The sequence below is a fragment of the Cervus elaphus genome, chromosome 9 (genome assembly GCF_910594005.1).
Source record: "Cervus elaphus chromosome 9, mCerEla1.1, whole genome shotgun sequence".
Lineage (NCBI taxonomy): Eukaryota > Metazoa > Chordata > Mammalia > Artiodactyla > Cervidae > Cervus > Cervus elaphus.
The window spans coordinates 70660127-70732215 of record NC_057823.1 but is presented as its reverse complement, the minus strand read 5'-3'; positions in this window follow the sequence as shown (position 1 = coordinate 70732215).

The window sequence follows — 72089 nt, the reverse complement described above, 5'->3', positions numbered from 1 at the left end:
GGTGACAAGAAAAAAATTAAATACAAGTATGAGCTTGGCAAAAATAAACATATGCAAGCTCTGGAAACTAGGCAGTAGTATAACTCTCACTGCAAGTTTTTCAGTGCTTCTTATCTGTGAGGTATTGTGCCCAGTGCTACACACACATTATCTCAATTAATTTTCTCAATACTGAAAGATACATGTTATTGTTAACCCTGCTTTATAGATGGAAAAGTTAAAGACTAGAGAAGTATAGTGGTTTTTACAAGGGATCTAGCCTTATAAATGACAGAGCTGACATTCATCTAGGTTTCTGATTCTTGGAAACCTAATTAAAGAAATTCCTGGAAAGTTTCCTTCACAGAACAAGCATTCTACAAAGAGGTTCATGTTGGATTTTCAGTGAGAACCACTGAGTGTATTCCCTTTGGAATCCATAATGCTGCTGCTGATAATCATTCAGGGAGGAACATTTTCATCCTGTTCTTTATGTCTTTTTTTTTTCTTTCATATCTTCTGCACAAGAAGCAATCTAGTGTTGGCCCCTTTCTTCTTAAACAATTCACAATTGAAATAGCTATTCATGACCTCAATTCTATTCTGAAAGATTATTTATTTCATTGGTCACTTTTCTTCCTGACATTCCTAAGCTCTCTTTGATGTCCTAAAATGTTAAGTCACTATTCACTAGCTTTCACTGCCGGTAACATATAATTCACAGCAACCACTCGGTCACAGAGCCAGACCCAAACCAACTCATCTGTTCTATAATCCATGAAGCTTCAGGCCTCATACACCATCTTCCTCTAAAAACATTATTTTTAAAATACTTTTCAATTTGCATACAGTAAAATACACCCTCTGTGGTGTACTGTTTTACGAGTTTAACAAATGCTTGCAGTCGTGTAAGCACTACTACAATCGAGATACAGAGCATTTCCACCCCATTCAAATAAATCCCCTCAGCTATTCCTTTGCTGTCACCTGCTCCTAACTCTTGCCAACCGCTGACCATTCTCTATCCCTATTACTTTGGTTTTCTCCATAATGTCATATAAAATACAATCATACAACATGTATCTCTCAGTCTGGCTTGTTTCATTCAGCATAATTCATTCATATTTTGGGAGGAGAAGGGCAAAATGGGTGAAGGAGGCCAACTGCATGGCTATGGATGGTAACTAGACTTGTGCTGGTGATCACTTGGTAGTGTATGAATGTCAAATTATAATGTTGTACATCTGAAACTAATGTAATAAAAATTAAATTTATCCACATTTTTTGAATATCAGTAGTCCATTCTTTTTTATTGATGAGTAATATTCCACTGCATGGATGTTCCATGGATTGTCAATCCAATTACCAATTGAGGGATATTTGAATTGCTTCCAGTTTTTGATAACTGCAAATAGCTGCTATAAATATTTGCATATACAGTTTTTGTGAACATAGATTTTTATTTCATGCAAGTCCTGAGGAACAGAGTAGCTTGTTCATATTCTAAGTTTACATTTGACTTTATGTGAAACTGCCTATTTTCCAAAGTGACTCTAACATTCTGCACTTCTGCCAACAGCATGGGAGAGTTCCTGTTATCCATCCTTGTCAGCACTTAATATTGTCAGGGTGCTTTGCTTTAGCAATTAATATCTCATCATGGTTTTATGCAATTCTCTAATGACTAATGTTGAGATCTTCTCATATGCTTATTTATCACAGTATATCTTTGGTGAAGTGTTTCTCAAATATTTTGTACATTTAAAAAATTGGATTGTACATTCATAATTTAGAGATTAATTCATTTAAGTTGATTATCCTTTAAAATGCAAATATCTGGTTTAAAAAGTGAAAAAACCTCTATTAAAACAGAGTTCAGAGGCCATAAGGGGGACACCCTCATGCCCTACAATGATAGCAGAGCCCAACAAGAAGAAAGACTTCCTCTTATTGCCTGTCAAGAGCTCACCCAGTTGAAAAACTGTCACAACTCAGCCAAAGAAAAAGTCACCATATTTCAAACTCTCAATTCTTTAATTAACTATTTGTTTGCAATGGTCTTCCCAAGTTCCTTTCCCCGCTCTTTGAAAGAATTTTCCCCTCTTTGCTGTATGGGGTCTTGCATGTAGCTTGCCATGGTTGCAGACCTCAAAAATGCAATACTTTGTTACTTGTAAATAAACTCACTTTTGCTGAAGAGAGAACTGAAAGTCTATTTGTTTCAAGTCAACATTTTGATGGCTCATCCTGGGATCCAGAGAAGGACTCCTACTGATTCTGAAGATGGTGAGCAAATAGGTGCAGTAGCCATACTGAGTCCATTGCTGCTCACTGATTCCCACTGATCAGAATTTGAGGATAAGTCTTTCTCCTAGATTCTAGCTTCTCTCTTTGCATTTTAAACCTCTTGAGATTTTCTTTAGGATCTGTTTTAAGGCTTTGTCCTTTCTGTTTAAGGCTTTGTTACATACATGAGTATTCATTTGACACATTTTAAAAATAAGGTCATTCTTTCTAGAACTGGCTAGGATTCACTCCATTCCTTTTGAAAAAGGGGTTGGCCATTTGGCAGTAGAGTATTAAACTTTCAGCCTGACTCCTTCAGGACTGGGTCTTTCTCATGGAACTGTGCTTTAAACCTTTGGCTTGACTCCTTCAGAGTTACTGTACACTTGAAGCTGTACTGAGAAGCCTTTGATCTGGCTCCTTTGCAACCAGACAGTTCCCTTAGAAATGACTGGTATTAGATCTGCAGGTTATGTGAATCGTGAACTTCCAGATGTTCAAGCTGGTTTTAGAAAAGGCAGAGGAACCAGAGATCAAATTGTCAACATCCATTAGATCATCAAAAAAGCAAGGGAGTTCTAGAAAAACATCTATTTCTGCTTTATTGACTATACCAGATCCTTTGACTGTGTGGATCACAATAAACTGTGGCAAATTCTGAAAGAGATGGGAATACCAGACCACCTGACTTGCCTCCTGGGAAACCTGTATGCAGGTCAGGAAGCAACAATTAGAACTGGACATAGAACAACAGACTGGTCCCAAATAGGGAAGGGAGTACGTCAAGGCTGTATATTGTCACCCTGCTTATTTAACTTATATACAGAGTACATATCATGAGAAATGCTGGGCTGGAAGAAGCACAAGCTGGAATCAAGATTGCTGGGAGAAATATCAATAACCTCAGATATGCAGATGACACCACCCTTAGGGCAGAAAGTGAAGAACTGAAGAGCCTCTTGATGAAAATGAAAGAGGAGAGTGAAAAAGTTGGCTTAAATCTCAACATTCAGAAAACAAAGATCATGGCATCCAGCCAGTCCCATCACATCAGGGAAAATAGATGGAGAAACAGTGGAAACAGTGGCAGACTTTGTGTTTTGGGGCTCCAAAATCACTGCAGATGGTGATTGCCGCCATGAAATTAAAAGACGCTTACTCCTTGGGAGAAAAGTTATGACCAACCTAGACAGCATATTAAAAAGCAGAGACATTACTTTGCCAACAAAGGTCCGTCTAGTCAAGGCTATGGTTTTCACAGTAGTCATGTGTGGATGTGAGAGTTGGACTATAAAGAAAGCTGAGTGTCAAAGAATTGATACTTTTAACTATGGTGTGGGAGAAGATTCTTTAGAGGCCCTTGGACTGCAAGGAGTTCCAACCAGTCCATCCTAAGGAAATCAGTCCTTAATATTCATTGGAAGGATTGATGTTGAATCTGAAACTCCAATACTTTGGCCACCTGATGTGAAGAGCTGACTCATTTGAAAAGACCCCGATGCGGGAGGAGAAAGGGATGACAGAGGATGAGATGGTTGGATGGCATCACTGACTTAATGGACATGAGTTTGGGTAAACTCCTGGAGTTGGTGATGGTCAGGGAGGCCTGGCATGCTGCAGTCCATGGGGTCACAAAAAGTCGGACACGACTGAGTGACTGAACTGAACTGAGACCTGCAGGTTGTTTGAGCTATTTAGGCTGTTTAAAAATTATCCCCTTCTTAGAAAGTCAGACAGAGAAGGAGAAATATTTTATGGCATCCGTATGTGTGAAACCTAAAAAAAAGTGATACAAATGAACTTACTTACAAAACTGAAAGAGAGTCACAGACTTAGAAAATAGACTTATGGTTGCTGGGGGAAAGGATAGTTAGGGAATTTGGGAAGGTTACAAAGACACATTTAAAATGGATAACCAACAAGAACCTACTGTACAGCACAGGGAACTCTACTGAAGGTTATGTACCAGCCTGAATGGGAGGGGAGTTTGAGGGAGAACGGATACATGTATACATATGCCTGAGTCCTTTTGCTGTTCACCTGAAATTCCACAACATTGTTAATCGCCTACACCCCAATATAAAATAAAAAGCTTGAAGTTGGAAAAAATTATTCCCTTCTAGAGAAAAACCTGAGAAATGGGATACTAGTTATCTAAATGGGCTTCCCTAGTAGCTCAGATGGTAAAACATCCGCTTGCAATGCATGATACCCAGGTTTGATCCCTGGGTTGGGAAGATCCCCTAGAGAAGGAAATGGCAACCCACTCCAATGTTCTTGCCTAGAGAATCCCATGGATAGAGGAGCCTGGTGGGCTACAGTTCATGGGGTCACAAACAGTTGGACATGACTGAGTGACTAACACACACAGTTAACACTCCCTGTTCATAAGGGCTTCAGCTGATTTTATATTTAAAAGATCATGATCCTTCCTCACATGCATTTCTAGCTAAATGGACCAACCTAACCAAAGGTGATTAAGAATATAAATGGTTATTGTGGGAATCTTTTGAAATTCCCCAACTTACTCTTCTTGAAACGAAACTGGACAACTATACCTCTAAACTTTCCACAACTGAATAGAATGACTATTTTGATTGATATTCTGAGACTTCCCAATGTTATAAGGAGCCTAAAATTGCCACTCTGCAAAATAAGATTTTAATATTAACTAAGGCAAACAACTATGGTGTTGGAGAAGACTCTTCAGAGTCCCTTGGACTGCAAGGAGATCCAACCAGTCCATCCTAAAGAAGATCAGTCCTGGGTGTTCAATGGAAGGACTGATGCTGAAGCTGAAACTCCAGTACTTTGGCCACCTGATGTGAAGAGTTGACTCATTGGAAAAGACCCTGATGCTGGGAGGGATTGGGGGCAGGAGGAGAAGGGGCCGACAGAGGATGAGATGGCTGGATGGCATCACTGACTCGATGGACATGAGTTTGAGTAAACTCTGGGAGTTGGTGATGGACAGGGAGGCTTGGCATGCTGCAATTCATGGTGTCGCAAAGACTCGGACATGACTGAGCGACTGAACTGAACTGAAGGCAAACAAACATTTAAAAGAAGATAAAAAGGCTTCTGGAGCCTCATGCTCTTCCTCCTCAGCTTCTTTGTCTTAGGCTCACCTCTTGTGCCATCTTTTCTTCATTTCTACACCACCCATGCCTTCTTTATACCCTCAGTTCCCTCATACTAATTCTCTCATCAAACTTCCCTTTTTCTCTAAAACTTTCCACATGCTTTTTCCCCTGAACCTATTATAACCTGGCCCTTTAAAAATAGGCTTATGAGGATTCAGAGGCTAAACTTTTAATTTCTTATATTCCCTGGACTAAAGCTGAAATCAGTATGCCAGCAAATTTGGAAAAATTGTGGCCACAGGACTGGAAAAGCTCAGTTTTCATTTAAATCCCAAAGAAGGGTAATGGCAAAGAAAGTTCAAACTACCACACAAGTGCACTCATTTCACATGTTAGCAAGGTAATTCTCAAAATCCTCTGAGCTAAGCTTCAAAAGTGTGTGAACCGAGAACTTCTAGATGTGCAAGCTGGATTTAAAAAAGGCAGAGGAACCAGAGATCAAATTGCCAATATCCATTGCATCACAGAAAAAGCAAGAGAATTCCAGAAAAACATCTACTTCTGCTTCATTGACTATTCTAAAGCCTTTGACTGTGGGAATCACAACAAACTGGAAAATTCTTCAAGAGATGGGAATACCACACCATATTACCTGCCTCCTGAAAAACCTATATGCAGGTCAACAAGAAACAGTTAGAACCAGACATGGAAAAATGGACTGGTTCCAAATTGGGAAAGGAGTATGTCAAGGCTGTATATCGTCAACCTGCTTATTTAACTTACATGCAGAGTATATCAAGCAAAATGCTGGACTGGGTGAAGAGCAAGCTGGAATCAAGATTACCGGGAGAAATATCAATAACCTCAGATATGCATATGACACCACCCTTATGGCAGAAAGCAAAGAAGAAACTCTTGATGGAAGTGAAAGAGGAGAGTGAAAAAGCTGGCTTAAAACTCAGCATTCAAAAAACTAAGATCATGGCATCTGGTCCCATCACTTCATGGCAAATAAATGGGGAAACAATGGAAACAGTGACATGTTTTATTTTCTTGGGCTCCAAAATCACTGTGGACAGTGACTGCAGTCATGAAATTAAACGACACTTGCTCCTTGGAAGAAAAGCTATGACAAACCTAGACAGTGTATTAAAAATCAGAGACATTACATTGCCAACAGAGGTCCATATAATCAAAGCTATCCCAGTAGTCATGTACAGATGTGAGTGTTGGACCACATAGAAGGCTGAGCAGCAAAGAATTGATGTTTTCAAATTGTGGTGCTGGAAAAAAATCTTGAGAGTCTCTTGGACTGCAAGGAGGTCAAACCAGTCAATCCTAAAGGAAATCAACCCTGAATATTCATTGAAAAGACTAATGCTGAAGATGAAACTCCAATAATTTGGCCATCTGATGCGAAGAGCTGACTCATTTGAAAAGACCCTGATGCTGGGAAAGATTGAGGGCAGGAGGAGTAGGCGACAACAGAGGATGAGGTGGTTGGATGGTATCGCCGACTCAATGGACATGAGTTTGAGCAAACTCTAGGAGATGGTGAAGGACAGTGAAGCCTAGAATGCTGCATTTCATGGCATTGCAAAGAATTGGACATGATTGAATGACTGAACAATGATGCCAAAAGCTGAACTGGCAGCCATACTCAAAGATTTTCTGAAAGTAATCAAAGATCCTGACAGGTCTTCAAACTGTTTCTCTGACTTATATCAGCTAGTTGGTTAAGGCCAGACCCAGCACAGAGGAACACTACTAATTGGGAAAATCTTGAAAGGTCTGTAGGATTACGACCAGAAAACGAGCCCACTAACTTATCACATAGCCTAGGACATCACCAGGCAACTTCATTAGGCAATTCCTATGACTTTCCCGAAACCTATTGATTGGAACAAAATTTAGGCTTACACACAAAAATCTGATAAACTTGTTCATAGCTATTACACCTACTTCATATTATTAAAAAAAAAAAAAAATTCCGGTCTTCTCTCATATGTTCATCCCACCCAAGTAGTTTTTAACTCTGTGTTAATAATGAGCTGAACTGGAACCTCTCCCTTCAAGTAAAGAGGACCAGAGTGGAATTGGAAACTATCTTTACCCCAGATGCAGTTAATCTGGCAAACCAGCTCTCTTGCACTAGAGTCGCTTAAAAGATTACTAAAATTCTTAATCTTTAACTCCAGCCAGTAAATGAAACCAAAAGCTTCTTAGTTTCTGTTGTTAATGAAAAGAGCCAAGACATCTGAAAAGAGTATTACAAATTTAAGCATTTCAGACACCTACAGCCCTTCTAACCAGCCTTTCCAATGTCCTCCCAATTCTTAAGTGACAGGGCTCCAAGGACTACAAGGGCTCTTCCCATTGCTTTCTCTTCACCAGCTTAAGAAACATTTCTCCAGTTTGGGGATGAATCTCTTCCAGGTCTGACACTGGCGCCACACTCTTGGTGCTCAACCCCACTACTATTAGGCAGTCCCTGCCTTGGAGTACCACATTCAGCTAGCGGGGCTCTCCAATGAACCTGAAAAGATTCCTGTCTCTTACCTATTCATTTTTGTTTAGACCCTCTAAAAGATCCACACCCTTTTCTTTTTAGTTCCATAGCCCTCATCCATTTATTAGGCTGAGACTTCTTAGAGAACTACCATGTTGGAACATTTTTCTCCCCAAAGGGAGAATTAGTTTAGAATTTGAGAATAGTCATCAAAGCAGCCAAGCAGGTGAATTAGATGAGCTTTTGAAATCTTATTTGCTTCATTTCTGATGATACTAGAGATGATTCCAGAAGCATTGATCATTTATCCCTATTCAATCAGCTACAACCCTCCTTATGTGCAAAATCTTCAACTGAAATTGGCAAAATTCATAGCATACCTCCTATCAAGATTGAAATAGATCCCTCAAAACATCTCCCCAGAATTAATCAATGCTCTATGAATAAAGAAGACCTTCAGGACACCAAACTCACAATAAGATGTTACAAGGCACAAGGCCTCACTATCCCTTGTACTAGCCCCTACAACACTTTGGTTTTACCTGTGCAAAAACCTACAGGCCAAGAGTGGATATTTGCCCAACCTTGACACAATAAACAACATTGTTATCACCTGACACTCTGTTGTTTCCAACTCTCATACTTTACAAATATTTATTCCCACTAGAAGCAAATTCTTTACTGCAATTGATTTATGCAGTACATTCTTTAGTATTCTAGATGATGAAGCAACACAATAGCTTTTCGCCTTTACTTAGGAAAAAAAAAAAACCAATTCAGCTGGACAATAATACCTTGGGATTTTACTGAGAGTCCTTCTTATTTCTCAGAAATCCTGAAGGCTGATCTGGATGATATAAGGTTCCCTAGAGGTTCTACTTTGTTGCAGTATATGGATGATTTGCTTCTTTGCTTTCCTTCTCAAGCCCTCAGGAAGACAGCATCCACTTGCTAAAGCTTTTAGCCTTAAAGGGACATAAGGTCACCAAGAAAAATTATAGCTTGCCCAAATCCACATTCAATATTTAGGACATCTGATATAAGAACAAGGACCACACCTAGATTCAGATAGGCTTCATGGTACCCTATGTTTCTCCAAACCCAAAATTAACTGCCACTGTGAGGCTTTCTTTGGTTCGTTGTTTATTGCCAAAATTGAATTCCGAATTTCTCACAGCCAGAATTCCATATGTTTTCATAAAGAACAATAATCTTGACCCAATTTTATTGTAAGGATCATAGCCATCACTACATAGCCTTTAAGGCCTTAAGAAACAGTTTGATGAACCTGACCTTGGGCATCCCAGTTAGCAGATTCTTTTTTTTTCTTCCCATTTTGTACATGAAAAGGAAGAAAATGCTCTTGGGATACTCACCCAAAAACATGGGTACCACCACTGACGAGTATTATGGCCAGTCACTGCATCCTGTGGCATAGGGATACCTCCCCTTGCTTTAGAGCCATTGGTACCACTGTCCTTTCGGTTAAGACCATCACAGGAAATTTGCTGTGGGATCCGCTTCAACCATTTGTGTACTTCATGCAGTAGAAGCCCTCCAAAATTTTCATCATGCTCAACGTATCTCAGTTAACAGCCTCACCTCCTAAGAAGTCCTTTCATTAACTGCTCCTCCCATAACTCATATACATTGTAATAACCTTAACCCTGCTACTCTTCTCTCAGTCACTGACAAATTCCCTCTATATGTGCATACATGCTCAGTCATGTCTGACTCCTTTCAACCCTATGGACTGTAGAAGCCCATAATGTTGATGGACCACCTCCTAACTCCTAACAATGATCTTCAGGAAATTCCTTTGGGTAATGCTGATTTCTCATGGTTCACCGCTGGTTCTTACTTAAAGGAGGACAATGACAAATATTGTGCTGGGTATGCTATTGGAACTCCTTTTGATGCTGTTGAGGAAACATCTTTATCTATGGCTACTTTGACCCAAAAAGTTGAATTCTCTGCTCTTACACAGGCTCGCACTTGAGCCAAGGGCAAAACTGCCAATATTTATACTGAAAGTAGATATGCTTTCTGAGTATCTCATGATTTTGGAATGTTGTGGAAGAAACATGGCTTCCTCACTTTCAAAAAAACTTAAAATGGCTCTTATGTTCAGGAATTATTAGATGAAATACTTTTACCCACCACTCTGGCTATTATTAAGATTCTGGGGTGTTCTAAACTTGACTCACTGTGCCATCAAACTCTAAGGAATAGAGTCTTGGATTCACATGACACATCTAATGAGAGCACCAAGCCTCAATTGGCCCTGCACACATCTATTGATCTGAAAGCAAATATATTTCACAAAATTGAAGTAGACAACAACTAATGAGAAGCTTTTCCAAGATATCCAGACCTGTTTGATGTCTGTTGCTAAACTTTTGATGATGACATAATGCTTCAGATGATCTGCAATGTCTATCATCTTGATAACATATGGGCTTTAAATAAGACGTGCCTGAGAGTTCTCCCTCCTAACTTGTTACTCAAATGTGACATCAACAGTTTTCCAATCTGTGTACTTTGCCTCTGATATGGAATACTACACTTATGAAAGGTCCTTCCTGGCACTGAGGGACAAAGTGCCACTGAAACATGAAAATCTGACTCTTGATTAGTGATGCTATCAGAGAAAGAGCTTATCAAAAGGTGGAAATGTAAGAAACTTCAGTTAAAGTAGATTTGGGAGGCCAGAATGGGGAGGTCTCATGCCCTACATGACAGTAAAGCTGAATGGAAAGAAGAAAAACTTCTTCTTGCCTGGCAAGAGTTCAGCCAATGAGAAACTGTCACAACTCAGCTAATGAAAAGCCACTATTCTTTGTTTACTATGGCCCTCTCAGCTTCCTTTTCTCCTCTTTGAAAAAGTTCTCCTCTCCTTACCATGCAGGCACTTGCACACGGCTCACCATGGTTGCAGATCCCAAATGGCCAATCTTTGTTGATCTAAAATACATCCACTTTTGCTGAAGAAATAATTGGCAGTCTATTTATTTGGGGGCTTCCTGGCTTCCCATCTTCCAAGATGGTAAAGAATCTGCCATCTTTACCATCTTGCAATGGAGGAGACCTGAGTTCTATCCCTGGGTCTATTTACTTTAGGAAAACACCAGAAAATCAATACATTAAGCTTCCATAGATCACGGATATCTCATTATAAATTTGCTTTACCCATTCACTCAAAAGATATAAGCACCTATTTAAAGCTCTTTGTACTAAGGACTGAATACAAAAATAAGCAAACAGTTTATAAAGAGATTTGTTTAATAAGATTGCTATCCTTACAGCTAAATGAAACAACATTGAGGAAAAAGAGAATGCAGCTGGCGCAGGTAACATACTACAAAAAAAACTCTATTCTAGAATTACTATGTTAATTGCTACTCTGTTGTTGTTCAGTTGCCCAGTTGTGTCTGACTCTTTGTGACCCCATGGACTACTTGGTACTATATGTTAACTCTGACCCCAGTCATCTGGTCAGTCTCCGAAAGGTGAGCTCTCTCCTCACAACACTGATCTTTCCTTTCCAGCACTGATCAGCTTCAGAAAGGAAAAAAATATTGTGTCCTTTGTTGTTGTTGCTCAGTTGCTCAGTCATGTCTGACTCTTTGCAACCCCATGGACTGCAGCATATCAGGCTTCCCTGCCCTTCACCATCTCTCAGAGCTTGCTCAAACTCATGTCCATTGAGTCCATGATGCCATCCAACCATCTCACCCTCTGTCATCCCCTTTTCCTCTTGCTATCAATCTTCCCTCACATCAGGGTCTTTTCTAATAAGCCAGCTCTTCACATCAGGTGGCCAAAGTATTGGAGTTTCAGCTTCAACATCAGTCCTTCCAATGAATATTCAGGACTGATTTCCTTTAGGATTGACTGATTTGATCTCCTTACAGTCCAAGGGACTTTCAAGAGTCTTCCCCAACACCACAGTTCAAAAGCATCAATTCGTTGGCACTCAGCCTTCTTTATGGTCCAACTCTCGCAACCATATGACTACTGGAAAAACCATAGCTTTGACTAGATGGACCTTTGTTGGCAAAGTAATGTCTCTGCTTTTTAATATGCTGTCTAGGTTGGTCATAGCTTTTCTTCCAAGGAGCAAGTGTCTTTTAATTTCATGACTGCAGTCACCATCTGCAGTGATTTTGGAGCCCCCCAAAATAAAGTCTGTCACTGTTTCCATTGTTTCTCCATATATTTGCCATGGAAATGATGGGACCAGATGCCACTGTCTTCATTTTCTGAATCTTGAGTTTTAAGCTAGCTTTTTCACTTTCTTCTTTCACTTTCATCAAGAGGCTCTTTAGTTCCTCTTCACTTTCTGCCATAAGGGTGTATATCTGAGGTTATTGATATTTCTCCTGGCAATCTTTTTTTGTGTGTGTGTGTGTGTTCTGGTGCGTGGAACTAGATTTTTTTCTCTCTGGAGTGCAATGGAGAGCCCAGTAATGAGTTTTGAGATGGGTCTATGTGTTAGGTGTGACTTTGGGCAGCCTGTATGTTGACACTCAGGGCTATGTTCCTGCATTGCTGGAGAATTTGTGTGGTATGTCTTGCTCTGAAACTTACTGGTTCTTGGGTGGTGGTTGGTTTCAGTGTAGGTATGGAGGCTTTTGGATGGTCTCTTATTACTTAATGTTTCGTGTAGTCAGGAGTTTTCTGGTGTTCTCAGGTTTTAGGCTTAAGTCTCCTGCCTCTGGATTTCAGTTTTATTCTTCCAGTAGTCTCAAGACTTCTCCAACTAAACAGCACTGATAATAAAACTTCTAGGTTAATGGTGAAAAGATTCTTCCCCGTGAGGGACACCCAGAGAGATTCAGAGTTACATGAAAGAGAGGGGAGGGAGGAGGGAGATAGAGATGAGCAGGAGGAGAAAAATGGGGACTCAAGAGGAGAGAGACAGATCTACGCAGTTGTCTGTTTCCAGAGTGTTCTCCGTAGCCCAGACACCCACAAAAATTCACAGAATTGGATTGGGAAGAGAAGGGGAAAGGAGGGAATAGAGGTGTTCTGAGGTAGAAAATGGAGAGTCAAAACTGGGAGAGAGTAATCAACACACTCCTGAATAAAAATGGGAACTGAATATTGGCTCTTAAATGTCCAAAATTTATATCACATACTGAAAAACAAAGATTAAAAATCTAGAGTAGAGGTTAGACTCTTAAAAATACAATATTAAAAAGAAAAACACAAAAAATTTTAGAAATATATATGAAGTTCAGTTTAAAAATAGGGCTTCTCTTTTTTTTTTGGCAAGGTTATAGTGAAATGAAAATGAAAATTAAGAAGTAGTAGAGGACTAATTGAGGACTTTAAAAGGAAATAAGAGAAAAAGAAAAAAAAGAAAAGATAAAAGAAAAAACATGAAAAAAAAACAAGAAAAAAAAATTTTTTCCTAATTATAAAAATTGTAAAGATCTATGAAAATGAAAGTTAAGGAGTAATGGGGGAGTAATAGGGAATTTTAAAAGAAAATAAAAGAGAAAAAATAAAAAAGAAAAGAAAAAAATTTTTTTTCATTAAAAAAAAAAGTAAAAATATATTTAGGAATTTCTCTGGAGCTGTTGCGGTCAGTGTGGGTTCGGTTCAGTTTCAGATAGCTCCTCATTCCAGCTTACACTTCTCCATATCTCTCTCCTGGCAATCTTAATTCTAGCCTGCACTTCATTCCACCCCAGCATTTTGCATGATGTACTCTGCATATAAGTTAAATCAGCAGGATGACAATATACAGCCTTGACGTGATCCTTTCCCAATTTGAACCAGTCTGTTGTTCCAGGTCAGGTTCTAACTGTTGCTTTTGACCTGCTTTTTGCTTTTTGACACAGGTTACTCAGGAGGCAGGTAAGGTGGTCTGATATTCCCATCTCTTGAATTTTCTTTAAGAATTCCTTAAGTTTTCCTTAGTGAGCAGAAACATGGCAATAGTCCTAAATGATTTTTAACAGGTTAGCAATCGTGCTACCCTCTCTCCAGATTCTAAGAACTCTTCTGTCTATAGTTTTGTTATTGATACTGTTTCTACACTGAAAGATTTCTGAGCCCTAGGAAGCTCTTCAAGGAGTTAAGAGTTCTTAATTCGTACACACTGCTTTAGAAAGGTTTAATGGTGATAAATTTTTTTTAGAAGAAAGGAGTCAGAGGCAACTTTTTGAAACATTTAACCTAATTCCAGTTTTACTTAATCTCTACTATATAATTTTACTATTTTCCAGAGTAAGAATCTATACAACCTGGGCTATATGCAAAAAGTTGCTGCTTACAACAGGAGATAGCTTCCCATAATAAACACATAAATAGTTATAGTAAAAGATGGAATTTGATAAGTGTTTTGTTAGATATATGAGCAAACATAAATTCCAGGAAGGGGGAAATGATATCTGCCTAGGCATTTGGCCTTGATTAATGGATATTGTTTTGAAAAATAGAGATATGGAGATTTAAAAAAGGCATTCCAGATAAAAGTGAACCATACAAAAAAGCAAGGGACCCACAACTAAATCATATTTAATAGTGAAAGACAATATTTTCCCTGAAAGGACAGAAACAAGATACGGATGTCTGCTCTTTATACAACATTATACTGGGGGTTCAGACCATAGGACTTGGGCAAGAAAAAGAAATAAAAGTCACACATAATCAAAAGCAACAAGTAAAACTATCTCTGTTTACATAACATATAGTCTTGAGTATAGAAAACGCTAAGGAGTCCACTAAAAATACTATTAAAACCAATAAATGAGTTCAGCAAGGTTGCAGAATACTAGGTCAGTATACAAAACTCAGCTGTATTTTTATATACTAGCAATGAACAAGCCATAAACAAAATTAATAAGATAATTCCACTTACACAGTAACAAAAAGAATGAAGTATTTATAAATAAATTCAGCCAATGAAGTTGTAAGACTCAGACACTGAAAAATGCAAACTATTGTTGAAAGAAATTAAAGAAGACCTAAATAAATGGAGAGATAATCATGCTTATAAATTGGAAGACAATACTCCTCAAATTGACCTACAGATTCAATACAAGCAGTATCAACATCCCAGCTGACTTTTTGCAGAAATTGACGAAACTGATTGATCCTAAAATTCTTGTGGAAATGTCAGAATTCCAGAATAGTCAAAAGAAATACCTTCAAAAAGAACAATGTTGGAGGACTCATAGTAATAAATACAGTGTGATACTGGTAAAAGGATAGATACACAGGTTAATATAATAGAATTGAGAGTCTAAAAAATAAACCTTCACATTTATAGTCAACTGATTTTTGACAAGAGAGTCCAAACAATTTAATGAGGAAATAAACCAGTTGGGCAGATCCTCACAGTGTTAAATATAAAATTATTACATAACTCAGCATTTCAGTCCTAGCTATATTCCCAAAACAATTAAAAATAAATGTTAACCAAAAACGTATAATATATGAATATTCATAACAGCAATATACAAATAGCCAGAAAAGTAGAATCACTGAATGATGAATGAATAAACAAAAGGTGGTATATCCATACAATGAAATATTATTTTGCCTAGAAAAGAAATGAAGTACTGATACATGCTACAACAATATGAATCTTCAAAACATGCTAAGTGATAGAGGCAGAAATAATATTTATATTAAATGACTCTTTATATAAATAAGGAATCTATCAAATAAGGAATAAGGAAATCTATCAAACACAGAGCAGATTAGTGGTTGCCAGGAGACAAAGGGAAGAGGAAATAGGGAGTTACTAGGTTCCTCTTTGACGTGATAAATTGTTCTAAAATTAGATAGTGATGATAGTTGTAAAACTGTATGAATGTACTGAAAACCGCTGCAGTACATATTTTAACAGGGTGATACTGCGGTATGTGTGTATCTCAATAAAACCTATTTTAAAAGGATAATAGTTTGGTATCTCAATAAGATATTTTAGTATGTGTGTCTCTCGATGAGACTTTATTTTTAAAAAGGTCAGGTTGGGGGGAGATTGGGAGGTTAAAAGTCTCTTCTGATGGAAGAGATAATTTCCCAGCTTGGGCAAGGTGTGACATAGGTTGGGAAGCCATGACAGATCTTGAATGACCATGTAAAGAGAAATGAACAGCCACATGAACAAATCTCCACTGAGGATTTATTTTATAAGTTGGAAGACTTAGTTTACAATGTAGCAATGTGTTAGAAGGTCACTAAAGGCATTATCTCATCTTGGTATTTTATATTAAGATCTATCATTCTCACTATATCTCTGGGAGAATTTTAGGACATCACCTCACTTTCCCATCCTCAGACAAGGCTTATATAAAACCCCACTACAAGTGAAATACTTCAGCCAAACTATCTATACTCACAAACCACCATCCTTCTTGAGGTTTGTTTTTTTATTTTTTAATTTATTTATATATTTATTTTAGTTTACAATATTGTATTGGTTTTGCCATACATTGACTTGAATACTCCATGGGTGTATATGTGTTCCCCATCCTGAACCCCCCTCCTGCCTCCTTCCCCATCCCATCCCTCTAGATCATCCCAGTGCACTAGCCCTGAGCACCCTATCTCATGCATCAAACCTGGACTGGTGATTCATTTCACATATGATAATTTACATGTTTCAATGCCATTCTCCCATATCATCCCACCTCTCCCACAGAGTCCAAAAGACTGTTTAATACATCTGTGTCTCTTTTGCTGTCTCACATACAGGGTTATCATTACCATCTTTCTAAATTCCATATATATGCATTAGTATACTGTATGGTGTTTATCTTTCTGGCTTACTTCACTAGTATAATGGGCTACAGTTTCGTCTACCTTATTAGATCTGATTCAAATGTTTTCTTTTTAATGGCTGAGTAATATTCCATGGTGTATATGTACCAAAGCTTTCTTATCCATTCATCTGCTGATGGACATCTAGGTTGCTTCCATGTCCTGGCTATTATAAATGTGCTGCGATGAACATTGGGGTACACGTGTCTCTCAATTCTGGTTTCCTCAGTGTGTATGCCCAGAAGTGGGATTGCTGGGTCATATGGCAGTTCTAGTTCCAGTTTTTTAAGGAATCTCCACACTGTTCTCCATAGTGGCTGTACTAGTTTGCATTCCCACCAACAGTGTAAGAGGGTTCCCTTTTCTCCACACCCTCTCCAGCATTTATTGCTTGTAGACTTTTGGATAGCAGCCATTCTGACTGGCATGAAGTGGTACCTCATTGTGGTTTTTATTTGCATTTCTCTGATGATGAGTGATGTTGAGCATCTTTTCATGTGTTTGTTAGCCATCTGTATGTCTTCTTTGGAGAAATATCTGTTTAGTTCTTTGACCCACTTTTTGATTGGGTCTTTTATTTTTCTGGAATTGAGCTGCAGGAGTGGCTTGTATATTTTTGAGATTAATTGTTTGTCTGTTGCTTCATTTGTTATTATTTTCTCCCATTCTGAAGGCTGTCTTATCACCTTGCTTATGTTTCCTTTGTTGTGCAGAAGCTTTTAATTTTAATTAGGTGCCATTTGTTTATTTTTGCTTTTATTTCCAGTACTCTGGGAGATGAGTCATAGAGGATCCTGCTGTGGTTAATGTCGGAGAGCGTTTTGCCTATGTTTTCCTCTAGGAGTTTAATAGTTTCTGGTCTTACATTTAGATCTTTAATCCATTTTGAGTTTTTTGTGTGTGTATGGTGTCAGAAAGTGTTCTAGTTTCATTCTTTTACAAGTGGTTGACCAGTTTTCCCAGCACCACTTGTTAAAGAGATTGTCTTTTATCCATTGTATATTTTTGCCTCCTTTGTCAAAGATAAGGTGTCCATAGGTGGGTGGATTTATCTCTGGGCTTTCTATTTTGTTCCATTGATCTATATTTCTGTCTTTGTGCCAGTACCATACTGTCTTGATGACTGTGGCTTTGTAGTAGAGACTGAAGTCAGGCAGGATGATTCCTCCAGTTCCACTCTTCTTTCTCAAGATCGCTTTGGCTATTCGAGGCTTTTTGTATTTCCATACAGATTGTGAAAGACAAGGGTGCCCAGTGTCACAACTACTATTCAACATAGTTTTGGAAGTTTTGGCCAGAGCAATCAGAGCAGCAAAAGAAATAAAAGGAATCCAGATTGGAAAAGAAGAGGTAAAACTCTCACTGTTTGCAGATGACGTGATCCTCTACATAGAAAACCTTAAAGACTCCACCAGAAAATTACTAGAGCTAATCAATGAATATAGTAGAGTTGCAGGATATAAAATTAACACACAGAAATCCCTTGCATTCCTATACACTAACAGTGAGAAAACAGAAAGAGAAATTAAGGAAACAATTCCATTCACCATTGCAATGAAAAAAATAAAATACTTAGGAATATATCTACCTAAAGAAACAAAAGACCTATATATAGAAAACCATAAAACACTGGTGAAAGAAATCAAAGACACAAATAGATGGAGGAAATATACCGTGTTCATGGATCAGAAGAATCAATATAGAGAAAATGAGTATACTATCCAAAGCAATCTATAGATTCAAGGCAATCCCCATCAAGCTACCAACAGTATTTTTCAGACAACTAGAACAAATAATTTCACAATTTGAGGTTGTTTTTTAAATTACATCACCCTTTGGCTTCCCTGATGGCTCAAAGAGTAGAGAACTTGCCTGCAATGCAAGAGTCCCAGGTTCAAGCCCTGGGTCAGCAAGATGCCCTGGAGGAGGAAATGGCAACCCACTCCAGTACTCTTGTCAGGAGAATTCCATGGGCAGAGAAGCCTGGTAGGCTACAGTCCATGGGATCGCAAAGAATCAGGCATGACTGAGTGACTTTTACTTTTTTTTTTTTTCAGCTTTGATATTATTAGAAACAGACACACTTTAAAAAGAAGTTTGCCTTCTAAGTGATTCCCTGGGTGAAAGGACCAGACTTCACATTGTACCAAGAGACAACTGAGAGGGAAAACCTGATGAAGTGTGAATATACCAGCCATGAAATATCAAAGTATTCAAGAAATGCATGAGATAGAGCCCAGATAAAAAATTTAAGTAAATATTGCAGGTAATTTATATTAAAAATTATGACTTAGACATAAATACAACACCATGTAAAAGTCCAAAAAAGGACAATGGTTTAAAAAACTATGGTATATCATGTGGATTCTATTAATAAGATGTTAAAAAATCATATTTACTTCATATTTAATAGTACAGATAAATGACAGTGATTCAGTTATAACTAAGCTTCAAAAGTTCAATTATTAATATAATGTGTCCCAAGTGTATGTATATGTACATTTTCATCTTGTATAGTATTTATATACATATCTGTATATAGACACCTAGTTTTCTTGACATGAAATACAGACACACATATATAAATATGTTTTACTCTATTGTGCATAAAATTTTATACATTTGTATTTATATAGTATGATACATAAAATAACAATTTTGTATGTATCAATAAAATGTTAGTAAGGATGAGATTATGGGTCATTTTCATTCCTTTTATTTTCAGCCCTGGGGAGCTAGCATGATGGATAGGCCAACAACTTGGAAATTAGGCCAGTAAAACAGCCCTTTGATGTAGCCACTTTGGGAAATATTTTGGATGTTTCTCAAAAAGTTAAGCATAAATCTACCATATGACTGAGCAATTCCACTCATTGATATCTGCCCAAGAGAAATGAAAACATATGACCACACAAAGAGTTGCACATGAATGTTCACAGCAGCATTATTCATAATAGCTAAAAAATGGAAACAATTCAAATGTTCATCAGATGAACAGATAAATAAAACATAACATATCCATACAATGAAACATTATTCACTAATAAAAAGGAATGCATAATGATACACATGACCATATGGATCAATTTCCAAAACATTATGCTAATTGAAAGAAGCCAGACACAAAGACCTCATACTGTAGGATTTCATTTCTATGAAATCCAGGTAACAGAGATTAACTGTTAATGGGCATGATGGATCTTACTGGGGTGATGAAAGCATTAGGAGGGTGGCTGCACAACCTGGTAAACTTCATAAAAACCAATGAATTGTACATTTTAAAAGAGTGTAATTTTATCTTTAAAATTTTGTGATCTGAAAAATATACTTCCATAAAATTTTTTAAATTTGCCCTTTAAGACTTGAGCTTGGCAGACACAAGCAGAAATATGCAAACTTTAGAAGACAGAATGACTCCCAGACCAAAAAGACTTGACTGTAGCCTAACTGATGGTAGAAAGAAGTCTACAGAACCAACGTGTTATCAGAATTGAGAGTAGTCAGTCATAGGATAAAGGAGAGAGATGACTTGGCTTAATGCACTGGTGTATTAGGGTTTCCATTACTCCTGTAATGAGGGAGGTAGGGGAAGAGGAAAACAGTTGTTTTAAAAAGGTAACTCAGCTGAGTGTTAGCTGAATGACTCCCATGCACTGACTTGAGGTTCTCCAGTCCAAGGAAACAGTAATTGGTTAGCTTCCCATGCAGTTCTACTGTAGAATGAGGATGTACTGATAGGTAAATGTAAGTCTCCCTAGACTTGTTCTTTGTAAATTAATGAGATTAATAGTCTCAGTACCACAGCTGTTTCTGTGGATTTAGTAATGTTGATTCATCCCTGTAAAAGACAGGCTTCTGAGCCTGTGAAGTAGAGAGTCTTAGTGTGGAGGGTGATGAGTTCCTCGGACCAGATGTTCCCAAGGAGGACTAATCTGAGTGACTGGAGGTCTCCCCAGTTGGCACTGTCTTTCTTTATGTGTAGTTGGCACAGCACAGAGCAACACAGAGCACATTGGATAAGAAAGAGACTCTGGAGTTAGACCACCTGGGTTCAAAGTCTACACTAGTGCTCACTAGCTATGTGACTTTAGACAAGTTAATAACCTCTCTGTTTCAGTTTTCTCATCTGCAAAACACAAGTGATAATAGTAACTTTCTCACAAGGTTGTCAAAAGGATTAAATGAGATCATATATGTGAAGCACTTAGCATAGAGCTTATCACCACTAACACTTCAATGTTATTACTTCTCAATTGACATTCTTTTCATACTTCTTTAGCTGATTTTCTTATAATGAGTATATATCGTTTCAATTCATAATCCAAAAACAATGTTATTCAAAAATTTTGAAATAAATATGACTTCTGTTCAAGGAAAGAAAGAAGAGTAAAGAAAAGAGATGGAGAAAGAAAGAGGAAAAGGAAGGAAGGATCAAAAAATGCAAATAAAGGACACTTCAGAAGGACAGAATATTGAAATCCAAGCCTTTCTGTCAGACCACAAAATATCTGGTGACTATATCCCTATATGCTCTACCAAAATTTTCCTCATGGAGTTCTTTTGCCACCATTTATTTCACACCTCATTTTAGCGGGCAAATGGGTGGACTTACCCTGCACACAGCAGGGACAGCCATGGGAGGAAGTGGGAAGGAACAAGCCAGTGGCAAAGGTGAAGAGGGAATGAGGGTGAAAGGCAGCAAAAATCCCTTCCCCTTATGCCTCCCCATTCTCTCAGCACTGGAATCTAAGTCTGTTGTTTTAGACAAAGCTCACACACAACTTAAACCAAAGAGGCAGGTCCTTTCACCAATCCCAGTCAACCCTTAGACTCGTATAGAGAGCTTCCAAACCCCTTGTTGTTTAGCTGCTAAGTCATGTCTGACTTGTTTGTGACTCCATGAACTATAGCCCTCCAGACTCCTCTGTTCATGGGATTTCCCAGACAAGAACCCTGGAGTGGGCTGCCATTTCCTACTCTAGGAATATTCCCCACCCCGGGATCAAACCCACATCTCCAGCATCAGCAAGCAGATTGTTTATCACTGAGCCTCCAGGCAAGTCCTCCAAACCACTACCTGTGGTCCAAACTCCTACCCATGGTTTAATTACTTTTCTGAAAAAAAGTGGCTGGTTGATACGACAGCCACAACATTAGATTCCATTAATTAATACTGAGACATCAGTATCCATGTTGTTTCTCAATTACACAATTAAGATGCAGTCACCCTTATTGCCAGCATCAGTTTGGTCCTAGAGCCCAGAAAGGGTGGTTGCAGTGGAAGAAGGACCAAAGGCAGGTGGGGGTAGCATCTGCACTTACACTGAGATAATGAGCTTGGAGGAATTCACACTCCAAAGAGCACTCCCCAGAGAAGGGCCTCAGAGACCTAGATGAAAGGGTTTAAATGAGGCTGGGTGAGCCATTTTCATTCTGCTGATGGCCTGGAAGGAAACTATCACCTTGATGAACACAGAGCTTCCCTCGGGTTCCAAGACATACCCTTTGCACTGGTTTTCTAAGCCTCCTTCCTCACTTCCCTTCTCATTGTTCTCTCTCTCTCTTCCCCTAACTACAGTCATCTTCAATTTCATGTTAATTCAGAGGAGTCAAAGGGGAACAAAAAGCAATCTTTGCTTCTTCCACTCAAGTAAAAAGCCTAAAGGGATCACATTCCCATCGAGGCAAATGCTTGAGAGCCTGGAGACAAACTGAAATGTTCTCAGGAACACTCAGAGGTTAGGTCCTGGAGATAAAGCAATGTGATTAAATCTTGATAGATTTTTGTTTTAAGAGTAAAAGGGAAGGGGGAGGGGTAGCTCTTTTTTGCCTGGATACAGAGAGTGCCGTTGGCAGTCCCTGCTTAATCAGGATCTTGAGGAGCCTCTTTTCCCTCCTAGGACTGAGACACCAAGGAAGAGCGTATCTGAGGCCACCTCTGGCCCATTTCCCCCATGTTTGTTCCATCCTTGCCACTTCACTGGACCTTGCCCTGAGAAATAGCTGTTTCATTATTTCAGCAACCTTATGAAAATTATTTGTGTCTTCAATTTGAAGATTATAAAAATAAAACCCCAGCCCCACCCAGTCCCAGAAGGCAACAGGCAAAGTGGATCATTGTCAAATGCCTTCCATACCTTTATGGGGAACTATTATCCCCTTATTAAGAAATTAATCATCTTTTCCACTTTAAGGATGGAGAAACCGTGACCCAAAAAGTGAAGTAATTTGCCCAAGGTCATTCCCCAAATGGATTACAGTTCCTTCTAACAGACACACAGTGTTCAGAATCAGGAGGGAATGGAATGGGATGGGACAAAACGAGAGCATGCTTGCTGGGGCTGGGGCTGGGCCTGGAGACTCCAGGCTTTGAGGCTGTTCGTGTTAAGATAGGGAAGATTTTTGTGACATTTTATTTCATATTGCAAAAGGTTGGCAAGAAGGTGACTACTTAGAACTAAAAAGTAAAGAGGTACACACACAGAAATGAAATAGTGGAGGTCATGATGGCATGATTTCAGATTCAGATGTACTCTGGCTGCAAAAAATAAAGAAAAAAGAAAAGCTCCCAATCTGATTTTTTTAAAGGTTTGTAATTAATGCTGAGAAAGGGGTCAAAATATTCAGTTATATTCCCTGGTCTGACTTTTCACTGATTTACACAACAGTCTTGATCATTTCCCTTATCCTCTCTGGTCCACAATTCCTCCATTTGTTCCAAGGTGCTCAGTTATCCCTGCTCTACCGTCAAGTTTGGTAAAAGAAAAGAACCACATGGCAAGCCTAGCAGAAAACTCCATATAAACCTCTACGGTCCCAGATATGCTGCAGCAGTTGGATTTATGGTACTACTTAGAGAATAATGGTGAATGTTAGTAAGTTTCTAATATGTCCTAGGCACTAGACTATGTACTTTGCAAACTACCCCCATTCAAGCTTCAAATTCTGTATGAAGTATGTACTAGCATTTTCTAGATTAAAAAGATAAGGAAACTAAAACTCAGAAATGTTAAAATATTTGCCTGAGGGTCACATAACTAGTAGGTGACAGAGTCAGGATTCAAAGCCAAATTTGTCTAATTCTGGAGTTCAAGAACTCACTCTAGGCAATGAATCCTACGTGGCATGAACACTCCAGTATAATTCAGACAAGCTGTAGTAGACCTCTGTTGAACACAACATGAAAAACACCACATTCGAACACCTTTATGAAAAGTGGATACAAATCCTAGTCTTGAAAAGCCCCAAAAGTATGGTTTTAGTGCCTTCCTCTCAGATTAGAGCCTGCAGGCAAAGAGGGCAGGTGGAGGACCTTGTTGAACAAAACAATGCTTGGGGCAGACATAGCCCTGAAACTGTCCTGCTGCTCCACAAATCAGCGATGGCTCCCTCTGCTCGAGTTCATTCCAAACAAATCCATTAAAAGCACCATCTCAATGAATATTTTATATAGTTATGACATAGTGAGTCGCATTTAGAAGGGGCTTTTTCTAAAGGATGAGACAATGAACTACTAAAATAGCCAACTAATCATCAAGGCCAATAGAAATCTGGCCAGGGGACATGGTAATTTTACACAAAGAGAAAAAAAAAGAAAGTTCTACACTCCCTTCTTCCTGATTTAAGAAACCTTTTTTTTTTTTTTTTTTTTTTAACTCTACCTACATGTTCAAATACCACTATCCACCAGCAAAAGCCACTTATTTGGCTAATTAGTTTTTCCTTGCCTTCTTCATAGTTTCTAAAGAACATCAATGTACATATTTGCTTGTGTGTTTTTCTTAAATTAGGTCTATTTCTGAACCCTTAGCAAACACATGTGCACATGCATGCACACACACACACACACACACACACACACAAATAAAGAAGTCTTAACCTACTTTCTCTAAAAATAGAAAGTGAAGAGAATCCTAAGAGACAAATTCAGTGGCAGCCCACATCCTATGCCACTTTTCCCGGTCTTTCATCTCTCTCAGGAAAACAGGGCACAGCTCAAGGGCTTGGGAAGAAGGGCTGAGCCTATATCACAGAGTGCAAACCAGTGGCCTGTGTGTAAAATACAACTTGCAGATGTGTTCTGTTTGCTCCGTCATGGTTGACTTACCTGTTGTTTAAGAAGTTTGAAATCGCTGTTAACATTTAAAAATCTAGAGATTTTCACAGATATTTCTGGGTTTTCAACTACTCTTGAACAATTAGGAGATCTGGCATGAGGAGACCAACATTCCTACACAGTGACAGCCAGCTGGAGTTGACTTATAGCTGATAGACAGGCCATCCTCCCCAATTCCCAGACTCTATCATATTCCCTTAACAGGATGGCAGAATTGGTTGCCATTTGTTATTAACCTTAAGGGGCTGCTTTCTTTACAGTTGTAAGGAAAGCACAGGCACAAAGACTAGTGGAACACAATAGAGTCCAGACAAACCCACACATATATGTCAACTAAATGAGAAGTATGCCAAGAACATGCAATGGAGAAAGTACAGTCTTTTCAATAAATAACATTGGGAAAGCTGGATATCCACATGCATCATGAAACTAGACTGCTGTCCTACACTACTGACAAAAATTAACTCAAAATGGATCAAAGACTTACAAGATCCAAAACCATAAAAGTCTGAGAAAACATAAGGAAAAAGATCCTTAACATTGGTCTTGTCAATGATTTCTTGCCTAAGACACAATACCAAAGGCAACAAAAACGAACAGAAACAAGTAAGACCACATTAAACTAATGGTATTCTGCACAGCATGTTTTGGCAGGCAGATTCTTTACCACTGTCCCACCTGGGAAGCCCAAAGGAAACTGTTAATAAAGTGAAAAGGTAGCCTATGAAATGGGAGAAAATATCCATGTATGTGATAAGGGATTAATACCCAAAACATATAAATAACTCATACAACTCAAAGGCAAAAAAAGGAAATAGTCCAATTTTTAAATGGGCAGAAAACCTGAAAAGACATTTTACCAAAGAAGACATACAAATGGTCAATAGGTATATATTGATACAAAGGTGCTTGATATCACTAACCATCAGGAAAATGCAAATCAAAACCAAAATGAGATTATCATCTCACACCTGTCAGAATGCCTATCATCAAAAAGACAAGACATAAGAAATGTTGACAAGAATATGGAGAAAAGGGAATCTTTCAGTGGGGTGGTAAAATGGTATAGCCATTGTAAAAAAGAGGATGGAAGTTGCTAAAAAAAAAAATTTACTACCATATGATCCAGCAATTCCATTTCTGGGTGTACATCTGAAGGAACTGAAATTAGTATCTCAAAGAGATATATACACATCTATGTTCATTACAGCATTATTTATAATATAATAGACAAGCTTTGGAAACAACCTGTGTCAACAGAGAAAAGGATAAAACGATGTGGTAGAGATATATAATAGAATATTATAAAGCCGTGAGGAAGAAGAAAATCCTGCCATTTCCAACAATATGGATGGATCATGAGAGTATAATGCTAAGTGAGATGTCAGAAAGACAAATATTGCATGATATCATTTATATTTGCAACTTAAAAAAAAAAAAAAGGCTGAACTAGTAAAAATGGAGAGTTGTATAGTGGTTACCAGGGCTTCCTTGGTGGCTCAGATAGTAAAGAACCTGCCTGCAATGCAGAGACCCGAGTTTGATCCCTGGGTTGGGAAGATCTCCTGGGGAAAGGAATGGACACCCATTCCAGTATTCTTGCCTGAAGAATTCTGTGGACAGAGGAGCCTGGTAGGCTATAGTCCGTGGGGTCACAGAGTCAGAAACAACTGAGCGACTACACTTTCACTTTTCATAGTGGTTACCAGGAGCTAGGTAGTAGGGGAGTGGGAGATGGTCTTTAAGGGTACAAACTTGAAACTAGCTGATAAATAATTTCGGGAGATCTAATGCACAGTATAGTAAGTATAGTCAACAATACTGTATTATGAACTTCAGAATTGCTAAGAAACTAAGTCTTAATTGTTGTTATAAGAAAAAAAGGGACAGTTACGTGATGAGACAGAAGTGTTAGCTAAAGCTAACATTATTATAATCATGCTGCAATACACAAATGTATCAAATCAAAATGCTGTTCACCTTATACTTAAACAATGTTATATACCAATTGTATCTCAATTTTTATTAATTAATGTAAGCAAACTATTTTTGTACTTTCATGTCTATCCAAAAGGGGAAAATGAGCAGACTAGGACAGCCATGTATTGGAAGAAAAATGGGAGAAAACCTAAAGCCTAATTCTGTGTAGCACTGAAAACTACACAGTTGTGTTTGATATGCAAACAAAAACCAGGCTGGTTTAACTCCAGGGTCTCATTGGCCCCTGCGGGCATTTGAAATTGACATTCTTGCTGAAAGTCACTGAAGATCTTTGGAAATAAGTCTTTTCTACCATAGCTTTCATTTCCATAATTCTGCGTTCCTTTCTTAGTACTTGGCACAGTGACAAACACATAAGCAGTGCCAAAAAATTAACTGTATTATGAACTAAACTTACATTTTTCCTTGTTTCTCCTATTTATTTTCTGTGTACCAACTACCCCACACTACTCCCTTTCTGCTGGTCAAGAATCCTTTCAGAGCCTTTTTTAACTCAAAAGCTTTATTTCACAACAAATCAGACTGGAAAGGAGTTGGTAAAGGAATCACATGACGACTGATTTGATACAATATTCACTTGGAGACAAGTCAAAATTAGATTTTAATTCCAGCTTTACCACTTACTATCTTAGCTTGACTTCCCCAACAGCAGAGCCTGTGATGAAGATGTGGCATGTATAGGTGGTTTACTGGGAGAATGTGATTCCCTAAATAAGGGGCAGGGAGGTAAATAGGAAAGGAGGAAACACCAGTACAAGAAAGTGATAATTGCTACAGGTGACTGCTTACTTCACACAAGGCCTTCAGAGGAGTCTTACAGAATGTGTGTCAGAACTGTCAGCCAGGGACAAAAGCCTTTATCCATCAGCACCTGCCCCCATAGGCAGAAGGCTGCCCCATGATGTATTAATATCTTTGTGCAGCCAAAGGAAGCCAGAGCACATGAGGTGTAGTGGTAGCCTTGGCTGGAAACAGTGGCAAGGCCAAGATGACGAGAGGTGCTATACAAAAGGCGTCCTATACAATATCTGTGGTCAATCAAATACTTCATTTCTGGAAACCTCAGTTTCCTTTATTATAAATGGGCCAACATTGGTGCTTTCTTTTTGGACGGAAAGGAGAATATAATGAAATAATCCATGTGAATCTCATAGACAAATGCCCAGCACACAGTATATGCTAATGAATGACTGTTTCAAATACACACTCTTGCCTCCAGGACTAGACATTATGGAGGACCTTTATCTGACAGCTCGACAGCAATAATCAATGAATTATTAAATCAATGAAAGTAAACAATGATAATTACAATCTCAGCATTCACTTACAATAGATTCCAAACTGGCTGCTGTTAGGCCAATTTTGCCCCTTAGACATGTATTCTTCCCCTACACCCATAAATATCTATATACATATATTAATATATATGCATATACATATATTCATATATTATATATATATAACCGAAATCAGTTACAAATATTGAAAATTATTTTTAAAAAATCATAAAATTGAGAACTCCAGCTTTGCCCTTGAAAAAAGGAAAGACTTAACCCCACTAAGTTGGCATTCCCACTGTCTGAACTGAGTAGTGGTGACCCTCTCATATGGCACATGTTTTTCCAATTTGCCACTATCCCTTTCGAGTCCATTTTACTCTTTCACAACCTGCTGCTGGACATTTGCATTTGAAACCTCTGGACAGATACTTAACCTAGAAAGACAGGGTCCCTGGAAACCCTGCCAGGACCTAAAAAGGAAGAATTCTAGAAAGGACAATGTCCTTATTTTTCAGTGACAGCTGAAGAGCCACCTCTGAGGCCCATGGAACTCAATGTCCTTGTGATGGAGAGCTAAGTGAATCCTGCTGAGGTGAGAGTGTGTGGTTCCAGCGAGTCTGGCTATTACCAACCTGAGGCTGAGGTCACCCCAGCTGCTCTCAGTGCCTGCAACTCTGCTTATTTCATTCTGGTTCATACCAGAGATTTATTTTTATGAACAGTGAACATTTTTTGTAACATTCTCTCATTTAACCTTCATTATCAAAGTCTCTGCCCAAAGCCCATATAAGTACCATTATTGCCCATATAACATTTTCCAACATAAACCATTTAAGGCATTTTTTCTCCATTTTTATTTATTTCTCTTCTGTTACATTTCATTTGAAATGTGCATGGGGGAGAATGTGTCTTGTTTTTATGTTGTCTCATACAGACCATAAGCCCTAATGGTGGGGGCTGCCTATTTTGAAGGTTAATAAGCAATGGGGACATTCATCACATGGAACAAGCAACCAGGATATGCTGGCCTCCTAAAAAAAAAAAAAAAAAGTACTAGAAAGGAATTCTTTGTGACTGGGGAAACTGAAAGGAAAATAATCCAGCTTCTTTGTCTCTTGAGAAAGCCAGGAGAAGAAACACAGTGGCTCAAAAAAAAAAAAAAAAGGAAAGCAAGAAAATGAAAAACCTAGTGTTATAATGTGTGTGAAAGCCACTTGTTCCTGTCCAACTCTTTGGGACCCCATGGACTATACAGTCCATGGAATTCTCCAGACCAGAATACTGGAGCAGGCAATCTTCTCCAGTGGATCTTCCCAACCCAGGGATCAAACCCAGGTCTCTCCCACATTGCAGGCACACTCTTTACCAGATGAACCACCAGGGAAGTGTTATCATATTACTCTTTAAATTATTCATTCATATGCAAATTCTCCATGGACAGTGAAAGTACCTGTATCTCTGAATCTCTAGTACCTGAACAGGGTCTGCTGCTAATTGGGTACAATAATTTAAAGTTTGTATTTAACTCGAAGAAACTCAAGAACTCTAAGAAACTCATTTTGACTTAAGCAAAAATGGTAATATGTTGACTTACATAGTTGAAAAGTTCAAGATCTTTTAAGCACATCTGTATGCAAGAACTAAGACAGTGTCTTTAGGATTCAATCTCTCTCTACTCTCTCTCCCCCTGCACCATTCATTCTAACTTTTATTCCATTGATTTTACTTTGAGCAGGCTCTCTTCTTTGGGTAGAAAGAAGCCCGCCAGCAAGCTCTAGGCTCACATTCCTATAAGCTCAGTAACTCTAGTAGTAATGAGAGAATGGATAAAAGAAGGAAATAAAGAGACAGAGAGAGAAAGGGAGGGAGGGAGGGAGAAAGGAAAGTAAGAAGAGAGAAAGAATAGGCTTCTCAGTTTCAGCAGTTCCGAAAGTTTGGATCTCTGAACAAATCACTATGGTCAGAGGGAAGGACTATATGAACTGGAAGGCACACCCTAGCTATGGGGACTGAAATTGTCTAGGGTGGAATGCATGCTGGGTGGTCATAAGCAGTAGAGGTCCATCACAGAAGGTATGGATGATGCTGTTGCATGCAGAGAAACATAGGAGTCAAGAGCCCTGGGCACTTCTTTCCAGCTTTGGAGTAACCAATGAAAAAGTCTTGGAAATTCAATTTAATTCATTGCCACAAAGACGTACCACATCTTACAACATGCTAGGACTGCACTAAAGCCTGAGCAAGCAACGATGCAAAGCCACTGACAATAATCAACAAATCTATCAGCTGGTAGGGGTCACAGCAATAAAAGCAACCCATTAGGAATCCTTCTGCTAGGAAAACATGGTAGAAGTTTGTGCAAGGTACAGAGGTATCTTTGAATTCCCGCACGAGTAGAACCTGAGGTTAGGATTCGTGCACAAATGGCAGATATTTGGAAGGTAATCTAGGGAACCCAAGTAATATGGAAGTTAAGTCAGGGAAGGAAAGGATGTCAATATATATATATTATAAGTGATAACTATCCAGGTTACCAATGTTGGTAACTCTGGGAGCTAGTGCAGAACATGTGCCTCAGAGTTCCTTAAACAGGCAAAGGTGAGAACTGATGAGGATGAAACTGGGATACTTATATATGATAAGTATATCATATATACTTTCTATCACTGATAAAAGGATGCTGGAGTATAGGGCAATAATTCCCCAGGCATCTCTGGCCTGCCATGTGTGTGGGCACAGTCGCCTCCAAAAGGCCAGGGAAAGCCCTTAGGCAAAGATATGCAGATGTGGGTCTAGCAGTCAGGAAAAGTGCACTGGAAGGCAGAGCCCAAGGGTTATGGGCAGGACAGTTGCAATATCTGATCTTCAAATAGAAATCATTTTGCTGCTCTGCCTGAAAATACAGAAATTGGACCTAAAATTTCCTGTGCCTAAACACCTCTAAAATCCTAAAATGCAAGATATAGTCTAATAATCATATTTTATATATCCATGTTGGTTTGTCTGAGGCTGATTTTAAAACAATCTAAAAATGCATGGGAAACGGGTGGGAGGTAGAGGCAGCTGGAAGAATGATAAGATTAATGATTTTGTGGTCAAAAAGTCCACGACTTTACACAAAAAATGTATTCATCAAAACAGCCTGGCTTGCTTAGAAAGGATCTTGCTTACATTTAACCCTATGATTTCAGCCCTTGCACTTGAAAAGTAGGATCATAGGCTCATACTATCAAAAGAGGACATTCAAGAATGTCAATTGGCAACCTACTCCAGTATTCTTGCCTGGAAAATCCCATGTACTGAGGAGCCTGGCAGGCTACAGTCCTCTGGGATCACAGAGAGTCAAACATGACTGAGCAACTAACACTTTCACTTTCAAGGATGTAGATTCAAAGAGATGATAGATGAGGTCATGGTGTAGTAATAAGTCCTTAGTTCTTTGGACTGCTAACCAGGTGCTCTCCTGTCTGCATGACCAGAGACAGAAACCAAGAGGTGAACATAGTAGCAAACCAAGATTTATAGAGGAAGTTGATTTTTTTCCCCCTGTATCCAGAGGCTTAGTCCTACACCACCTTCACTTTCCAGAGCTTCCTCCCAACCCAGGGAAGTTGGCTATACTTGCTTCTATTATTTTTAGCATTTGTGACCTCTGGAAGTATTTTGGAGGCTGTTAAATAGACAGGGTTACCAAATATTTTTGCTACAGGCCCATAACTCTATGACTCCCCATTCCAACAAAACCCTGTTTCCCAGAAATCTGCCTGTAAAACCACAATCCGCTGTGAATTCCCCACACTAGGCCCTATACTGGAGTGTGTGGGTTCCCAGGGACAGGTTTATCTTCTTCTCATTTCTTAAGATGTGTTCTGGTAAATTAGATCTCATCTCTATTTTTTTTCTTCCTTTTCTTTTTCCATTCCATAGAACACCACTATTGTTACTTCTAAATGAAGCTTAAGAATTGCATTTGATTGCAAAGGATGGAACACTTAAAGTGGTAAGGCTGGGGACGGAAAAAATGAAAATCATATAATCCAATAATGAACCACGACAATGGAGGGGAAACTCTTCCTGGAAGCACTGTTGACAATGAACATCTCCAAATTCCTATGTGCTCAACTCATTAGCAGAACCACATTTCTTTCTTGGTCAAGCACAGAATCAAACTCTATGTAATTAAAGACCTCAGTGTGCACACAATACCGGATGACATGCAGTTGTTTTCCTCCCTCCACTTGGTAATTTTCCTAGAAAAGGACTTAATTTAGCAGATTTAGGGAGTGATTTGAGCATTGCTGAGCACTCTATGTTTTACTGAGAATGGAGAAAGAATATCCTTTTCATGGACAAATTTGACCCTGGAGCAAACATCTAACATCTATGGGCTTCTCTTAAGTCCTAACACTTACCTCTAGGAGCAGAACTGCCTCCAGAAAAGAAGAATTATTAGTGTACCTCAATGGCTCAGGAAATTTTGAGTGGAAATGCTTTTTCTTGAATTCAGATTTAATATTGATAGATGATAATAAAAGACATTTTTTGTTGAGAAGATGTTGTATGTTAGACATGAGTCCATGTGCTTTACATGTATTAATTCTTTAAAACTTAAAGACTCATTGGGAAAATGCCATTAGTGTTCCTATTTTCCAGATGAAGAAACTGACCATATTTTCCTCTTTTCTTATATCCCACAGAAGAAACGTTAAAAACAACAACTCTAAATACTTCTTCCACTACTATTGCTGCTATGATGAAAGTTAATAATGCACCAATTCCTACTTAACTAACTACTAAGCATTACTGAACACCCCAAGCTTAAAATATTACTAGATATTACTGGTAAAAATAAGAGAAACAAGATATTACATTCAGATATATCCAAACAGTATAAGGCCATAGCACAGTACCTTGGGAACAAGTGTATGCAGTGAACTTCCTTAAGCAAAGTATAACTGCTGCTCGATGCTCTACTAGAAGGAAAAAAACAGAATAAAAACTGTGGTATTCTTAACTAAATTCTTACCCAATTTTGACATATATTTAAGACTAAAATGAATAAATAAAACTCTTACAGAATCTCAGAAAAAAAGTGGTGTACTTGTATCAAGCATCTTTGTTAACGAAGTTTAAGAAAGAGATGCTTTTTTTTTTAAAGAAGCAATAATAAAAACTGAACTTATGTTGTTTTCTTATTTCTTTTAATTAGAAATTAGTACTGATCTGGGAATACTGCAAATAAAGCACATACGATGAACACACACACAGAGAAATCATTTTCCAAAACTTAAAGATATATTGATAATTCCCTGATTTATATTTTAGATACTGCAACTACTTAAATTATATAAAATATTAAAAATTCTTCATGTAAAAGTGATCATTTCCTTGACATGTAAAGATATTTTCTACAAACCTATACAAATTATGTTAAAAAAATAACACAATAACAATAAGGCAATGACAGAATGATCTCTGTTCATTACCAAGGCAAACCATTCAATATCATGGTAATCCCAGTCTATGCCCCAACCAGTAACACTGAAGAAGCTGAAGTTGAACAGTTCTATGAAGACCTACAAGACCTTCTAGAACTAACACCCAAAAAAGATGTCCCTTTCATTATAGCTGACTGGAATGCAAAAGTAGGAAGTCAAGAAACACCTGGAGTAACAGGCAAATTTGGAGTACAGAATGAAGCAGAGCAAAGGCTAATAGAGTTCTGCCAAGAGAATGCACTGGTCATAGCAAACAACATCTTCCAACAACACAAGAGAAGACTCTACACATGGACATCACCAGATGGTCGGCACTGAAATCAGATTGATCATATTCTTTGCAGGCAAAGGTGGAGAAGCTCTATACAGTCAGCAAAAACAAGACTGGGAGCTAACTGTGGCTTGGATCATGAACTCCTTATTGCCAAATTCAGACTGAAATTGAAGAAAGTGGAGAAAACCAATAGACCATTCAGGTATGACCTAAATCATTCCCTTATGACTATACAGTGGAAGTGAGAAATAGATTTAACAGACTATATCTGATAGAAAGAGTGCTGATGAACTATGGATGGAGGTTCGTGACATTGTACAGGAGACAGGAATCAAGACCATCCCCAAGAAAAAGAAATGCAAAAAAGCAAAATGGCTATCTGAGAAGGCCTTACAAATAGCTGTGAAAAGAAGGGAAGCAAAAAGCAAAGGAGAAAAGGAAAGATATACCCATTTGAATGCAGAGTTCCAGAGAATAGCAAGGAGAGATAAGAAAGCCTCCCTCAGTGATTAATGCAAAGAAATAGAGGAAAACAACAGAATGGGAAAGACTAGAGATCTCTTCAAGAAAATTAGAGTTACCAAGGGAACATTTCATGCAAAGATGGGCTCAATAAAGGACAGAAATGGTAGGGAGCTAACAGAAGCAGAAGATATTAAGAAGAGGTGGCAAGAATACACAGAAGAACTGTACAAAAAGATCTTCATGACCCAGATAATCACGATGATGTGATCACTCACCTAGAGCCAGACATCCTGGAATGTGAAGTCAAGTGGGCCTTAAGGAAGCATCACTACGAACAAAGCTAATGGAGGAGATGGAATTCCAGTTGAGCTATTTCAGATCCTGAAAGATGATGCTGTGAAAGTGCTGCACTCAATATGCCAGCAAATTTGGAAAACTCAGCAGTGGCCACAGGACTGGAAAAGGTCAGTTTTCATTCCAATCCCTAAGAAAGGCAATGCCAAAGGATGCTTAAACTACTGCACAATTGCACTCATCTCACACACTAGTAAAGTAATGCTTAAAATTCTCCAAGCCAGGCTTCAGCAATACATGAACCGTGAACTTCCAGATGTTCAAGCTGGTTTTAGAAAAGGCAGAGGAACCAGAGATCAAATTGCCAACATCCACTGGATCATGGAAAAAGAGAGTTCCAGAAAAACATCTACTTCTGCTTTATTGACTATACCAGAGCCTTTGACTGTGTGGATCACAATAAACTGTGGAAATTTCTGAAAGAGATGGGAATACCAGACCACCTGACCTGCCTCTTGAGAAACCTGTATGCAGGTCAGGAAGCAACAGTTAGAACTGGACATGGAACAACAGACTGGTTCCAAATAGGAAAAGGAGTACATCAAGGCTGTATATTGTCACCCTGCTTATTTAACTTATATGCAGAGTACATCATGAGAAATGCTGGGCTGGAAGAAGCACAAGCTGGGATCAAGATTGCCAGGAGAAATATCAATAACCTCAGATATGCAGATGACACCACCCTTATGGCAGAAAATGAAGAAGAACTAAAGAACCTCTTGATGAAAGTGAAAGAGGAGAGTGAAAAAGTTGGCTTAAAGCTCAACATTCAGAAAACTAACATCATGGCATCCAGTCCCATCACTTCTTGGCAAATGGATGGGGAAACAGTATCAGACTTTATTTTTCTGGTCTCCAAAATCACTGCAGATGGTGATTGCAGCCATGAAATCACCAAGCTTACGTCCTGGAAGGAAAGTTATGACCAACCTAGACAGCATATTAAAAGGGAGAGACATTACTTTGCTGACAAAGTTCCGTGTAGTCAAGGCTATGGCTTTTCTAGTAGTCATGTATGGATGTGAGAGTTGGACTATAAAGAAAGCTGAGCACCGAAGAATTGATGCTTTTGAACTGTGGTATTGGAGAAGACTCTTGAGAGTCCCTTGGACTGCAAGGAGATCCAACCAGTCCATCCTAAAGGAGATCAGCCCCGGATGTTCATTGGAAGGACTGACGTTGAAGCTGAAACTCCAATACTTTGGCCACCTGATGCGAAGAGCTGACTCATTTGAAAAGACCCTGATGCTGGGAAAGATTGAGGGCAGGAGGAGAAGGGGACGACAGAGGATGAGATAGCTGGATGGCATCACTGACTCAACGGACATGGGTTTGCGTGGACTCCGGGAGTTGGTGATGGACAGGGAGGCCTGGCATGCTGCAGTTCATGGGGTCACAAAGAGTCGGACACAACTGAACTGAACTGAATTTAAGTAGGACATATACAATCCAATAGAAAATGGGCAGAAATTTCACAATAAAAAGAAACACTTTTGCTTATTAATATATGGCAAAATGTTCAACTTCAGTTAAATCAAGCAATAAGACACCATTTTGGCCCATCCAGTTAAAGTTTGAAAGACAATATCACAGAACAAGTATTTTATTGGAACATATGTTTATTGTGTGTGTTAGTCGCTCAGTCGTGTCTGACTCTTTGTGACTCCATGGACTGTAGCCCAGCAGGCTCCTCTGTCTATGGAATTCTCTGGGCAAGTTGCCATACTTGAGTGGGTGCCATGCCCTTCTCCAGGGGACCTTCCTGACCCAGGAATTGAACCTGGGTCTCCCACATTGCAGGCAGATTCTTTACTATCTGAGCCACCTGTGATTATTCTCACATTGGCCTCTTCTTATTTTCCTTCCAGCAACAATGTTGGCTATGTCTGCACAGAATCCCTAATCCAAGTAGTTGAATAAAGATATTTCAGAGATTGTGATGTACCATCAGAGATGAAATGTCTTATACACCTGAATGCCCATGAATAGAAAGGTACAACAAGCAGAGTCATGATGGCACTTATCATTAAGTTCATAGTTTTAAATGCAATATTTCCATAGTAATCTACAGTCTTTGAAAAGAATTGCTGAGATGAGATTAGCAAAGCTATCCTCTGCTTCTAAACATCAGTTAAGAGGGGAACAAAAAGAGTAGGGGTAGGCCATTTAATGAGTTTGATTTTCAATTTGGATAAATTTTGAATTTATCCAACAAATAAGTGTGCGATTTTAAAGCTGAAATTTTTACCAATATTACCTCTTTTAACCTGAATTTATCACATTTAATCTCATAATGACTTAGTGTTATTATTTTCCAAAATGTGCAGATGAAGAAGCTAATGTTTAAAGCTTGAACAGTCTGTCCAAAATGGCATGGCAGAGCTTTGATTCAAACCCAGTTATTCTCTTTCTGAAATCCAGATTCTTGAACACCTATTTCATTTATAAACTCTTGCTGTGTCCAGAAAATAATTCTATTGGCCCTCATGCTGTGGATCAGGATTCATTTCTACAGAGATAAATTCCCTTTCTTAGACTCTACTGCTCCTTTGGGTGAGATTGGTATTCATTGACATTTAGAGAGGGCAAAGAGCATCTTCTCTGAGTTTTCCTCACCTCCAGTTTCTCCACATGCTTCTCCTGGTTGGACATTCTTCAAAATGCTTTCATCTCTGCTTCAAGAATGCTAACCAGCCCTAATCATCAAGCAGAATTCGCTGTTATCCAGAATGACTACATCAAGTCTAGTGGTACCACCATAGGTTTGGCCAAGACCACAAGGAAGAAGCCAAAGGTCTGCCATCTGTCATGACCTCTTCACAGACACCTCCTACATGGCCTCCTGCTGCTAAGTTGCTTCAGTCGTGTCCAACTCTGGGCGACCCCATAGACGGCAGCCCACAAGGCTCCACCGTCCCTGGGCCTAAGAATATACAATAAAACTGGTGGGGAAACATTTCAGAGAGATATTTCAGCTCCATCCAGACTGAGGTTACTAATAATTGGAGTTCTCTCAGGAAGAAGCAAATCAGATCCTCTGCCACTAGAGGTGTGCAAGTGCAAGATGAATAAATTTGACAGAAATGTAGGATCTCAAAAGTCAGTTGAAGGGTTAGACCAGGTACAGAAGTTTTCAACTTTACTTTCTGATTCACAGCTGTGGTCACCACAGGTAATTTGTTACTACAAATATACAGCAATATTTGCAGTTAATTTTTTAAAATATATAAATTAAATGAGTTCATTGATTACAACAAAACCTACTGGACAAGTATAGAATAGCTAGAGCTTCCCTGGTGGCTCAGGCTGTAAAGAATCCACCTGCAAAGCAAGAGAGCCAGGTTCAATCCCTGGGTCAGGAAGATCCCCTGGAGAAGGAAATGATAACTCACACCAGTGTTCTTACCTAAAGAATAACTAAGAGAACTGAAAGAAGATAATTGCATGTACCCACAAAGCAAATTATCTTTGTAGTGAGTAAACTTGACTGACCTATGTCAATGGGAGATTCTTATCCTTGTCTACATTATTCATCCTTTTGTTGCAAAAGAATGAAAGTTGATAACTACTGAATGCTTGGTCTTTATGATTTCCTCCAAGCCTGAAACATGACGATTCTAAAGAATGGAGAAACAAGAGCACAGAGCAGAAGTGTTCCAGCCTCAGATCTCAACTGTGTTGAGGGCCCAATTAACTGGTTCCGATGCTAAGGCTAAGTATCTGTGCCTTAGGGCACTCAGTTCAGTTCAGTCGCTCAGTCATGTCCAACTCTTTGTGACCCCACGATCTGCAGCAGGCCAGGCCTCCCTGTCCATCACCATCTCCCAGAGTCCACCCAAACCCATGTCCATTGAGTCGGTGATGCGATCCAACCATCTCATCCTCTGTCGTCCCCTTCTCCTCCTACCCTCAATATTTCCCAGCATCAAGGTCATTTCCAATGAGTCAGCTCTTCATTAGGGCACTAGAATAGTACAATTACACCTTGGATCCCTTTTAGAGTATTGCCAGGGATAAAACAATAGAGTTATTTCACATTTAGAATAAGTCAGGCCACCTGTGTGAGACTCAAGGTGAGAAATCCAGAGAAAGCAAGACAGTATGTGAGCTTTAGCACTGATAGAGGGGGTAGGACTAAGGATCTATCAGAGGAAAGTATCTTAACCAAGCTTGAGGTATGCGTATATGTGTGGGGTGGGGAGGGATGGGAGATGTAGATGAATTTCAAAAATGAAATGAAAGGCAGTGGACCCAAGATCCTGGACTCAGGGGCACATGGATTTACCATGGCATCTGGAGCCTGCAGCACAGGTGCAGACAACATTAGTGGTACCAGTGTTTGAGGTGTGAGCATATGCAGATCACTCATGGAACTGGGATCTGGGTTTCTGGTGTTCATCGAGGTGACTTAGAGAGTACTGCAGGATACAGCAATGGTACGTGCCCAGAGAATGGCAGGTCAAAGTCCAGACTCACACACTACAGCCCTGATGAAGGCATGTTCCAGATCTGAAACTCAGGACCTTCAGTGCAGACACAGAGTTCCAACTTCATAGCCCTAGTGATGGAAGGTCAAAGCATGACTTGGGATCTAGGAAGTAGGGCACAGCCTAGTGGCAGCTCCAGCTCACTGGGTAGCAAGGCACTGTAGTTCCAGTCAAGGAAAGCAAGAAGCAGCAACTCAGGCTTCTAAGGTTTCACCACAGCAACAGCTCCAGCCCCAGGGAGGAAATGCAGTGGCAGAGACTCTAGGTATCTCCATCAGTTGAGTTCAGCATCAGTGAAGACTTCAGCAATCCTCAGTAGCAAAGGCTGTAAATGTCCATGATAGTGACAAGGATTTCTGCAGGTCTTTCATTTCCCCATAGGGTGAAATCCCTCTGAGGGGATCCCCTTTTGTCACTGAACTGCTCTAGACTGTTGGTTGGGATGTAACTGGTAAAATGTTTCCTATTCTTCTCTATGCTGCAATCCTCTGCTATCATACTCCCCAGGGTTATTGCTCTTTTTCATTGTAGTTCTGAGATCTTCCAAAGCTATTTTTAAAATCAGTCTGCAGTTATCTGTTGTTTTAGCTGTTTCCATGGAAGAGACAAGCGTTTGAACTTCCTAATCTATCATCTTGCTGATGTTTCACCTTGTGAAATTTCAAATATATACAATTCTGATTGTCAATTATACCATAAAAAATAAGAAGAATAAATGCATTGTTTAGACAGAAAAGGTGGCTGAGGTGGTAAAGATTCTGCCTGCAATACAAGAGAGACAAGTTCAACCCTTGGGTCGGGAAGATCCCCTGGAGAAGGGAATAGCTACCCACTCCAGTATTCTTGTCTGAAGAATTCCATAGACAGAGGGGCCTAATGAGTTACAGTCCATGGAGTCATCAAGAGTCAGACATGACTGAGAAACTAACACTTAGACAGAAAAAGTATGATATTAGACTGAAACTTGGATCTAAACAAAGAAATGATGACTGCTGAAGTGGAACAAATGAAGGTAAAATTGAATTCATTTTTATTATTTTTATTAATAATTGCTCTAAAAGATCATTTTTCAAGTAAAAATAGAAGGACTACATTGTGCATTTATAGTATATGTTATTCACAAATGATTGAATGAATATATTGTTATAAGTTCCTTGTAGAATGCATGAAATGATGTTTTATTTGAAGCTAGACTCTAAGGAAAGATGTATATTTTGAACTATCAGGTAGCCACTAACATTATTTTAAAAAGGTAGTATAACAAATGAATCAACATAGGAGGTAAAATGAAATCACTAAAAGATGCTTAATTAACAACACAAAAGGTGTTAAAAAGGGAGGGGAAAAAACAAAGACTGAAGGAAAGAATAGAAAAAAGCTAGCAATGATAGATTTTAACCCAGTCACATAAGTGATAACATTAAATGTCCATAGTCTAAACACATAGTCTAAATGGCAATTAAAAGATAGAGATTGCCATATTGGATTTTAAAAAGTAAGACCCAAATCATTATTTCTACAAAAAAAAACCTACTTTGAACATAAAGGCTTAAATGATTAAAAATAAAAGATGGAAAAAAAGAGTACCACACAAATACTACGGAAAAAGAATCTAAAGTAGCTATATTAATAAATTAATCTAAGGAATAAAGTGGAATTCTAAACAAGAACAGAAGACTTAGCTGACATTTATGTAGAACACTCTATTCAAAAGAACAAAATACAATTTTTTTTCAGTTGCACCTGAACACTCACTAACATAGACCATATCTGGAACCATAAAAGAAACCTGAACAAATTAAAAAATAGAAGTAATACTATTTATGTTCTCAGATAACAAAACTAAACTAAAAATCATTTTAAAAAAAAGAGAGAGAGAGAAAGAATATCTGCTCCAATTTTTGGAAATTAGAAAATACACTTTTAAATAACCCATAGATCAAAGTGGAAGTCTCAAACTTTTAAAATATTTTGAACTATATAAAACTACAAAATATGGGCAACTAAAGCAGTATTTAAAGGGCAATTAATAGCATTCAATGCTTATATAAGAAAAGATATCAAATTATTTATCTCAGTCTCCACTTTAAGAAGCTAGAAAAAGAATAAACTATATTCAAAGTGAACCAAAGAAGGAAATAAAAATCAGAACAAAACTTATTGAAATTGAAAACAGAAAAATGATAGAGAATATCAATGGAATAAAACATTGTTTATTTGAAAAGATTTAAAAAAATCATAAATCTCTAGCCTTACTAACCAAAAGAAAACCCCAAATTATCAACATCAGTAACAAATGAGGGATTATCACAGTGTAACTTACCAACATTACAAAATTAACAAGAGAATACTGCAAAAGAAACCAAAAAAACTTCCACACCCATAAATTTCAAACTGATCAATTCCTTAAAGTCATAAATTATCAAAATTAACCCAGAAAGAAACAGATAACCTGAAAATCCTGTGCCTATTAAAGAAAACAAGTTTATAGTCTAAAAACTTTCAAAAAACAACAACTCGGCTAAAATTACTGCACTGGCAACTTACCAAACACTTATTTAAAAATAATATAAATTGTGAACTTATTAGAAAAAGAAAATATTGTTAATTGATGTCAACTCTTTCCAATTTGATGGATAAGATTCACTGCAATCCCTATCAAAATCCAAGCAGACTTTAGGAATTATCTAATCCTAAATTTTTGGATAATTTTAGATAATTCCTAAATTATCTAATCAGCTAAAAATGATAGCTGATTCTACAATTCTAAATTCTAAAATCTGTATAAGAAGTAAAAGAACTAGAACACAAAATATTTTTGAAGAAGAATGACGATCGAGAACTCATATTACCCATTTTTAAGACATAAGGTACTATAAATCAAGACCATGTAGTATTAGTGAAATGACAGATCAATAGGTAGATCAAAGAACAAACGAGAGAGTCCAGGGATAAACACATACATGTAAAATAAAGTGATTATTGACAAAGTCGCAAAGGCACTTAAACAGAGTAAGGATAGTAGTTTCAACAATAGTGCTTAAATAAATGTATATCCATATGCCAAAAGTGCTTTGACCTATTCCTCACACCTTACACAAAAATTAACTAAAATGGATCATGTCCACAAAAACTATAAAGCTATAAAACTCTTTTAGAAAACATAGAAGAAAATACAGGTGACCTTTGGTTAGGCAAAAGTTTTCAGATATGGCAACAAAAGCATGATCCATAAAAGAGAAAAATAAGTTGGACTGAATTAAAATTAAAAACTTCAGCAATCCCACTTCTGGGCATACACACCGAGGAAACCAGATCTGAAAGAGACACGTGCACCCCAATGTTCATCACAGCACTGTTTATAATAGCCAGGACATGGAAGCAACCTAGATGCCCATCAGCAGACGAATGGATAAGGAAGCTGTGGTACATATACACCATGGAATATTACTCAGCCATTAAAAAGAATTCATTTGAACCAGTTCTAATGAGATGGATGAAACTGGAGCCCATTATAGAGTGAAGTAAGCCAGAAAGATAAAGACCAATACAGTATACTAACGCATATATATGGAATTTAGAAAGATGGTAATGATAACCCTATATGCAAAACAGAAAAAGAGACACAGATGTACAGAACAGACTTTTGGACTCTGGAAGAAGGCGAGGGTGGGATGTTTCGAGAGAACAGCATCAAAACATGTATATTATCAAGGGTGAAACAGATCACCAGCCCAGGTTGGATGCATGAGACAAGTACTTGGGCCTGGTGCACTGGGAAGACCCAGAGGGATCGGGTAGAGAGGGAGGTGGGAGGGGGGATCGGGATGGGCAATACATGTAAATCCATGGCTGATTCATGTCAATGTATGACAAAACCCACTACAATATTGTAAAGTAATTAGCCTCCAACTAATAAAAATGAATGAAAAATATAAAAATTAAAAATCAACTCACTTGAAAAAAAAAAGAAAACTTTTGCTTTGTGACAGAAACTATCAAAAAATGAAAAGACAAGCCACAGATTAGGCTTGTCTAAAAATCAGGTTACAGACAAAGGACATGTACCTAGGATATGCAAAGAACTTTTAAAACTCAGTAAAAAGCAAACAAGCTAACTTAAAATATGAGCAATAGACATGAGCAGACACTTCAACAAAGGAGATCTATAGATGATACACATGTTAAACGATGCCCAACATTACTAATCATAAAGGAGGTGCAACTTAAAGCCCACAATGAGATATCACTATGTATCTATCAGAATGGCTAAAGCTAAAAAATAGTAACAACTACAACAAATGCAATACCAAGTTCAGGCAATGATGTATAGCAACTAGAACTCTCATACATTGCTGATGGGAATGCAAAACAAGAGTCATTCTGGAAACAGTTTGAAGGTTTCTTGTAAAGTTAAATAAAACTACCATACTTTATGCAAATGTAAAAATAAACAAACCAGAATATGGTGGAAAAGAAGGAGCACAACCAGTGGCAAACAAATTTAACTGAACTACAAATGAATCATGTAACCACAATGAAGATGTTGGAGAAGAATGCACCTAGCCTACATAATTTCTGAAAACAACATTTTCAGAGGATACTATTGGGCCAAGAACAGAAAGAACTATACACAAATATTACATTCTAGCTGGCAAATTTGTTTTGTATGGGAATATGGGATAGGAATCTGAAAAACTATTAATATATTTGAGTAAACTGTTGCACAAATAAGTATATTGTGTTCCTAATAAGGGTCAAGTTTTTTACTATCAGAGAAAGTATCTAAAAATAAGGAAGGAGGAAGACTATGATGCTGGACTGAAGTGAGAGGTATCAACATGAAATAGATATAGATCAATAGATAGAGATGTGCGTGCATGAATTAGTCAGTACACATACATATATTTCCTATATCTAGCCACCGAGAGGGCCTAGAAACAGTAAGACTTTAGTAGCAATAACCACAGTTAACAATTAGACATTCTCTTAATTCAGTTCAGTCACTAAGTCGTGTCCGACTCTTTGCGACCCCATGAATCGCAGCACGCCAGGCCTCCCTGTCCATCACCAACTCCCAGAGCCTACCAAACTCATGTCCACTGAGTCAGTGATGCCATCCAGTCATCTCATCCTCTGTCGTCCCCTTCTCCTCCTGCCCTCAATCTTTCCCAGCATCAGGGTCTTTTCAAATGAGTCAGCTCTTTGCATCAGGTGGCCAAAGTATTGGAGTTTCAGCTTCAACATCAGTCCTTCCAATGAACATCCAGGACTGATCTCCTTTAGGATGGACTGTCTGGATCTCCTTGCAGTCCAAGGGACTCTCAAGAGTCTTCTCCAACACCACAGTTCAAAAGCATCAATTCTTCGGTGCTCAGCTTTCTTTATAGTCCAACTCTCACATCCATACATGACCACTGTAAAAGCCATAGCCTTGACTAGACGGACCTTTGTTGGCAAAGTAATGTCTCTGCTTTTTAATATGCTGTCTAGGTTGGTCATAACTTTCCTTCTAAGCGTCTTTTAATTTCATAGCGGCAATCACCATCTGCAGTGATTTTGGAGCCCAGAAAAATAAAGTCAGCCGTTGTTTCCCCATCTATTTGCCATGAAGTAATGGGACCGGATGCCATGATGTTAGTTTTCTGAATGTTGAGCTTTAAGCCAACTTTTTCACTCTCTTCTTTCACTTTCATCAAGATGTTCTTTAGATCTTCATTTTCTGCCATAAGGGTGGTGTCATCTGCATATCTGAGGTTAATGATATTTCTCCCGGCAATCTTGATTCCAGCTTGTGCTTCATCCAGCCCAGTGTTTCTCATGATGTACTCTGTATATAAGTTAAATAAGCAGGGTGACAATATACAGTCTTGACGTACTCCTTTTCCTAAGTCTGTTGTTCCATGTCCAGTTCTAACTGTTGCTTCCTGACCTGCATACAGGTTTCTCAAGAGGCAGGTCAGGTGGTCTGGTATTCCTATCTCTTTCAGAATTTTAATTACTTTCTCCAATAAAAGGAACTAGCTTCTGGACAACAGGCAGTTTTCCAGGTTGGGGCACTGAGCATATGTACCATGAGTCTGGAGTATCTTGTGGTGCTAGAAAGTAAGAAAATCTTAAAAAAAAAAAAAAGGACAGAAAAAAGACAGCATATGGAAATGATAGGCAGCCAATATGGAAATGCTGCCAATGGCCCAAATTTGAGCAATCAAGCAACAAAATAAAGAGCCATAATAGTGAATTATAATCCAAAGAGCAAAAAAGTCGACAAGTTAATACTGAATAAGTGAAGTGACAATTCCTCCTTACAGAAGAATTGCAAGAATGCACATAAAAAGAATCAAAGAAACAAGAGTATCAGTATTAGACTATCATGTGATAGTAAGAATTGCTGCAGGTGAAGTCCACTAAAGGATACTTAAATTGGTGAGAGAAAGTTTAGGCAGAAACAGAGTACATATACAATCCCAAATTATCTTCTCAAAAATAATTAGTAATTTCAAAAGGAAAATGGTAACTTCTCATGGATAGTCTAGGAGGCCAGCCAGGTGCTGGATGTTAGACAAGTGGTCAAGATTAAGTAGCATTTATCAACACCATGTACCCCTTAACATGTGCCTGGAGAAGGGCACATCACCTCTGTTGCATTCTTCCCAACAATATATAACTGTAGCATAACCAAGAGAAAACAACAGACACATTTAAATTGCACAACTTTCTACAAAATAATTAGCAAGTACTCTTCAAATGTGTCAAGGTCATGAAAGACTAGGAAAGACAGAGGAACTGTCACAGATTAGAAATGACTAAGGAAGCACAAAATGCAAACATGAAACTAAACATAATCCCGGGACAGAAATGGAACATTAGTGGAAAAACTAGTGAAATCCAAGTAAGTTACTTAGTTTAATAACATTGTACCAAAATTAATTTGTTAGTTACATAAGCTGTTAGCATAAGTGTATACTGTGTGAAGGCTATAGGTACTATTTTTTTTTTTTTTTTTGCAGCTCTTCTGCAAGTCTAAAATCATTTCAAAATACAAATGATTTTTCAAAAGTAAACAACAGTTTATATAGTTACCCCACAGATTTATTACATCTGAAAGCTAAGTCCTTGTTCTCTGCTTCTAGGTAACTAGTGTAGTATCCTCCTTCCTAAGAGCCTGTCATTTAAAGAAGAAAAATAAACAGTTGCCTCTTATAACAATTATGTCCTATTCATTCTCTCTCTCTCTCTTGCTTGTCAGAATTTTACCCTTGTTCATGAATCCACTGGCATTTCATAAGGATAAAAAAACCAAGGGAGAAAGAAATCATTAAGATGGTGAGAAAAATAAAGAGTATTTTCTTGGCTGGAAAAATTCCAAGCTGGGCAGAGCCCTATTTTTAATATTTGTTTGTTTTTGTTCATTTGTGTGTATATGTATGAATGTATGGTAACCTGGGCCTGTGGGGACCCATGAATCTCTGATTAAATATTGCTTGTTTTCTGTGCTTTTGGACCTGCTCAGATATCTGTGATTGATGCATGGCTACACTTGGACCTTTTTCAAATTCCAATTCATTTTAACAGCTTCCTTGTGCCAAGGGAGGAAGATGTGAGGGAATAATGGAGATAACCTCACACAGTTTACTCAATGGGTTTCAAGAACAGCCCCAGCCAGAGCTTCCAAATGGAGAAGGCAGGCCAAGGCATGCGGAGCTCCATGGAATCAAGTGATTTGGGAGCTGTAGGGGCCTGTATCAGGTCACCTTCCTTCCTAAAGGGCTTGCCTTACTCTATAAAGTGCTCTCCTTGAACAATATCTCAGCATCAACATCCCATCAATTAAATTTAGAGGAAGAGTGTATCAGGAGGTAAAAGGAAAGGTGCTTTTTATCGTCAGGCAGTCTTACAAAATGGAACTTGGCAGTGACCTGGGAGGACACAAGTCTGACACTGTTTCCTTGGCTACAGAAGGGGAGAGATGCCTGCCCTCCTCTACCTCTTAGACTTGTTTTGAGGATGAAATGGAATAACTAAAATGAAAATGGCAGGAAAAAATTGCATACCAGTGTTTTCGTGGACATGTTAAGATTTTTCTATTTTCCAATCTCATTGCCCTCAGAATAAAAAAGTACTCTCTGAAGGTGTTTTAACAAAACCCTTCATATCCAATGCCAACCCATCTCTTATCTCTGGACACCCTTCTCTTCACATCCCTTATCCAGGCACGCTGGATGGCATTCTACTCGCTTTCACAAATTCTTACCTCTGCTCAGGCTCTTCCTTTTTGGAATAGTTTTTGCTGTTCTTATCCATTCCTGATCCCCTTCAACTGAGTAATTCCTGCTTATCTTTCAAGTTTCGACTTAAATACTTCTTCCAGAAAGCCATTGCCCAAACCCCAGTCTCCTCTCAAACACCCAAACCTTAGCCCAATTAATCTGTTTAATATGTACAGCCCCCTACTAGGTCTTAAATTTCCAGAATGGAAGAATCTGCCTTTTTAACCATCATGTATATCGCTGGCTCCCAACAGGGTCTTCCAAACAGTGGCTTCTCAATAAATGCTTGTTGAATGAATAAGTAACTGACAGATGAATAGAGGCATGCTTTCAATACAAGTGTCTTGCTATGAGCCCCATTTGGGGGACTGAGAAGTGAGGAAAGTATTTGAAAGAATAGAATGATGGAATAATTAGTGAATATGCAAGAGAAAACTGTTAGTTGCATTAGTTATTTTAAACAGGGAAGAGTCAGACTGGATGGCAGCTGCTGCTGTTTATTATTGTTATTGTCATTATTATCATTGCAATATAATCTCAAGGCAGCTTACATTTATGCATCCCACCTGAATGTGCACCAATTTGCTAAACACTCTCTATGTACTAGCACTGCTTATCTCCCCCTAGACTTTATAAAATAAATACTGATTTTGTCCCTGTCCAAAGTCACACCTGAACTAAAGAGCAGAGTCACAACTAATACCTAAGGCTTCAGGCTTCTGGAACCTAAATTGTTAGAAACTGTATTCTGCTTCTTCACCAAATCCCACTCCTGCCTACCCTGCTGGACAACTAAACTCCAAGGTCTTCCAGCTCCCCGCAGTGCACAAAAACTTGTTTAAATTCAATCCTGGCTGAATTCTCAAGCTTTTCTCTATCATTGTCTAACTCACTAATAAGGCTACCCTATCGAATAAATATTTCTGATCACAGTTTCTCTCCAACCAAAGCCAGGGCAACTATTCCTCCCACGTATCCCTATCTGAACTCCTGAGTTTATGCTTTAATATAATTATGTAGCTCCCACTCCCCCACAGATCCTCTTTTTTCTTCATTTGCTTCCAATAAAGAGACATTATTTGGTTGGGAGCTTTCCAGTAACATGAATCTTTTGAAACTAGTCCCTGCATTTGGAAAATTGAAAGACGCTTTGGTGTTTGTTTAGCAAGAAAGTCAGTCTGTGAAACTGCATTGCTATTATTTTTAATTCTGTCAAGCCATATTAAGCAGATTTAATTTCTAAAGATCTATTTTCTCACCACCACCACCCTTTGTAAATGGACAAGTCAGTTTGAAGAGGTTCAGAGTGGGGGTATTAGACAGTCCTCAAAGTCTGGGACAATGCTTTATATCTCTCTCAATCTGTAAGTCTCCACAAATAGTAGCAAACCCTTAAACAGTAGTGTTAAAAATGATTAGGCATGATGGGAAAAAGAAAAAGATGTTTTTCCTGACTATATTTACACAGGGTGGATTTGATAACTGTGTTGCTTTTGCTATTGATAATATGTCTTCAGTTAACATAAGGAGTGGAGGATAGTTTTATTACTTTAAGGTGTCTGGGGTCTTTTTGTGTATATTTAACACTGTCATTTGCCCTTAGTAGGTACACAATAATTGTTTGCATATTTGAGTTCTTGGGTAGGATGGATTATAATAGGAGGAAAAAGTCAAACCAAAGCTCTTTCCTTAAACCATATAGATCATCCTGTCCTCTAGCTAGCGATAGAGAACTCGAAATAATGTTGGATAGTTTCTCAGCTACAGACCTTAGGTTAATTTTTTCTGCATCTTAGAATCCCCTCTTATGACCTAGAATCTACTTATTTGAGTGGGCGAAGCGTATACTCTTAGGTCCTTGAACCGTTACTATTGTTTATTATACTTTTAATTAATTAACTGTGTTTATACTAAAGAACTCATTCTGCAAGCACGTTTAGTTTTTAATGATAAAATTTCACTTGAGGTGGGTAAATTTCTGGATCTTTTTGTTCTGCCCCCTCACTCAATTATCATTTACTCCTGTAATAATCATCATGTGTCTCAGTGTTTGATGTGGCATTTTACTTTGTGGTTTTTTTTCAATACAGAAGTAAATTCTCTTATTTAAATAATTAAGTCATATCTTCCTTTTCTTTATTCAAAGATAAAGAACACAAGTGAGCATGTGAGCAAAGAGCTCTTGCATATTAAGATCCTATGGTAGGCTAAATAAAACAAAAAATAATGGACCAGAACACATAATGGAAAATAAAATTTAAGAAATAATTTATTTTTAAAAGATGACTTGAATTTGCCCACTGAAAGATGACACCATGTTCCAAGAAAAAAATTGATATAGGAAGGTAAATAGTAATCGTATCTGGGAAAGTCTTCAATTTTAAAGACAAAGAATTCTCTGGAATCAATAAAAAAAGATTAAGTCACTCATAAGATGAAGGAAAATGATCCCAGATTTTTCCATTTTCAATATTCAGCAGCAGGAGACATTGAGCAATACCAACAAAATATAATTGTATGTTTATATGTATAAAATGTAAACCTTACCTCAAAAGGAATTGTAAAAAAATATATTCAGCTCTAGTTAATAATATGCATGCTGAAGTATTTGAGGGACAAGCTATCTGATGTCTACTAATTTTTAATGGATCAAAAAATGAGATGGATTGAAGAACGGATTGAGTGATAGATAGATGGATAGGTATGTGATAAAGCAAATACAGCAAAATATTATTTGCTTTATCCTACATGTTATAATGCAATCTACTAGTAATTTTCTTGCCCAAATTGCCTTTAATTTTGGAGATTCTGGAGCTTCCTCAAGTTGTCTTCAGAGTTCTTTTGAACACATCGCTGTCATTTAAAAAATATTTCCTTACTTCTGCAGCTAGAATATTTTCCAGGTTCATCTTATTAATTTCTCTGCTACTTCCCTGGAATCCACAGTTTTTTTTAAAGGAACCCTGATTCCTGCTATTGGAAAATGACCTATAGAAACCATAATCTGAGTGCCAGGTGTGTTCATTGCTACTGGAGTGTCTAGCCCCTCTCTGTGGACACAGCTAGGAAGCATACACATGTATACTAACTCCTGCATACACACACATTTATATTTATTTCTATATCTATTTGTATTCATTAAAAACTAAGAGTTCATTTTGCTATCTCTTATTCTAATCTAATATCACAGAGCCCATTCTGGTCCTCTCCTTTCCTTTATCTGTAACTTGTTTCTCTGAAAGTAAGAACCTTGCTTTTATTATCTATAATAGATGTATTGATTTGTTTAATTCTAGTATATACATTGTTTCAGCATTGTTCACCATAGCCCCATAAACTCAAATTCAGTAGCTAGGGCAATTTTTGTGTATAACTGTTTTTGTCTTTACCCTTATGGTGTACAGTCAAAATGCTGTTTCAAGGTTTGCTTAGGTTAGTTTTTTCTTCTCTGTCCCCTTCAGTGTAGTTACTTTATTCACCTGTAGTTGGGTTCATTCATGATTTTTATATTCGATTTTGGATTGCACTCATATCCTGGCATTAATTGATATCCTGATATTAATTGTTTTCCAGTATGTGAACTTTGTCATGGTTCCAAGCGTGAGCTCTATACAAACACATAGATATGGAGTAGTGTGCCTCCCATTCATTCCTCCCGCTCTGTTCCCATCACATCCTTATTTCCACTCCATTACCACCCTGCAACTCACCAGTCTCATTAGTTTCTGTCTTATGCTTCCTGCCTTTCTTTTACTCAAATGAACATATATGTATGTACATTTTTCATACCCTTTTTTTCTTACTTGAAGAGTATAAATATGTGTTTGAACTTTGAAAATCTGGTTATTTTAAAAAGTAAAAGATAAATGACCTAATCTAATCAAGAAAAAAGAAACATAAGTATTTTTTACAAATAAAACTATGAAAGGCACAGGGATTTCCAGGTGGCACTAGTGGTAAAGAGCTCACCAATGCTTGTATTTTACCAAATATTTTACCAAAACCACTGGTTGGTTGTATTGTACCAAACAGCCTCTAGAAGGAACAGAAAATATAATAAACAGTCTGATTTCCAAAGAAGACATAGCAAACATAGTTTGACTATATCCATTTCCCCCTCTCCTCCATATCTACATATCCGAATGATTTCATAGAGAAATTTTTCCAACCTCATAAAGCAAATTAATTCCAATAGTACCTAAAATGAAACAATAACCTGGCAAAGATTGAGTTTGTGCACTTATAGACATGCACATACCTACACAAATAAGAAAACTATAGACCAATTTTGCTTATGAATATTGAAGCAAGATTTTAAAATAAATATCAAACACAACCCAACAGCACATTAAAAAATTATGCATCTGACAAAGTGGGGTTTATTCTAAGAATAAATGGAATTTACAGTATTAAGAAATCTGTTAATATGATCTATCATATTAATGCAGATCTAAGCACAAAAATGTGATGCTAATCTCCATAGATATTAAAATTTTCATTATTGTTTAAAAAAACTCTTAACAAGATAGGAATAAACTATATTTTATATCAAGCCAATGGTTACTGGAAAACACTAGACCTCTTTTTGCTCAACAAGCATTCTATTGGCATAACAATTCTTCCTTATTAATTTGAAGTGTAGTGTAATCTCAATAAAAATACAAGATTTTGTGGGGATAGTCTGAAATTAGACATTCTTATTTGATCTTCCTATATATACAAAATAAATGACAGTCAGGAAAACTTTAAAGGTGGACATAGGGAGGAATCTTTCAAGAGCACTGAGAGAAATCTATCCTTGTCAAATATTAAAATATAAACATTCAATATTTATGACAGCATAATGTTATTTAAGTGTTGGAAGGAAAAAACCACCAACTTAGAATTCTGTATCCAGCAAAATCATCCTTCAATAGTGAAGAAATAAAAACTTTATCAAACAAAATTGAGAGAATTTATCATCATTACACATGCTTTGCAAGAAACATTAAAAGAAGTTCTTCAAAAAGAAAAGCACAATGTGAAACACTGACCTACATAAAGAAAGGAGGATTAGAGAAGAGATGAAGTAAAATCTTACTTTTCTTATTCATCTAATAGGTAGTAATTTGTTAAAAATTATAATGCTAATAATATGTTAGATGATTGCAGTTTATGGATAAATAAGTGACAATATGTTATAAAACATAAAAAGGAGGAAGTGGAAGTACTGTGTTACAAGGTAAACCACATTACCCATGAAGCAATGAAGTTAATTCTTACACATGTGTATATATATATAAATGGTATACATTTCCACGGTATAGTGTCCATATATGAGTGAACTTAGGTAAATTATATATTTCAAACTCTAGAGGAAACCACTAAAAGAACTTAAAAAGCAAATATAATGTATATACTAAGAGAAGAAAATGGGAACATAGAAAATGCTCACTGAAAACAATTGGAGGCAGAAAAGTGAAAGACAAAAAAGATACAAAGACCAAGGGCAATGAGTACAAACCAGTTACACATATAATAGATATTAAACCCGCTACGTCAATAACCATTTTAAGTGTGAATGGTCTAAATACACTAAATAAAAGACAGAGACTGTTGGAGTAGATTAAAACAAAGCAAGACCTAATTATCTAATTTTTTGGATATCTAAAAGATATCTACTTAAAACATAAAGACATAGACTAATAAGAGTAAAGAGCTAGAGAAAGACAAACCATGATAACAAATCAAAGGAAAGCTGGAGCAGCTATACTAATTTCAGACTAAGTGGACTTCAGAACAAGGAATATTATCAGAGACAAAAGGGGTATCAAATAATGATAAAGGGGTCAACACCCCAAAAGGATATAATAATCCTTAATGTGTATGTGCCTAACAACAGAGTGTCAAATGTGTAAAGTGAAAACTGATAGAACTGCAAAGAGAAACAGACATATCCACTATTGTATTTAGAAACTTCAACACTCCTCTCAGTAATTGACAGATCCAGCAGGCAGAATGTCTATGAGTATACAGTTGAACTGAACAGGACCATCAATCAAGTGGATCTAATTGACATTTATAGAATACTTCACCCAACAACAGCAGAATACACATTCTACTCAAGCTCACATGCAACATTCACTAAGACAGACCACGTTATGGGTCATAAAACACACCTTAACAAATTTAAAAGAATATAAATCAAACAAAGTACACTCTCAGACCACAATGGAATTAAATTAGAAATCAATAACAGAAAGATACTGGTAAAGATATTTGAAGATTAAACAGCACACTTCTAAGTAACACGTGGATCAAAGAGGAAGTATCAAAGAAATTTTAAAATATTTGGAATTAAATGAAAATGAAAATACAACTTATCAAAATTTGTGGATGTAGTGAAAGCAATGTTTAGAGGAAAATGTATTACATGAATGCATATGTTAGAAAGGAAAAGATCTACAATCAACAATCTAAGCTTCCATCTTAGGAAACTACAAAAAGAGAAGCAAATTAAATTCAAAGAAAACAGAAAATCAGAGCATAAATTAATAAAATAGAAAACAATAAAATAAGAACAATTTAAATCAATAAGATTCAAAAAATTCTAGCCAGGCAAACCATGAAAAAAAGGAAAACAAAAATTACTAATATTAGAAATGAAAGCCAGACCATCACTATCGATGGAAATTAAACCGACAATAATGGAGAATTTTGTAATTCTGTGCTGACAAATTTGATAACTTTAGATGAAATGGATCAATTACTTGAAAGTCAGATTCTATAAAAACTCATAAAAGATGAAATGGGTAGTCTGAAGTGTCTATGTATATAAATAAGTTGAATCAACAGTAATAACCTTCCAAAACAGAAATCATTAGGCAATTCACAATAAAAAACACTCTGCAAACCAGGAATAGAGTGAAATTTCTTCAACTTAAGTAGAAGACATCTACAAAAAATCTACAGTTAACATCATACATAATGTGAGTTTCTAGATACCTTTCCCTTAAATGGGAGCAAGGCAATAACGTCCCTTCTCACTACTGCTTTTCAACATGCTACTAGAAGTCCTAGCCAATGCAATATGACAAGAAAAGGAAACAAATGGTTCACAGATTCAGAAGGAAGAAATAAAATTGTCTTTGTTCACAGATGACATGATTGTTTACAGAAAATTCCAAAGAATCAACAGAAAAACTCCAGGAACTAGTAAGTGATTACAACAAGGTTGCAGGACACAAAGTTAATATACAAAAGTCAATTACTTTCTCAAATACCAGCAATAAACAATAGCAATTTAAAAGTGAAAACACAGCACCATTTACATTAGCCCTCCATTAAAATTAAATATTTAGGTATAAACACAACAAAATATGTATATGAACTATCTAAGGAAAATTCCAAAACTCTAATGAAATACATAAAATATCTTAATAAATGCAGAAATAGTGCATGTTCATGTATAGAAAGACTGAACATTGTTAAGATGTCAATTCTTCTTATATTTATCTAAAGATTTAATGAAATTCCAGTAAAATCCAAGCACGTTACTTTGTGGATATCAACAAAGTGATTTCTAAAGTTTATGTGAAAAGGCAAAAAGACCCAGAATAGCCAACCCAACATTAAAGAAAAGGAAACTGAGAGGATTGATACTACTTAAATTTAAGACTTAAATACAAAGCTACAGTGTAGGATTGGCAAAAGTATAGAATTATAGATCATAGGACAGAATAAAGAGCCAAAAAATAACCTCACACAAGTATAGTCAATTGATCTTTCACAAAGAAGCAAAGGTAGTTTAATAATTAAATGATATTTTTTTCTACAAATGATGTTGAAATAACTAGGCATCCAAATACAAAGAAATGAACCAAAACTCATACCTTACAGCTTTCACAAGAATTTACACAAAATGGACCATAAATCTAAATGTAAACTTCTAGATGAAAATATAGGAGAAAATCTAGGTGACGTTGGGTTTGGTGAGGATTTTTTAGATACAACATCAAAAGCACAATTCATGAAAGAAAATAAATGATGCTTTAAGTTTAAAACTTCTGCTCTGCAAAAGACATTTATTAAAATGAAAAGGCAAGTCACAGACTGAGAAAAAATACTTGCAAAGCATACCTGATAATGGCATTATATCCAAAATACACAGAATTCTTACACCTCAACAATAAGAAAACATCCAAATTTAAAAACAAGTGAAAGATCTGAAGAGACACCGAACCAAAGCAGTTATAGACATGGCAAATAAGCATATGAAAAGATGGTTCAACATATATGTCATTAGGGAACTGCAAGTTAAAACAATGAGAGACCACTACACATCTATTAGAATGGCTAATATTCAAAACTAACACCGCCAAATGCTGACAAGGAATTCCCGTTCACTGCTAATGGGGATGCAAAATGTTACAGCCACTTTGTAAAACAGTTTCGCAACTTCTTATAAATCTAAACCAGTCTCACCATATGATTCTGTACTCCTTGGTATGAAATTCAGTCCACACAAACACTTGCACAAAAATGCTAATAGCAGTTTTATTCATAGTTGCCAAAACTTGGAAACAACCAAGATGTCCTTCAATAAATGAATAAATGGTGGTGCACCCATAGGAATTATTCAGCAATTAAAAAAAAAGTTATCAATCATGAAAAAAATTTGGAAGAATGCAATATGCATTACATAAAGAAGCCAGTCCACAAAGGCTATCCACTGTATGAGTCCAACTATACGACATTCTGAAAAAGGCAAAACTGTAGAGACAGTAAAATGATCAGTAATTGCCAGGGAGGGAGAGACACCTAGATGAACATGGGATTTTTAGGACACAAACTATTCTGCATAATACTGAAGGATGAATATATGACATTTTTCAAAACTGTGATATATAAGACAGAAAAAGTGAACCCTAATGTAACATGGACTTTTGTTAATAATAATGTATCAGTATTGGTTCATCAGTTGTAACAAATTTATCATACTGATGCAAGATTTGATAACATGGAAAACTGGTGGGAAGGTGCAGGGTGGTATATAGAAACTCTCTATACCTCAGCAGTTTCTACTCAAATTTTCTGTAAACCTAAAATTGTTCTAAAAACATAATTTTTTTTTTAAGTAATGAGAAAGATTTCTGTGTATTTATATGGAAAAGCCTATCAGATGTATGGGTAAGAGAAAATAGCAAGAGCAAGAGAGTACATAAATATATTGCTTTTATGTAAAAATGGGGGAAGAAATAAGAAAACATACTCATATTTGCTTGTTTATGCATTAAAAGATTTGGAGGAAAACCTAAGAAAGTAATAGCAGTGGTTACCTGTGGGGCTCTAAGTTGAACTGGCTGGATGAGGAATTATAACAGGAGAGTAAATATGTGGATCTGTCATGTGACTGCAGCACTATTTTATTTTTTTAATTTATATTTAAAGAAAACCTCCAAAGGTTTATTCAAGCTCAAGAGGAAATCTGAACTTGACCATCCTAGAGGTAATATTTTCATCTAATTCTCTGAATAATCACTCTGGAATTTACTCTACAAAAACTCTCTCATGTGTGCACACTGTTTTTAAAGAAACTAGATATTCATCACAGAATTATTTGTAGTGGCCAAAATTTGGGAAGCATCTAAAAATGGATCAACAAGAGGAACTGCTTAAGCAAATAGTAATATAGACATACTAGGAATTGCAAAGCATCAGTTAGAAAGAATAAAGTAGACTTGTATGCATTGATGTGGAAAATATCCATGATATATTGTTAAGGCAAAAAACAAAGTTGCAGAAAAATGTAGACAGAAATTTTTAAAGTATAATATAATTTTGTTTTAAATGCAATAAAGAAAGATCTGGAAGGATATGCAATAATCAGAAAACAGTGCTTACCTCAGGGGAAGTATGTGGGATTTTAAGGGCAGGAAGGGAGAACTTTACTTTTTACTCTTTCTACTTCCTATTGTTGGATATTTTTCTTCTGCAACTATGATGTATTGCTTTTTATACATGAATAGAAATATAAAGTTTTAAAAAAAAAACAAAAACAAAACAGTGGAGTGTTCATGTCCAGAAGTAGCAGCCATCTCAAGGGGCTGTTTGCCATTACCTCTATTCATCTTTTTTTCATCCCAGGAAGGACTAAAGGAACCTCAGTGTTCTCCATAGCATTGTTAACCGGGGCACTGAATCTAACATGCCATTCCCTGTAATTGGATCCTTCCAGTAAAGCTGCCTCAATAAAATGTCCCAAGTGCTGCAGCCAAGTGTTTAGGAGGCACATAGGACCCTGGTGGCAGCTTTGGAGGTGGGGATGGGGGCCTGAGCCTGGGGCCTGGGTCTAAAATGCTGGAGGAGGCATGCATTAATGTCCCAGCCAGCTTAACTAGCAACAGAGGAGCATGTCTGCATTTTCCATGCAGGCTTCCCGAGACTTGTTTGCAAGGCTTGGGATCTCTGGTGAGCTGTTTTCTGAGGCTTCAGTTACAGCACAATTGCAAAAGTATTAATGCAATGAGACTTTTGTATAACTACATTAGGAAAGGGGAAAATTAACTCAGTGGTTTCTCCAGCAGGCATTCACAACTGCTAATAACAAATATCTCAAGAAGGAAGTGATTGTTGATAATTATCCCCTAAGTCCCCCTCTCATGCAATACCTAAAATGATAGGCAGAGAAAGGCCTACAACTTCCTGTTTGCTTGGTCTGGAAGCACGATGCATGCTCCATTCAGATGGTCTTTCCGTTTATTGTTCCATCTCTCAGGGGCTCTAACTTCCCTTATGATCTAGGAAACAAGCTCTCTACCTTGGTCATTTTTGTTTTAAGTTTTCAAAGCCCAAGAGCTGAATCCAGATGTAGCCTTTTAAGTCACGCCAGCTTGGAGTCACAGATTGTTTATGCTTAATGCTGTCTGTCTCACTTCCCCTGTTCACACAAAGGGAGGGAATGGAGGCCTTCAAAGCTGAAATTACACATAGGTGTCAGGCACAGAGTTGAGACTGAGCTCAGATCTCTGGAATTTTATTCCAGATTTTTGGAGTCATGTGCTTTTTTATTCATATCTTCATTCAACTCTTCATTCAACAAACAGTTATGGAACATCTATTTTATACAAAAGAAAGATAGCATTACAATTTAAAATGCTAACTTTGTAACCACATTGAGTGGTTTTCATCTTAGCTTTACTACTTTTTAGCTATGTGACCTTTATGAAGTCATATAGCCTCCCTGTAGCTCTGCTTCCCTATATTTAAATGGGAATAATGGTAGAACCTACCTCATAAGGTTGTTAAAAGGACGAAAGAATTTACTATACATGAGGAGCTAAAACAGTCCATGGTATGGAAATGGTAGCTACTATTGTTATTCTCTTATTTTCATTCTTATCATTATGTACCAAGCGTTGTCTGTGGACATAGAACAGAACCCACACAATCCCCAATGTTGAAAAAAACAATCAGGGGCCTAGTTTCACAAAATTTACAGATTAGTAGTGGCTTAAACATTAATCAAATTTGAAGAATCACAAAAACAAATGTGAGACTGCCACTATGATTGGTGTGTGATGCCTTGATGGGGGCAGATTGGGGGTGAGGGGGTGGACATTGAGGAAGAAGAGGGACAGAATTGGGATTAATTTAGGATGACCAGACAAGGCCTATCTGATGAAATGACAGCATTTTGAAGTGCAAAGAAAAAACTAACTAGTAAAATGGAAAAGGAAGGGTCTTTAGAGTGAAGAAAAGAATGTACAAATGCCCTGTGGTAGCTGGAGTACTCTACCTACATGGAACTACAAATATGTGTATGTGGTTGGGTATAGACATCAAAGGCAAGGGAAAATGAGGTTGAATCCTGGTCAACAACACATCCCTGGGGTCTTGCAAGCACTTTATGGGCTCAGCATTATCCTAGTTGCACAAGAAGTCACTGAAGAGTTTAAAGTAGGGGAGTGCCACAATCAGATTTCCACTTTGAAAAAAATCACTCTGGCTATTAAATGAAGAATGGATTGAAGGAATGATCCTTCCTGAGTACCCAATATTTCTCCTTGATGACAGTCACTTCGTTGCAAATAAACACAAGGCATGCATCCCAGAAAAGAAGTCAATGATTTTCACAAGAGCTGAAACCAGAGAGAGGTGTAGAGAGGTCAGGTATAGAGAATGGGGCAGGAGGATGCCAAATTAGTCTGCTTGCTCATTTAGAGAACTGCACACTCAGTCTTCCTTCTCTAAGCGGTCACTGTATCAAATAGCGTAAGGAGTGCTTTGTTGACAGCATGGAAACTGGTTTTGCACATCCACAGCTAAAGGGGATCTTGTTAGAAGATAAAGAAGTATCTCAGGATCAAAAGGAAAGTTGAAAATCCTTAAAATTAACATGGTCCAGGCAACACAAAGCATCTTGGTAGAAGAGCTAATGGAGAAGAAATCTCCACCTCTCCCTCTCCAAAAAGAAATTGGAATAAATGCTTAACACCAAAAAAAAAAAAAAGACACTATAGTACTGGTTCATGAAAGCATCTTCATGGAAGTATCTTCATCTTCCCACAGCTAATTATGCCTTCTTTCCTCCAAGCTTTTTGCCATTTATCCCCTCAAAGCTGTTTTCATCACCTCTTTAGATTCCATGCTATCTGATCCATCTTCCTAACTGGCACTATGTAGGAATACCTCCATACTTCACCTCCAGCCATGGGTTCCCACTTTCTCTCCAAATCCCCATTATGTTGCCACTCACTGGGTAAGCACCCTTCTCTATCTTGGATTTTTAAAGACAGTAGTCCACCTACTGGTTACGTTCAGGGATATGTGGTGGAGTAAGAGGAAGAACATTGGGTTTGCATATAGAGAACTAGATTCTGGCTTCGGCTCACTATGTAATCTTAAATAAATCACTTTCTTTCTGCAAGCCTCAGCGCTCTTATCCATGAAATGGGGAAAGCAACAGCAGGTAGCTCACAGATTATGGAACAACTAAAAGTAGTAATGAATGGAAAAATACTTTTAAACCAGTGGTTCTTAACCTTGTTTGGACTTTAAAATCTCCTATTGTTTCTTCCTTAAAAGACAGATGTGCTTCCCAACCTGCTAAATCAGTGTATTCAAGGATGAGTGCCAGGTAGCTATATTCCCAAGAAGTTTCAAATGTGACTCAAATGTGCAGCCAGAGTTGAAAATCACTGAGTATACTTTAGATATAAACACCCCTGTTCAGCAATAGTGATACTTCTGCAGTCTGGCTACATCCTCTACTCCTTCTTCCTGCATTTATTTCTGTGTGTGTGTGTGTGTGTGTGAGCTCAGTTGCTTCATTTATGTCTGACTCTGCGACCCCATGTACTACAACCCATCAGGCTCCTCTGTCCATGGGATTTTCCCAGCGAGAATACTGGAGGGGGTTGTCATGCCCTGCTCCAGGGGATCTTCCCAACTGAGGGATCGAACCCACTTCTGTGTCTCCTGCACTGCAGGCCCATTCTTTACTGCTGAGCCACTGGGAAAGCCCGCTTTTATTCCTAGGCCTCTCCAAACCACCCTCTACTGAGACTGCCCAAGGAGCCTTCAATCAATGTCAATCAGACACATCAACGCTTTTGCTCAAACGCTCTCAAGTGCTTCTCGCTGCTGTTGAGTATGAATGAAGGTCCTTCATGATCCGCTCTGCTGATCTGTTCAGTTACCATGGTGTCCTTCGTACCTGCTGTCCAGGATGTTTGCTCAAAAATCTTTGGCTGGGCTTTTTCTTAACATTTGGGCCACAGGGACACCTTCAAGGCCACTCAATCTCAATTATTCTCTCTCCACGGGTCACCTTCTATTGCAGCACTTGATTTGTGTTCTTCAAGTCACTTATCACTCTCTGAAATTATTCATTTATTTGTTGTCTTAATGTATCCATCTCCCCTGGCTAGACTGTAAGTTCTATGAGAAGGATATTGCGAGTCTAGTCAACTGCTTTATCCCCAGGGGTAAAAGATTGCCTGGTACCGGTTAGGTGCTTAGTAAATTAATTCAGTAAATGAATAAATAAATGTACATTCATCATGTAAGACAAAGGGGGCTCTCATTTTGCCATCTCCCCAATACTTTAGCCAACCTGTGAAATGAACAGAGTTTTTGCTCTGATTCACCTCCCAATTGCTGAATTGCAATTCCCCAGATTCACAGCCAAGTAGTATCAGGTGACCATAGACTCAAAAAGGTATCATAAATTGCTTAATATGTTTTCTTCTGGGGTTTAGGCAATGAACTTGATATTTACTGTTTGGCAAAGCCTTTCTGTTTTTCTTTGTTGGTAGGTGTAAGTTGATTTTTGCAGCCAAAAACACCTCTTTTTGGCTGGCTTCCCCGTTTTTTCCCCCTTTTTACTAGCATACCCTGGAGTAGTATAACCAAGCAGAGGTGAGTTATGTGCAGGGAAATGGGCCTTAATGAATAGAAAATCCATGGAATTCATTTGATGTTAGCACATTAACACTCTCTTTGCCAAGCCTTCCAAATTTCAGCTTTCTCCCACAGAAAAATAAAAATAGTGGAGGAAGGGTATCTCTCTCAAAGACCATGACATAAGCCATTCTATACCTTTTTTTAATGAAACGTGCTCAAAAGCAGTCAACCATCATCAACAAACCCCAGATCCAAATGTCAACAGGCCCCACTGGTATAGTATATTGGTCAGGAGCTTGGGTCATGACGTCAGTCGTACTTGGTGTTATAGCTTACTGGCTGTAAGTCTGGGCCAAGAACTTAGACTTTCTAAGTCTCAGGTTCCTTATCTATAAAATAAGGACAATAATAGCACCAACATCATACTGTTAACAATTATTAGGATGAAATGAGAAAGCTCTACCTCAGATGCCTACCCAGCACAGAGTGACAGTCTATGTGTGTTCCCCAAAACATAGTTAGCTGAATAAACGGCATTCCACCCCCACCACTTTGTAGCCTCTATTTCCCACAAAGCCCTTCCATGCTATGTTCACCTTCAAGAATGGTAAATAACGGGATTCATTTGAACGGAAAGACAGATATGGTTTTGCTCCAGCTTTCCTGAGCCTATTCTCCTGAAAAACAACAAACATTTTTGTACTGCAAAGGTCCTAATATACTGTAGATAACTGTAGTTTCTCTCTCAAATAGAGATAATAATGTAACCTGTAGGCTGAATGTGGAGTCCAAATCTTGAGAGTCTGATCCTTTGCCAGGTCCTAAACATAACACATTAAATAAGACATAAAGCTTGCTTCCATGGGTCTCACAGGCTCACTTCAAGTCTCAACTCTGCCACTTACTAGTGAAAACATTGGCAAGTTACTCACCTTGCCAAGACTCAGCCTTCTCCTTTACACAATGCAGCAAGTGACATCTGGCATTTCATCTCTGTGCTGAAATATGATAAAGCTTCTTTAACGGCCGGAAACCAGCTCTAGCTAACTTAAGTGGAAAGGTACTTTTAAAATGTTGTCAGGTGACTCAGAGTATTAGCCCCCAAACTCAAAACCCAGAAACACAAGCCATGTCCAAGAGATACACAGCTGCTCACAAAAGAAAGACCGGGAGAACAACCCACTGCTAGATACCTGTGCCGTCAGCACTGACAGCCGCAGCCACTGCCTCAAGGTGCCACCACCACGACTAAGCCCCTCCAAGTTTACATCACAGCTCACAACCCAAGAACATCTAGTTGGCTGAGCCAGGGGTTGGTGAGAGGAGAATCTGGATTCTATCAGCTCCCAACGTGGCAGTGGAAGGCAGAGCACAACCTTCCTCTGTGAGTTATACATAAGGGATTCCCACATAAAAGGGGTGTCTGGTGCTGAGAGTTTCTCCAAGTGGCAAATAGCCCCCTGAAATCTATGGAAGTACTGTGCACACAGTTGATGGTTGTATCTTGCTGAACCACGCTGATTGGACAAGGTTCAACTGCCTTTGAATGGGTTTGATTAAGACTGCAGATCTAAGGAGCATATTCATTGTGTCTTAAGAGAAAGAAGGGTGAATTATCCATTTGTGAAAGAGATTTACTGTAAGAGCCTATGGGCATTTCCAAGAAAAATTCCAATGGTTTCACACTATTAGGACAAGGCATTGTGTAACTTCCACAGGGGGAAATGGCTTATTGATTTATTCATTAATATCAACCCATCATCTTGTTACTATTGATCGGCACTGGATGGCAAACAGCACGTTATCGGGGAGCTGGTTCCTCCAAGATCAGCTTCAACTTGCATATCCCTACCCAGCACCAGGTACTTTCTGAAGGGCCTAGAAAATTCTCTAGCCAATGATTTCTTGCCTTAATTCCTCCTCTGTCTCAGGAAAAAAATAATTGAACTACATGTATGAATTAAGGGAGAAAGGTATCTAAAACATTACTGGGAACTGTCTTAAAGGCTGTCTTCACTCAATGTATATACTTATCATGCAATGCTGAAAAATTTTGAAGGGGAGGACAGGAGAGGGGAGAAACAATAGCTAACTTTGGAGCCTGGAGTCTTTCTTGGAGTCTCTCACCATCTTGGCACTCCGCCAACAGCATGCTTTCCTTCCAGGATCTCAATCCTCCCACCTACCCCTGTATCCTTTATAATAAGCAGCCTAGAGTGCTGTCATTTAATACACATACACAGGGCTCCCCAGAGCTTGGAAAGTCGTGCAACTGTCTCCTTGATAGGCATCTAAGAAACAAATGAGGAGAAAGGATGTCTAAAGGCTCCATTAACATTGTTAGGTTAGAAACATTGACAATAAGTCGATTCTTTTTGACATGACTGTCCTGGTAATGAAGGGACATTTCTACATGCCTCTTCCTAATGTAAGATAAGATATGGATGGCCTCTGATTTCTTTGACACACGTCCAGTATATCAAAGGGGTGAGAACTGGTATAAGAAAATAGGCTGTTTCAGTGACACATTAAGAGGAGCCCTGGCTGGGAGATTAATGATAATGCTACCTTGCACTTGAGTGTCCTGGCAGCTCACCTGTGAACGAAAGCTGGAATTGCTACAAGAGGGGCTAGAAAACCCAGGAGCTTCCACCTAACATCTAGATGGAGTTCCCTCGTTTGCCCATAATCCTAGAAAACCACAAGGAGGAGAGAATTGTTCATGTTCTAGAACGTCACTTGTCATCTACCTCTGGCTGGGCTATGGGTCAGAGTAATTGGATGGGCCTGTTTCTGGCCTGTCAAAAAAAGTGGATCTGCTAGGATTGGTAGCAACTAGAAATCAGGCTGCTGGAGCAGGGAAAGCTGACTCATTGGAAGGCAATAAAACAGAAAATCACGAGTGGTTGAAAGAGCAGTTCTTTTAGCATCTATTCTCTTTACCCAGACACTAGGGCCTGTCCCCACAAGGGTCACATTTGATTAAAAATAAAACCAAGCCTCTGGGTTTCCAGCATTCCTTGCCTTGTCCTGATTTTCTCTTTTTCTATAGCACTTACAACCGTCTAACATACAATATAATTTATTATGTTATGTTGGGTTTAGCTAGCTCTCATATCATGGATCTTTGTTTTGTGTATCTCAGGTAACTAGAATAGTGCTGGCGCATAACAGGCACTTAACAAATACTTGTTGAACAAACAACTGATTGAAGAAAATTGTGAAAATTCAAGTAGTGGATTAGCCATAAAGTTCATTTGCCCAAACAAACTTTTTCGCCAGCCCAGTACTTCCATCTTTAAAAAATCCTTTAGCCCAGATACTTCAGTTTTAGAGCATGAGACTGTTTAAAAAAAAAAAAACTCCATAAAATAAGTCAATTCAACTTTGACAATTCCACCATGCTATATGAATGAAAGAATGTATTATTAAATAATCATCAAAAATTCAAAGAAAAAACCAAGTACTTTGGGAAAGGTAACTTTCTAAAGAGTGTTACTAAAAGTAAAAGATTGATGGGTTCGCCCTCAGAAAAGTTGCTTATTCACTCTTTTGTGTTTATTCCCCGCTTGACAATATTACTATTGTAGCACTAGTGAAAAAAAATAACAACCACTGTTAATTAAGTTCTGACAGTTTCCCATGCCTGAGGCAAAACTATTTAGATGCATTATCTCATTCAGTTCCCTCAGTGACATACCTGCCATAAATACCATTCCTGTTTACCAGTAAGTAAACGGAGCCACACAGAGACTGAGTAACTCCCTCAAAAATCACTCAGTTAATATATTACAACACTGGGCATTAAATCCAAATTTTTCTGATTTTGGGCTGTAACTTTAAGTCCTTATGTCATAATGTCTTTTTCTTTTTTCTTTCTTTTTTTTTTTTTTTACTGCTTATCTGCTCCTCTTTTTTCCCTACCCCACATTAGTAAAAGGGAAAATTAAGGAAGGTGAAGAAGTTCTTTTGCTAGGAATGAAGAAAACAGAGAACCCAAATGTACATTTTGAGCCAATCTTGCCTTTATTCTGAGAACACATAACATGAAAGGTACAGTTAGGGGATTTGTATGAACTGAAATATAGTTATTTGATTCTTTCTTAAGTTTAATCTCAAAGGGTTAAGAGAAGGCTTCTTATAGAATATCGCATCCCACCTGTGACCTGTGTACTTGAGTCACCTCCCTGTTCACAGTGGCTCTTGATTCAGACATTTACAGCCCCACCTCAAGCCTCACAGGGCAGATGGTGCCAAATGGTTAACTTTTAACAAGTTCTGTCATTGAACCACAGAGCTATTGCCAGACTATCCTCCTTGGAGCCCGAGAGTTACTCAAAGATATTTCAGGTACCCCCAGGATGGAGTAGACGTCATCCAGGCCAGCTCTGCCTGTATCTATTTCACACTATGAATTTCTGAACCAAATTTATTTTAATTAGCAAAAACATAGAGGAAGTACAAAATCACAAAATGGAAAAGGCACAGTTTACTAAGAAGAGCCCTCAGCCGCCAGCTGAGGAAATTGCATCCTGGTTCTCCCCTTGACATTGCCAGGAGCAAATCATTTAGTTTTCTAGGACAATTTTCTCGTCTGCAAAATGAGGTGATTTTGTATTAAAAGTGAAAGTTGCTCAGTCGTGTCCGACTCTTTGAGACCCCATGGACTACACAGTTCATGGAATTCTCCAGGCCAGAATACTGGAGTGGGTAGCCTTTCCCTTCTCCAGGGGATCTTCCCAACAACCCCCCCCCCCCCCCCGCCGCCCCCCGGATCGAACCCAGGTCTCCCGCATCATGGGCAGATTCTTTACCAGCTGAGCCACAAAGGAAGCCCAGACTATACAGGAACTCTATATAATTCTGGCAACTTCTCTATAAATCTAAAACTATTAAAAATTCTGAATTGTTTAAGTTGTAAAAATGGAACTTCTAAAGTCTATCTCAACTCTTAAAAAAGGTACTTGACATTATCCTTTTAAAAAAGCTACCTTATTAATTATCATTTATTGACTTTCAACTATACCTGGAAGTTCAGAGAAAAATGATAATTTCTGAAACTGTTTCAGATATTGGGTTATCTTATATAATTAAGTTCCTCTGGATCCTACACTGGCATCTTTCATCGTGCAAACTCGGATTTCTTCACTCACCATTACTTCCATGATCCTCATTTTCCACCACTGGTCTTTGAGTTATCTTCTCAATTACAATTCCTCTGCTACTATGTACAAAATAAGTGCATTTTATACATACCTACTATAGTTGTTCACAATATGAGCCACAATTATATATAGATAGGTGATTTAGATATACACAGTCATGGATATCAACATAGATAATAGACAGAGATAGATATATGTACATGAATAAATATGTTTACTTCTACTGTCCTAATGTTGTATCCCCTTAAAGTTCTACTGGTACCAAAATGAAAAAGTGAATTAATTGAAGACTTGACCAGTTATCAAAAATAACAAACTTATCAAATATGTCAAACTTTTCCTTTGGGCTTTGCCACCATCTTCTTTGTTATTTCCAAATCTCTCACTAATGTATGACAGTATCTTACTGGTTCCTAATTCTCCATTTTAGAAGTTCATATAAAAAATAGTGTCATTAATAAACAACGTTAATATCTTTTGTGATTTTGAAAGCATAGGTTGAAAGGGGGAGTGCATTGGCCCTAGTACATCATTTCATTGAATGAAATGTGCAAATATTTGCTTCTCAGCAAAGCTTCCTACTCCCCTTCCAAAATTCCTTAATCATAGTTAATGACAATGCACAGACTTCTAAAATCCCTCCAACACAATCAGTTCTGTGGGGCTTAGGCCAATCTATAAGTTGGGTGTTTGGAACCAAATTGCACAGCTATCACTGACTAGAGAGGCCCTAATGAAATCGTAGCTACTTGACCTGCTTACATGAAAGGCCTTTAGGAAAAAAGAAATCTATTAATCAATTTGTTTCTTGAGACAACTTAGCAACAGGGATCCCAGTAGTGGGTTGTGTACTTTTGCTAAGAAGCAAGTGGGACTGAATAGTTAGTTGCATCAACTTAATTTAATTTTTAGGTGATTGATCTTCATTAAGAAGATTCAATGAAACCTTCCTACCTGTATCTGAAAAAGATCCAGATATCATATATCATATCATGGGGGCATATTACATTTCATAATTGTCTCAGAAGAATATCTCCAGAAGCCCATTACAATATGGAAAATTTTGTGAAATTCTGTTTGGCATCCAGAACTCTCCATTGTTAGCAAAGCAAGTCAGAATGACTGCCAAGCAGCATACTTCCAAGATCAACCAATAAGCAAGCACTATGCTAAGTGCTGGGGATACTTTGTTAAGTAAAAGAGCCTTGTGGAGCTTACACTGTACTGGAAAAGATCGATAACAGATAAATAAGCATAGAATTACCTTACATGATTGTCATACCTACTTGTGTCATACCAAAAGAGGGCAGAGAGTAACACAGTAATAAGAGTGAGTCAACTTAGATATGAAGTGCATGTGTGCTAAGTCGCTTCAGTCACATCCGACTTTGTGATCCTATGGACTGTAGCCCACCCCCACCCCAGCCTCCTCTGTCCATGGGATTCTCCAGGCAAGAAAACTGGAGTGGGTTGCCATGCCCTCCTCCAGGGGAGCTTCCTGACCCAAGGATCAAACCCATGTCTCTTAAGTCTCCTGCATTGGCAGGTGGGTTCTTTACCACTAGCACCACCTGGGAAGCCACTAGATATCATAGGGAAAAATAAAAGCTAATATTTATTGAGTGCTACTGTAAATACTTCCCATATATTTTCTGACTTAAACCTCCTAACAATCTAATGAGATAGGTATCATAAAAACCCACATTGTTTAAATGGGGAAACATCAACAGAGTAAGGAATCTAAGATCACATTGTTATTGTTCAGTTGTTCAGTCATGTCTGACTCTTCGTGACCCCACAGACTGCAGCCCGCCAGGCTTCTCTTGTCGGCCACCATCTCCTTCACCATCAAATAGCTAGCAATTAGCTGGTTCAGATTTTGATCCTGGCAGGACTGCTGCAGAGTCCACTCAGCCACCACAACATTCTGCCTCTCTGGAGAAATGCTATTTATGCTGATGCCTGAGAGCTTGCAATGAGGCACTCATACAAGGGACCTGGGCAGAGCACTCACTGAAACTGGAACAGTGTGACTGAAGATCAGAGACAACAAAGCAGTTGACATTCAAGAAGGCGGGCAGAGCTGCAGAATAACACGTATGGAGTGGGTTGCCATGCCCACTCCAGCATAGTGAGAGACGGATTTTATGCTCTGTATGCGTACCATAAAGACATTTTAAATATTTTACAACCATATACATCAGCCTCAAACAAGAGATTCTGAAACACCTTAATTGAAATTTGTCATAAATGGACTCACTGAAACACAGGTAAGATAATACTGGACTCCAAATTTTATCAGTCCGTCGAGAGCTTCTCTCTCTGTTAAAGGGCAGAGCGAGCCTTTTAACGATTGTATTTGGTTTTGTAAGCCTGATTAATATCTATCCATGACATTGAACTAGAACTTCTTGAAGGCAAGTTACCATCAATTATCTCTGTGGCCTCAGTCACAAGTATAGTGTAGGAGAAAAAGGAGATGCTCAATAAAGGAGAATAAATGACTAGCGAATGAATGAATGATAGAGACATGTACATAGCAAAGGGTCAGCAAATGTTTAAGAAGATTAGGGAGGGGATTATTTCCTGTGCAATAATGGGGCCAGGGGGTGGGGGATAAGGGCAGAGTCATCAGCCAGAGTGGAGTCTTGTGTGAAATTATTCAAAAGTTCAATCTCCACACCTAACTTGGGGCTGGAAGCATCATGGCAAAGTTTCCTGATGTTCTCAGTTTCCCTCTGCCCAGAGAGAACTGTGTTTATAAACCTATTCAGTTGCTGGGAGTTCCAGTGGGAGATGACTTCAGAAGTGTGATATTTAAGAGCAGGAGGAAGGAATGGCCCCATAAGGATGCTGGGCCTCTATTTATTTCGCTCCGTATGCCAGGCTCCGAGCCTTCTCGGCTGATTCCCATTTGTCTTTCTCCTGTGGAATATTTCAGATTTACAGTGCCATCTGTTGAGGAGCACAGGCCCAGGATGTCACGGCTCAGCCTGCAGCCCTTCTGCCGCCCAAGGCGGGGAGGCGGCCCTGGAGCACAGCGCCTGGTGCCAGGCTCGTGACTTCCCTGCTCGTGCCAGGCTGAGTGATAGATTAGGGCCCCAACCGGGCCCCCTCCTCTTATTTCTGCATCTGGATTGGTGGTGTAGGGGAGATTTCTGGGTCTCTTAATTCTGTGCCTTACACACGTGAGTGTGCATCCACACTCTCTTTCTCCCTCATTGTTGAAAACCGTCTCCTGGCTTGGATCTGGACTCCCTGGGCCTTTCCTCTTCCGCACTGTATATTAACTCCTCTCTATTCTGGCATTTTCGGAAACTGCTTTTGCCAGGGCTGTAGGGGGTGGCTGCTGAACTCTGCGACTCTGCCTAAGGAATAGACTGTCACAAAATTACTAGGTATCATTCAGACCTTAAAAGGGCACAAAGCTTCAACCATTTGGATGCTGTTTCGGAGGATATGGGGATCTAAGCATTTGTCCCATTTCACCCAGGAAAGCCTCTTTATTCCAAAGCAAAATTATCTGTCTGTCCGGAATTGACACATAAAAATGCACCCTGGTTCCTTTTGCACAGCAGGTGCCGGTGCAATCAGCAGGCCACGTGCGTGCCCTGGAATTTGCAGTCGGGCCGTCCTCCAGCATCCCTTACTGGAGCAGTAGCAGCAACAGCGGAAGTGCAGGATTGATGGGCAAGAGCCTGCTCTGTCATTCAGCTTGCATCACCTCCTGCCTGAACAGCACATTCATCTTTCCAGAGAGCTTTCCTGTGCCCAAGTTTCTTCTAATCGGATCCCATAGTAATCCTGGGAAACACACAGAGTGGGTATCATCACTCCCATTCTCATTTGGCTGATGAGATTCAAGGAGGACATGTGATCTGCCCAAGGTCATGAATTTTTGTTTGTTTTTTTTGTTTTTAAAGGCACATTTTCCAACTCATAATCCAACGTTCTTTCCTCATTATCAGATTTTCACTGTACATTTCCATTTTTCTTAACTATAAAATTATCATGCATACACAGGTACTGTCCCTTAACAGCCAAGTGCTTAATTTTCAGTTCGCCTTTGGAGGTCTCAGAGCCTTTTTTTAGTACTCTTAGCAATTAACATCTAGGAGGTTAGAATCATGTGAGCATAGGCTAGCCCAGTTTGCCTTAACCTGTCTATGCAAAAGGTGGGTGCTCAATAGCAACAGTAATAATAGCAGCAGCGAATATTTAGTGATTGTTAATTCACCATGTGCCAAGCACTCTTCTGCTTTTCATGTACTTAAATCTCACAGTGACTCTACATGGTGGGTAGTATTGTCTTCACTATTTTACAGAGAACAGAACTGAGGCAAGAAGTCAGGTCGCCTGCATAAGATCAGTTTGTCGCTGAAGCAAGATTTAAACTGTTAACTGCAGAGACCATGCTCCTAATTGCTTTTACTACAAAGGGAAATTAAGGAAGCAGATATTCAGACGACAAAAGAAAAAAATGTCAAGAATTCTTATATCATAGTCTTCTGTCCATGAACTAAGTACAAGATTCTTCTCTATTCTTTAAAATAGGCCCTGGGGAATTAGATCTGATTTCACTTAAATCAGAGAGTATTATTAAAGAAATTCCATGCTGAAACCAGTAAGAAATATTTGGTTTTGGATTTTTTTTTTTTTTTTTTTTTTGCCTTATGAGACTAGTATTTCTGAATTACTGTCTCACTCTCTCTCTACTCAGACTGTCACACTGCTTGTCATCCACTATTATATACTGTATAGCAGCCATGTACTAATAGACCTCATCACACAGCCTGTATACAGAGTACCTCAGCCCTCTCTTCATCTGCATGTTCAAGATTATGACTTTATTTCTCAGCACAAACAAAATATCATGTGCTAAAAAAAAAAAAAAAAAAGCCATGAGACATGATCAACAGCCACTGGACCAGAGATATAATTTGGATAACTTATAAATCATCTCAAGCAATATCTGTCACAAAGGTATGAATTTTTACATTGCATTTCCTCTGAAAACATAATAGTATTTTTGCTTTTTTATCATGATAAATGTTATTACAATGATTTGTTAGATGGAATGTCCTCCTCCTCATTATAATATTGTTCTTGTGGAAATGCATGACCCCCTAACGGAGCAGCCTGCCCTATGTTGTAAT